The sequence below is a fragment of the Hypanus sabinus genome, chromosome 2 (genome assembly GCF_030144855.1).
Source record: "Hypanus sabinus isolate sHypSab1 chromosome 2, sHypSab1.hap1, whole genome shotgun sequence".
NCBI lineage: Eukaryota > Metazoa > Chordata > Chondrichthyes > Myliobatiformes > Dasyatidae > Hypanus > Hypanus sabinus.
In genome coordinates this window covers 50,152,778-50,224,866 of record NC_082707.1, presented here as the reverse complement: position 1 = coordinate 50,224,866, position 72,089 = coordinate 50,152,778, and the positions used below count along the sequence as shown (strand labels likewise).

Sequence of the window (72,089 nt, the reverse complement as noted above, 5' to 3'; positions counted from 1 at the left end):
TTTAAATTGAAGCAGCACTTGGAGGCACTAGAATTTACACAAGGGTGCCTAGAAAATTCAAGCAATGGTGGATGCCCAAAGGCCAAAGGATTTGTCACAGTTGTGATCCTTCTTAAAATTTGTCAAATACTATAACCAGTCCTTTGCCAAATCTGGTTACTGTGCTCTACCCCTTGAACTCATTACCACTTATCAGGAATAAATAGCAATGGACAAAGCAGTGTGAAGTGGCTTTCCAAAAGACAAAGGAAATGGTGATGGACTTAAAATGCTGCACTTGCTCATTATGATCCATATTGTCCACTGAAGCTCGCCTGTGACACCTCGCTTTATGGGATAGGTGCAGTCATGTCACATGTTACGAATGATAGAAGTATATCCCCATATCCTTTGTATCACATTCCCTTACTGTTGCAGAGAAACATTATGCACAGATTGACTACAGTTTGGAGTGTAAAATGTTTCAACCTGTACTTGGATGGGAGAGAGTTTACTTTTGTTACCAACCATCAACCACTTGTAACCATTTTCAATCCACTAACAGCAGCAGCACAAATGCAGAGACTGGGTATGTTTCTTGGAGGGCACAATTACAAGATTGAATTCAAGAGGACAAATAATCATAGAAATGCTGATGGAGCATCTTGGAGAGAGGAGAAGAAATCTGTCCTGAGTTGTCAGGACCACTTCCTGCAGTCCCAGAGTCAACTCCTACAGTTCCCCTGAGGAGGCCCCAAGCATAAAGATACCCCTCATCAGGAAAGACATTTTTGCAGGTTATATGTAAAAGTACGTGAATGGCATATGTCATCTTGTCATTTGCCCACTTCTTGCTAAAGTAAAATGAAATGAAATTAGACACTGCATTCTCAGCTCCCTGTTTTTGCTTTCAATTAGTTTTATGTTTTGGAGTTATAAAACATAACTTTGTGCTCACACCATCTTCTTGCTGCCTTAACAGCGATAGTGTTCATCTTGTCCTCATCTACCACCCCATGAGCCTTCACAACCAACGCATCATTCTTTGCAACTTCGGCCATCTTCAATGGGGTCTTACCACCAAGCATATCTTTACCTACCCCCTTTTCTGCTTCCTGCAGAGATCATTCCCTCCATGGATTCCCTAGTTCATTTGCCCTTTCCCATTTCTCACTCCTGGCATTCAAGGACGCAAACCGTCCTTCCGGATGAAGTAACACATCACCTGCGAATCTGTTGGGGTCATTTACTGTATCTGGTGCTCCCAATGTGGCCTCCTTGAAGTTGTTGAGACTTGATGTAGATTGGGGAACCACTTTATCAAGCACCATCAGAAAATGGAGGGCCTTGATGAAGGGTCCCAGCCTGACATGTTAATTGTTTATTTCCTTCCACAGATGCTGCCTGATCTGATTAAGTGTGTATTCCTCTGGATTTCCAGCATCTGCAGGATCTCTTGTGTTTATCTTTTACTGTGTCTGCTTCTGTCTCCCCTAAGGGGCTAGGGCCTTTGTTCCAGCAGACTGACGCAAATGATCAATCTGAAATGCCGGCCCTCTCACTGCCTCCACTGATGTTGTCTGACCTGCTGAGATCCTCCAGCAGTTCACGTTTTGCTGTAATTCCCAGCATTTGCATTTTTGTGTCTCCAGCACCATCTACGGCCTTGGCTTCCGTATATGCAAATGATAGCATAATCTATGTATCGCAGCTGCATGACATCATCAGTAACAGAAGTATTGCTTCAGATAGATCAACGTCCATGTTCTCTAGGATTCCATCAAATCCAGCTTTGCTGAGGAGGAGTCCCACAATAAACCTATCAAATCTCTCCCTAGATGATCCGCAGAGTGCTCACAGCTTGTTTGTCTTGAAGTCTGCCATGATTGGCACCTGTCTATAAACTCTCGGCTTCTCTAATAGGAAGAACCAGGACTGATTTGATGATGATACCCAGCAGACTGATCTGTTCAATAAGCACAAATATGCAGCAATTGTTGTTGGGAAGCTTGAGCTTTATTTGAGGGAAAATAACCAGGAGCTGAACGCAGATGTTCAGAAGATCATGACCTAAAGAAAGATAGTGGATGAAGAGAGCTCTGGAGGGTCAGCAACTTGCTGACAGCCATGGCATGCAGAGTTCCACAGTGTTCAAACACCCAGAGCAACTAATCCACTGGGAACCAAGAAATGGAATGAGCCCATCAGGGACCAAAAGCCAGTCAACCCCCTGCTGAAAGGAACACTCTAAAGACCATCTCTCAAAATGAGAACACAGAACAACTCCATTCTACAGTGCTCTAATTGGATCAATATTTCAGCCATCTGGCCAATAAGAAGTTGAGAAAGATTGCAATGGTTCTGGAGCAGAAAACATACCCCGTAAAATCCGAAAAGTTGACACAAGAAGTTCATTCACCAATCAGGAATCTCATTATTGAGATTTGGAAAGAGGTGAATATCCAGGAGACCTCGGAGATCCTGTAACGATGACCACCTTCAACAAAAGAAGAAATCCAACTATGGTACGTTGGATGGTTCTCCCTGTAATCTACAGGGAAAGACAGAGTTACAAAATTATACAGTAAGGAAAAAGCCCTGTGGCCCAACTTGTCCTTGCTAAACAAGAATCCTACTTGAACTTGACTAATTACCTGCATTTTGCCCATATCCATCTAAACTTTTCCTATCCATGAACCTGTCTAAATGTCCATTAAACATTGAGATTTTACCCACATCTACCACTTCCTCTGGCAGCTTATTCCATAGCCCCATCACCTTTTGTATGAACAACTTGCACCTCATGTTTTCTTTAATTTTTCCTCTCTCGCCTTAAACCTATGTCCACTAGTTCTATATTTCCCTACCCTGGAAAAACAGTCTGATGAATCCATCTTATCCATACAAGTCATGATTTTACAAACCCTATGAAATCACACCTTCGTTACCTTCAGTTCAAAGAAAACAATCTCAGATAGCTCAATCTTCCCTTATAGCTCCAGCTCTCTAGTCCTGGCAACGTCTTTGCAAATCTCTTCTGCACCCTTTTCAGCTTAATCACATCATTCCTCTAGCATGGCAACCACAACTTCACACACATATTCTAGTGCGGTCTCACTAATGTCTTGTACAGCTGTAAGATGATGTCATGACTCTTGTACTCGATGACTGTTCAATGAAACCAAGTATAAACCTCTTTTATCACTCTGCTTGCCTGTCCCTTCACTTTAAGGCAACTATTTACTTTCACTCCAAGATCTTACTGTTACATCTCTTTCCCCAAGGCACTGTCATTCAATACGAATCTTCCACACTTGTTTAACTTCCCAGATTGTATCACATTACACTTGAATGAATTAAATTCTGCCATTTCTTGGCTCACATTCCCAATTGATCCCGATTCTGTTGTAACCTGATGGAACTTTCTTCATTGAACACCACACCACCAATTTTAGTGTCAACTGCAAACATACAAATTATGCCACCGACAATCTCATCCAAATTTTTAACAATTGTGAACACACCATTGCTCTCAATGATGCACCAATGACTACAGACCTCCAGTCTGAAGAACAACCCTCCACCCTCTGCTTTCTCCCACCAAACTAATTTCCTATTCAATTGGCTATCTGACCCTAGGTCTCATGTGATTCCAGTCTAGCCTATCATGGTCATCCTCAACGCCAAAGGACGCCAATCCTCTCATTGGCCAAAGGACTGCTTCCCAAAAGCACTCCATAAGTTCAGGAGTATAGTGAACATGATCTTCAAAGCATAACTCCATGAGAAAAGCTGAGGAGTAGCAGCCAACAAAGATTACTTCTTTGATTTCACTCCACCCTTTGACTCCATGATTCACGATGAATTGTGAATTAACTTCTGTTGCCCACAGAAATTTCCTCTGTCATGCTTACTCCATTATAACATGCAAGCCATGCTGCTAACTGATGGGTCTACAACAGAAGTATTTCTTAGTGAGGATCATGACAAAACAAAGTTATGTCTTTGTTCCCATATTTCTCTCAGTATTTCCCACTGTAATATTACATCTTACTTCCAAAAACTTTCCCCTGTACTAATGGGAAACTGTTCAAACCATAGCAACTACAATAATATTGTGTGAGACCACACCTGGAATATTAAATATTGTATCAGTCTATTTCAGGTAAGGTATTAATGCACTTGAAGCAGTTTAATTAAAATTTACTACATTGATACATGGATTAGGTGGGTTGTCTTCAGAGGAAAGGTTAGACGCGTTAGGTTTGTTCCACATGGAGTGAGAGAAGACTTGTTTGAAATGGATACAGACGGCTGGACAGGATGGATGTAGAATTGATATTTTCTCTTGCAGGACACATTAGAACTAAGGTTTACTATTTTTTAAAAAGGTATCACTTATTTAGGACAACAATTATTTTTTTCTCTTTCACTGAGTCATGAGTCATTGGAAATCTTATATTTCTTTATGACATAGAGCCATTGAATCTACGTCTACTCACAGAGCAATCACATTCTCCCACTAATTTTCCTCATAATATGACCTCCTCACATTCCTATCATGCCAACAAATACACTCAAAAACTTCTATAATTGTACGGTGGAGAGCATTCCGACAGGCTTCATCACTGTCTGGTATGGAGGGGCTACTGCACAGGACCAAAGAAGCTGCAGAAGGTTGTAAATCTAGTCAGCTCCATCTTGGGCACTATTCTACAAGGTACCCAGGACATTTTCAGGGAGTGGTGTTTCAGAAAGGCAGCATCCATTATTAAGGACCATCAGCACCCAGTGCATGCCCTTTTCTCACTTTTACCATCAGGCAGGAAGCACAGAAGTCTGAAGGCACACACTCAGCGATTCAGGAACAGCTTCTTCCCTTCTGCCATTCAATTTCTAAGTGGACTTCGAAACTTTGGACACTACCTCACTTTTTAAATTTAGAGTATTTCTGTTTTTGCACATTAAAAAAAATCTGTTCAATATACGTAATTGATTTACTTGTTTATTATTAATTTTGTTTTATTTATTTATTATTATTATTTTTCTGTCTCTTTGCTAGATTATGTATTGCATTGAACTGCTGCTGCTAAGTTAACAAGTTTCACATCACATGCTGGTGATAATAAACCTGATTCTGATTCTGATTCTGATTTTACATGTTAGGAGCAATTTACATACACTTCTGAGGGATACGTGGTCACATGGAGAATGTGCAAATCCCACACAGACAGCAATGGTAGTTAGGATTACACTCAGGTCATTTAAACTGACTGATGGTGGAAACTGAGACTTGGAATGTTCTTGGAGCAAAGGAGATAGTTTCCTTCAAAGCAGTGGAGTGAAACATTATCTTGATACGCAGGAAGACAATGCGAAGTTACATTCAGATCAGAGAATATATTGTTAAAGGGTAGAACAGGTTTGAGGGGCTGAGTGGCCTATTCCTGCTTCTAATTTTTATGTATGTTTGTGTGAAATTATTTCACTGAATAAATGCTGCAATTCCTAATTGGGAATTTGGTGAACAGCACACTGTAAATTAGTTGATCTAAGGTAGTTCAACAAGACATAATTAGCCTTTACTAATTCCTGGACAGATGGTTGCTTGATGAACGGTTAAGATTTAATAATTGATCTAACTCCCTTGGTGATATTCTTATTGGGATACGGTTCCCAGTATCCTTCCCTCTTCCTGCTTCCAAAGACCTGGGATCCAAAGCATCATGCAGAGCTTTACTCATCTCATTAGGAATTTTAATTTTGCCTTCCTGCAGTGTATTGGCAATGTTGAGTGTTTGTTTTGCAGGTGTTAGTAAGTTTGGGCACAGATGGAGGTTTTGTTTCTCAGAAATATTTCTCCCTTGCTTTCCTCACACTCTCTCTCTCTTTCCTCACACTCTCTCACTCTCTCCCCTCTCTCTCTCTCACTCATTCTCTCTTTCCCCCCTTCTCCTCTTCCTCCTCTCCCCCTCTCCTTGTCAACCCACGTGACAGAAAATCACAAGGTCATGCTCCCAATAAAGAAGCAAAGAATACAGTTTGCAGCAGCTCCATCTCAGGATATTTGGTGCTTCAGTCAAAAGCAGCTCTTACTGTCAAATAGAACAAATTTCCTCACACACTTATGGCGCTGAGAGAAGCACAGGCATTAATTATGCACTAGAACAAAGGGGGAATCACTTGGTCTGAGCGGCAGACAGGCAGACAATGTGGTTTAATAAAATTGTGATGAGAGTATGTATAGATGCTGTTCCTGTTTAGAACAATTGTATGTTGTTTCTACCAGCTAGTTTGACTACATTTTAGAATACCTTATGTTATTCTTGATTGACAGTTTTTCTTCATTGATTCTCAATGACATTCCCTTGTTTCTCTTTAGAAAATTAGCACCAGATTTCTACTCGCATCATTGTAAAACAAGTATTAACCTCGTTCTTCTGTTTTGCATTTATCCATTTCTTCTGTAAAGGTGATAACTGGATAAAGAAGATGGCATTGGTGAACCATGGTGTAGAGTTGCGGGCTGCTCACAAAACTTCTAAATATATTTCTTCTGAATTGCTCTCATTACTATCTGCAGCCTATAATTCCCATTTAAGTGATATTTATTGCCAGTTACTTATTATTGTCATTATTATTTCTTCTTTTATTTCTCTTTCTTTTTCTGTATGCAGTTTATTGTTTTTTTTTCTGCACATTGGTTGTTGATGGTTCTGTTGGGTGTGGTCTTTCACTGATTCTGATGTTTTTCTTGTATTTACTGTGATTGCCCACAAGAAAATGTATCTCAGGGTTGTATATGGTAACATATATGTACTCTGACAATAAATTTGCTTTGAACTTTGAACTTTGGATATTTTGTTCTCAGAATCATTAGTTTTATTGTGGATTAAATTCACCAACAGCAAGGATGAAATGAACACTGAGATTCTTTATTGGAACACTCTTCTGCCGATAAATAAAACTTAGCACAGCAATGTGGACAACAGTTTGTCCATTCCATTAAACAGTGGCCCAAATTTTCTTCTTCCCTACTAAGAATTTTGAGTGTGGCATCAAGAATATAACTGTGGCTCAAAGCATTGTTAATGCCTTGAATCATTGTCTTTACTATGGAGTCCAGCTGGAGCGGGGGAGGATTAGGGAATTAGTTTAGTTGGAACACATTAAGGGTTCTCTTGGTGGAAATTATCTCATTTTGAGTTCACTTTAGACAGTCCATTCTGTTGCCCTCTGTGTAAAATGCTGTTTTTATTTTCAATTTTGGTGCCATTACTGTATGGGATCTTGTGGTTTGTAATTACATTTGGGGCTTACTGAATTTAAAATGTTATCTGCTTCCATCTGCTGCCATAGCAACATTAGACACTGGGGCATTTGGGTCTAACTGATAGGAAGTACTTAAGCGGCTGTGTTTCTCAATTTACATAATGCTTAAAGTTACAAGTGGGAATACTGCAGGGCAAAAAATAAAGGTAAGAAAGTCAGTCCCTATTCAAGTTTCAACACTTATCTTAGAGTTAAAGATTAGATTTATTTGCCACGTGTACCTAAGTGAAATGTGTTGATTGCATCACCAACCAACACGTGTTGCAGACAGCCTGCAAATGTCACCATGCTTATGGCATCAATGTAGTATTCCTACAACTAACTGACTCTAAATTGTACGTCTTTGGAATGTAGGAGGAAGTCAGAGCACTCAGAGGAAACCCATGCTGTCACAGGGAGAAAACTCTTTACAGACGGTGCTGGTGCGTAAAGCGTTACGCTACAGTGCTGCCCCTAAGCTACCATGCTGCTATATCTGTCAGGGTATTGGCTGGAAGTTTGAAGTGGCATGGGAGTTCAGATTTTTTTTTGGCATTATGCAGAAGTTGTACTCTAAGTCAGAGGACAAGAGCAATGCATTGTGCAATATAAGTGGATTGTGCTGTTGAAGAGCAGTTTGTAGTGAATTGTCTTTCTAACCCAACTATCCTCTTATTGTAAGTAGACCACCTTGATGCCAAATTTCTGGTGGTGAAGTTTCACTGAAATAGGCTGGCTTTATTCTCAGGGAATCTCACACAAAAGGAAAAGCATTAAAAGCAGCAATGTTTTTCCCTCTAGAGGCGATCTATTGCATTCAGTAACATGTCAATGAAGGCACCAAACTTCCCAAGATAAATGTAAGGTTAGTTGGTGCATTTTAATTTACCTTGCTGATAGTATAATGAAAAGGACAACAGTCTGTCTCAATTTAATTTAAAAGGTTTAGGATGAAGAATGCATTTGCTATATGAATGGCCTCTTGTTCTATGCTTGAAAAAAGGTGAAGAAAATCAGAATGGTTTTTCGACACATTTATTCATGCCAGCTATGCAGATTATCTTCCAGACTTTTCAACAGGGCGTGGCAGGCAGCTCCTTTAAGTATGATTCTAAAGAGAATATTTCAGAACTGCAGTCATTAGTGAGTTGAATATTGCTATTGCATATATCATTTTTATTTTATTTTAATAAACTGCAGTATAACGTTTAGTTTTGGAATATAGATCTATACTTGTCTCTGATTTTCCATCTGCGTCATGTCACCATTAAGTCTAGACAGTACACAAAAGATTCCAAGAACATCTCTCTTAGCAAGATTATTTCCATGTTGGCTGAACTCCAAAGCTTTTGTTCCTTGCCCCTCTCCAGTACCATGGCTAAGATTGGTAATTGAATGGAGATTGGGTTTATGTATGCATTCTTCCACTCAGTAACACTGTACATTGTGCTCCAAACTACTGCCCAATGTAGTTTCTTTCCCATATTTAAGCTACACATAATAACAGTACAATGACAGTATTAAAGCTAGTACTTCTTTCTTCATCTCGCATTACTGAAAGGAGTTTCTCTGATTCCATGCTAGTCCAGGCTTCACATCTATAAAGTAAGAAATAAACTATTTTGGTTTTTCAGAACAGTTCAAATTAATTCTATCTGGAAATGTAAAATGGATGCATACTACTCAATTTGAAGAGGGTCTAATTTCTATTGTAAATGAAGTACTGGAATATTTTACTTAGACATGTGAGAACGAAAGCAGTGCAAGGAAATAGTCTGTTTACAAAATAAGTCTGAATTGAAGTTTTTGAGTTAATTCTTGAACTGAGCAAGCTGGCAAGTTATAAAATTATGACAGTTATTTTAGCAGTTGATTTCTTTGGCAGTGCAGCAGATTTCATTCTGACACCAGAAACTGCACATGCCTGTTAGCATCACAATGTATTCCTGGTTTAGCATGAGTGTATGAGAAGGACTGTAAAAGCTTGAGTCTTGATGTGTGATGTGAGACACTTGACAGGCCAGGCTATAGTTGAACAATTCAAACTTGATTTTGTCAAGGCTGAATTAACTTGAAAGACTGAATGTGTTCAGGGATACATGGCTGTTAATCAGTTTTTCCTCCTCCAATATATACTCTAGATATATAAAGAAAATCAAATCTGAATTAAACCAGCATCACCTGCTTACTTTAGAGCTGTTTATTCTCAACCATTATGATTTCATCAATTTCAAATTTAGTTTGCTTCTTTACAGAATGACTTGTTTGAGTAAAAGGCTGTTATCTTTGGTTGAAAGCATTTTTTTAAAACTATATTTCTACAATCAAGTTATCAATGAAGAAATAGTGTCATAAATTAAAATATTATATAAAATGCAACATATTTTATTGTTTTTTCTAATCACACTGAATGGAACAGACAATCTTTTTGTTCCATTTTTATTTATAATAGGTAATAAGTAATGACAAATGTAAGTTAATATGAATTATGGGAATACCATATGAAATAAAATGAAGCCATTCAGTCCATATGTCTGTGCTAATCTCTGTGCAATCCCATGAATTCTATTCCTCAAATAACCCATCTTCCCTCCCATGCCTATCAACTGCACTCTTAATCCTCTGCATTATACGTCTAGATTGGTGGTACTTCATTGTTATCAATTAACATACCATCAGTTTGTCCTTGGGACGAGGGTGTAAATCAGAGTATCTAGTTGAAATTCTCAAGGTCACAAGATGACATACAGCTTCCACAGAGGCCAAACCAAAGATCATCAATGGAGCTATGAAGCTCTAGAATTACCAGTTGTGCAGATTTACACAGAACATTGTACAGCTCAGGAATAGAACCTTCACTTTACATTGTCTATCCTAAGCATGCTGTCATGTTAAATTAATACCTTCTGCCTACACTTTGTCCATAATCCAACCATTTCCTGCTTATTCATGAACCTCCACTATCGTATCTGCTTCCATTTCCACCCCTGGCAGTACATTACAGGCACATATTACAATCTATATTTTTAAAAAACTTGCTCGTGTTCTCTCTTCCAGATTTGCATACAGTATTTCTAAAAGGGAGGTGAGCTTTGGTTTAAAGCATCAATGCAATATTGTAGAATATTGAAATAATGAGCAGAATATAATGTGAGATTTTGCATTGTATTCCTAAAGGAATCCTAATCATTAACAATGATTCCTGAATTTAGGTGTAGTAGTGGTATCATGAAGCATCTTTTTAGCTTTCTTTCAGTTACTATAGACGTGCACATAAGCCACCTGTTCATTGATCAAAGAGCGGACTCCAGTCAGGAAGATTCATCATTTGGCCTCTATTCCTCAGAGCTTTGAAAGGCAATTACTGTAAATAATTGGATGGGCATCAGGACACTGAAACTGAGGGTCAAATGTTCCTCTTGGACATTCGACAGACAATCACATACAAGCACCAATGGATAAACTTCTCAGCCGCCAGCTATGAGCTACTTCTTTTCAAAGTCCTTTTGGTCCTTCTGGCCAGTTCGATAGGCTCACAGATGACCTGTGCAATATGTTGACTTGTTCAAGGTTTTTTTTTGAAATGAGAGTGAATTCTGTCTGCTATCTTTTTTATGAAGAAGTATTTTCTTTTCTTTCTGCTCATCCAAATACGGCTATGAGTTGCTGGTTTTCTGATGATAACCTGCCTGAGAGTTGATTCTACTTATTTTACATTGGACATCCCAAAACAAAGTTTAAAAATATTACACCTGAGGAAATGAGTACTGTAAGTTGGATATAGAAATACAGAAACCTACAGCATTGATGAGGTCATTATGTCTGTCCTAGATCTTTACAAGAACAGTCTAAAGCTAATCCCATTACTCTGATCTTTCCCATAGCCCTGTAGTTCCCTTGCTTCAAATATTTATCCAATTTTCTCTTAAAAGGTGAACCTCTGCCTGAACCATTCCCTCTGGAAATGTACTTCACGCATCAACAGCTCTCCATATAATGAGATTTCCCCTAATTGCTCTCCTTATTCTCTTAGTAATAGCTTTAACCTTTTAACCTCTTATCACTGACTTCTCAACGAGAGGAAGTAATGATTTTCTATTCTCTCTGTCAAAATCTTTGCTAATTTTTAAATCCTTTTGTTGCTTAAGAATTCACTGCCCTTGGTCTGAATCATCATTCCGTCTTTGTAACTCATCAATGGCACAATCATGCAGTGAAGAAGATTAGATCCACAATTCAATAGACTCACTGAGCAGGGTGGTTATGGTGCTAATATCTTTGTACAATTGGTTGCCAAACTATACACATCAATGGAAATGGCCAAAATAATTCTTGTACAAATTTATTATTATTTAATTAATGTATTTTGTTTCTGCTATAGTGAGCTGAGGCTGAGCTCTGGAATTATCACCTTCCAGTGTTCAGCTTGCCTTGGACCCCCAGAACCGTTCACTGCAACATGCCCTAAAGTTTGGAAGTAGTTGCTATTTTTTACATTATCTAGTTTAAGCAGAATTCGTTTAATCTAACTCATTAGCTGGAAATATTAAAAGCTGGAAATACTAAGGCATTTAGAAAGCATCTGTGGAAAGAATGTTTGGTACAAATAACAAATCATCACAATACAAGATTTTGGTTTTATCTTAAAGAAACCTTTTTGACTTGACCATTGCCTTTTCATTAGTTTCACACATGCAATATTTCACAAAGTGGTTTAAGAAATAACTTATTGCTTTTTGAAATCCATATATACATCCACTGAATTACCTATCTGCTATAACGTTTCTGTAAAAACTATTCAATTTGTCAAATATAAATCGCTTTTCAATATCATTTTATTCGATTAGATATTAGCATTTGAGCATTTCCAATATCTCCTAATATTGTTATGTAAAATATAGGTCATAGAACAGTACAGCACAGTACAGACCCTTCGACCCATGATGTTGTGCCAACCTTTTAACCTACTCCGTGCAATCTAACCCTCCATTTTTCTTCCATCTACCTAAGTCTCTTAAATGTCCTTAATTTATCTTCCCCATCACCACACCTGGAAGTGTGTTCCATGCACTTAACACTCTCTATGTAAAAAGCCTACCTTTGATATCTCCCCTGTATTTTCCTCCACCTATCTTAAAACTATATCCTTTCATATTAGCCATTGATGCCCTAGGAAAAAGATGCTGGCTGTCCACTATATCTATCCCTCTTATGATCTTATACACCTCTATCAAGTTACCTCTCATCCTCCTTTGCTCCTTCGTCCTAGTTTGCTCAAACTTTCCTCATAAGAAATATCCCAAATCCAGGCAGCATTCTGGTACATATCCTCTGCACCACCTCTAAAACTTTATCATCCTTCCTATAGTGAGGTGACCAGAACTGAACACAATGCTCTAAGTGTGGGCTAACCAGGGATTTATAGAGCTGCAACATTACCTTGAGCTATTAAGCCCCTAACTATTGAAGGCCAACATGCCATATGTCTTCTTACACATCCTATCAACTAGTGTGGCAACTTTAAGGAATCTATGGACGTGGACCAGAAGATCACTTTGTCCCCCTACACTGCTAAGAACCTTGCCATTAACTTTTCCATCTGCCTTCAAGCTCGGCCTTCCAAAGTATATCACTTCACACTTCTCTGGATGGAGCATCCTCTGCCACTTCACAGCCCAGCATTGCATCATGACAATATTGCATTGTAGCCTACAGCAACCTCCTATACCATCCATAACTTCAACTTCCTTCAAACTTACTAACCCACCTTTCCATTTTCTCATCAAAGTAATTAATAAAAATATCAAAGATCAGGTGTCCCAGAACTCATCACTGTGGAACACCACTAGTAATAGACCTCAAGGCAGAATACAGTCCTTCTCCTATCACCCTTTACCTTCAGTGGGCAAGCCAATTCTGAATCCACACAGCCAGGTTTCCCTAGATTACAAATCTCCTCAATTTTTAAATGAGCCTACCATGGTGAACCTTATTGAATTCTATTTACAGCAGATCCACCACTCTACCTTCATCAGTTTGTTTTGTCACTTCCTCAAATAAGTCAATCAGGCATGACCTGCCCCTTATAAAATCCTGCTGACTATCCCTAATCCCTGTCCCTATGCTTTTCCAAATGCTTTTAAATATTGTCTCTGAGAATCCTCCCCTATAGTTTGCCCACCACTGATGTAAGACTCTCTCTATAATTCCAAGGATTGTCTCTATTACCTTTCATGAAGAAACAATCTTCTGGTGCTACTTCTGGTGCCCAGAGAGGATACAATGATCATTTCCAAAGGCAAAGCAATTTCTTCCATTGCTTCTCATAGCAAACTGATGTAGAGTATATCCTAACCAGCCCTTGGGACTTATTTATCCAAGTTCTTTTCTAGCACATCATCTTTCTTAACTTGTTAAATGCTGATCTCAACTTCTCACTGTTGAATACCGAAGCAAAGTATTTATTAAGGACTACCCCTACCTCTTCCGACTCACTCCTGGCACATGTTTCTTCTTTTATCCCTGATTGGTCCTGCTCTCAATCCAAGCCATCCTCCTATTCTTTCTGTATATGTGTAATGCTCTGGTGTTTCCCTTAATCCTATTTGCCAAGGACTTCTCATGGCCCCTTCTAGCTCTCCTACTTAAGCTCATTCCTGGCTGTCTTATAACTCTACAGAGCCCTATCTCATTCTTGCTTCGTAAATCTTAAATATAGTTCCTTTTTTCTACCTTGTGACTAAATGTTCCACATCTTCTGTCAACCTTGGTTCCTTCAGCCTGCCATCCTCTCCCTACCTCAATGTACCAAACCTATCCAGAACCCCCTGCAAAAACCCCCTCCATGTTCAGATCCAGACTTTCATTGTCATGCTATGATGTAGGTTGTTTCATTTCTGTCAATGTAGGACATTCAAAATAGCTGTTACATCTCACTTAAGATAAAAATTACAATATATTTCACATACAATGGTTAATACCTCATTTGTAGAGCATCTTTAAGCTTTTGTAACATTAACATTTTAATCTAGTGTATTTTATAAGACACAACTTATATTTAAAATATGTTTATAAGAATTTACAAGACATGTGATGGGATGTCACCAACATGGAATGTTAAATCTTGCTGGAAGCTGTCAGACTTACAGAGTATTTCCAGTGTTTACTGTTTTATGTCAGATTTTTAGAAAATTCTGTTTCTTGCTGTTTGTTCAATACATTTATAATGCTTTAGCAGTTATCTGCAAGATTATTCAGAATTCTTTGGCAGATTTCTGCTGTCTTGGTACTGTGCTCATGAGGGTGAGATACTGAAGTTTCCTCTTACTGGTTTGGAAATAAATATATACACCCTGCAGTTTTAATAAAGACATGTCTTTCTTTATAGTGTATGCAAGTTCTGAGCTGCATTCGAGTAACTGGCTATAATAGAAGCATATTACTACCCACTACTAAGTATTTGTACAACTACATTTGAGACAACTTGTCACAACATCAAGTATCAACATTAACTTATCACAAAAGTTGGTTGTCAAATATCTGGGAAAGAACATGTTTTATCTGAACTTTCATCAGGACAAAGGTCTCAGGCTACGCACTTACCATGAATACATTGTTTGTTCAAGAAACTTAGTTACGAAGTGAAAAAGCAAACAGTTTGGGTAAAATTACACTAATGTTACATGTATTTTTAAAAATTCTGCACTGAAGTCTGAGTGTGCCAGTGCTCAAAAGAGAGATTGTTAATGTCCAAATGGAATATTTACAATAAAAGGTTCAAGATTTTTTTTCTCTGAAATCTGATGTTATATAATATTTTAGTATCATGCTGTAGAAGCTGTTATGTTAGCACTGCGTTTAGTTAACTAAAACATATAAAATTTAATAGTGAGGCAGATTGCAAATATAACCCTGATTGCAAGATTTGTAGAGCTAATTTTATAAAATAAGATTTAAGTCCCTCAAAGATGTCGTCTCCTAAAGAATCACATCTTAAAATTTGAAGCTAATCAGGTAATTGCTGAGCCATTCTATACCTCATTCAGACCTTTCCCTTCTGGATGTACCCAAGGGTCACTGACAGTCCAACTGCATGACAAGCTAACCAGACCTGACTTTCCTCATTCCTGCAAATTATGCAGTGGGCCTGATAATTGATTTAGGATACTAGCTCAAAGTGTATTCCATTCTTTTCTAAAATAAGTGCACCTTTTCTTCTTTTATATACACAACAACATTTGTCTTATTTGTGATCAGTTATATAGACTGACTGCTGAGAATGATGATGCAATGAGTTATGTTTTTAATTACAGTACCTAAGGAACTGACCATGCTCTGAACTATATCCACTGTTAGAGGAAGTCAGCATAATATCCTTAAACTGGAAATGCACTAAAGCAGGATAAAAATTATATGACTTCACTGCACTAACGTATTGTGTTACCCCTCAGATCAATGAATAGATCAAAGCTTAATATCTCCCACATGAAGTTCTGTTAAGGAGTTCAACTGAAATGACTTAAAATGTCCTTAAGTGATATTGTAAAAAGTACTCATATTCATGTGCGCCTGAATGCTGAGAAATGAGAGATATGGTTTAAAATTTATTTCTGCTCTGGACTCAGTGACTTGGAAGGAACTGCTGAGCAGTGTTAAAATTAATTCCTAAGGATGCTAGAATTCCAAATAAAACTAGAAAATAATGGAAACAAGTTAGAGTGAATCAGTGGAGAGGGTTAATATTTCAGGCTGATAACTCATTCATCAGGGCTCAGGAAATTAAAGAAACCAAAATTAGTATAATTCACTTTTCAAAAATAATAGAGTAGAAACCCCTTGTCTATGAATTTGATTTCAGGCATCCGTGGTGCTCTGACTGGGTGCTGCACATGGTGTTAATGCCAAATTCAAAATTACAAAAATACACTGAACTTGAGATATTCTTGCTTTATGAAATCAGTTCCACAGTTTGCTCCCCATAAAATAATGAATGTTTTATAGATGATGCTGCAGTGGCAACAGCTTTCTGATTTAGACCATTGAAAATTGAATCATTGCTTTTAAAGAGATTGCCAAAAGAGTCAGAAGAATGGGTCAGAAATCATGGGAAGCAGAGATGAGAGGGTATTATGCCACATAGATTTATGGAGACAGTCTGATGGCCCTTGTGACCTTCAACTAAAAATCAAGGGGCCTGTAAACTGCCCTTACCAGTTCATATATCATGACCATCTGATCCTGTTTCTGTCATTAGATAATTAAAGTAAACCATGTTTGTTGAAACAGACACCACAATAATAAGCACAACTGGGTCCTGTTCCTAGTCAATTCAATATATATGTTCATTTATCCAGTAAAGTAAATCCATTGAGAGACAATTTCTGCTTCTGTGGTTATTCCTGATAGTGAATTCATAGAACACTGCAGTTCAGAAGGAGACTGCTTGAACTCTTGTGACTTTACTGGCAATTGATTTGTGACTTGTTAAAGGATTCAGTTTTCTCTATATACTGCACATCTGGCCCAATGAGTCTGCAGACTTGCAACTCTCGATATTATCTAGGTGACTCACTTTCATAGATACAACGTAGACCTCTTCATTAGACCATATCATTGCTACCCCTTCCTGCAAGGTCTCAGTGTATTAACTTGATTCAAGGGCTGGCTGGTGATGGTGTAAAATTGTGCCCTTGCTGCTTCTCTGGTGCCAGATGGATACTGGCTTCCTTCTGGTGCATGAGGAGAGTAAGTGAAATAGTAAACTATGAACTAAATGCACAATGATGGCGAAACCTACTTGTCTTTTTTTTTACACAGAACAAGTGTTTCACACCAAGTTTGAGAGTCTGATTTAATGCAACACCCAGGACCTTATTAGCTCAGCAGCTTGTATTTCACGGGCATTGCTTTGTCCATACATCAGAGCTATTCAGTGGTACTGTTCACAATAAACTTTTGTATGTTCTCCAAATCTTTGTTACATCTAGTGGCTGGGACCACAAAATGTCCTTTTTAGTCTGTTTACTTACATTCTTCAGTGAAGCATTACAGTTATGATCCGTAAGCACTCACATCAACGTTGGCACGGAATTAGGGTCATTCATCAGCTCTACAATGATATTGGCATGCTGCTCAAGTGACACTTTTATTCATATTTTGACAGTTGCTATCGTGATAAACTGACATCTATTTCTCTGCCTGTTACTGTTCACACTACTGGAAGCTAAATAGGTTCAGAAGCCTATTTACTAATCCCTGTTGATTGCCAACTGTCAGAGAATTGTCAAAAAGAATCTTGATGTTTATTTCATGCTGCCATTTAATGAGCCCACTTATCTGCATTTATATCATTCAGTGCATCAGGACAGTAACCAAAACCTATTCTCATGCTCTTTTTCAAATCAAGTAACTTTGTACAGGCACCATTGCAAGCCCAGCAAGTAAACTAAAATAACGGTGTAGTGTCAGTCATTTACTTGTGTGTTCATTACCCCATCAACATCACTGTGACAGCACCAAGAATTGAACTTGATCATTACAGAATCCTCCAGATTCTGCCTTGTATGGATAACTCAGATAGGTTGCTGATTTGCACACTTCACAGCTGCACCTGTGAGCCTCTTTCTAATCATTCTAATGGGGTATTTAGTGATGAGAGAAATGTAAAATATTCAGTTGTGCAGCTGTTTTCTGATTCATTGCTCCCTGGTTATAAATAACAGTGAGTTTATGATGTTAACTTCCCATGTTGTAAAGAGGCACACATTGACCATCTTCATAGCTGATCACCAATGCACCACAGGGTGTAACAGGTCTTCCCAGTGCTCTCTGTTTTGCTGAAAACAGGAATTCAAAGCCAATGATTGGGGGAAATAAACCATTATCATCTAGGATTAAAAGGATAGAATTTCTAACGGTGAGATACAACGCCATTTTTGTGGAAACAAAAGGCAGCATTTTAAATCGGTTGCATCAACAACCTTTGTACCACTTCTTGATATGATTAGAAATTGAAAACCTAAGTGGTAGGTAAAGTTCTTATTTGCTTCAATGACTTCAGTGTATAAAAACTTGAATGTTCAAACCAGGATTTCCCAACCTAGGGTCCACGGACCACTTGCTTAATGGTATTGTTCATGGCAGAAAAAAAGTTGGGAACCCCGGTCCTATGTTAATGGTGATGGTTTAGTAGAAATTATGACCAAAGTGAAGCTATTGTTTTGATGGGCAATTTCTGAGAAGAAGCACGTTTAATATTTTGTCATTGTTTACTTTGAAGCTGCGAATATTAACTATGTGATGGTATTGGGTTTGCAGTCTGTGAAGTTTGAAATTTAAATGAAGATATTAAGCTCTATCTGATATAAATAGCTAAGGGTACTTCCATGTGAGACGAGCATACTTCCAGCTGGCAAAGTAGTTTAAACACAGTTCATTTACTTTTAGTGATACACATTTAAATTTAGATAAAGTTCGTAAAACACATTTAAAAATCACAGAGGATTTTTATCTTATGGAAGGATCTCAAATTACAAATGATTTCTAAAACTCAAAGGATTTCCAAACTGCAGGTACAATTCCTTAAAACTGAAAAAGACATATTAACGAATTGCAGATCATCAAGTCATCCGATGCAGAAATTGAAGGCGGAGGAATAGATTCTAGTTACCCCATCTTTCTGTCATTCTTCTTGTAATTTCTTGACCATTCCTAACAAGTTTGACTTTTTAATAAAAGTTTCTTTGCTACTTGGTGACTTTGCACAGGTGGTCTAAAAGCTTCTGGCGACAAAAATCCCCGACACCCAAAATTAATGTTGTGAAAGCTGACTGTCTGAGCACACAAATCTCCCAACTATTGATAGATCAGCCATTTCATGTGCTAAATGATATTATCAGTCGGGTCAGCAAGTTTCCTTGAAGTAAATAACTTAGCCAGTGTTGTCTAGTTTAATGCAGACCCAATTAACATAACCCCATTGTTTTACACTGCATCTATTGAGCTGCCAGCCCCATAATGTGGGCCAATAGTGTGCTCTATGTACAGTATTGTTTTTTTGCAAATATGTCCTTTTAAATTGAGACTGATGATCTCTTGCAATTTACAAGCTGATAATTGCCACCAGTATATGACAAGAAGCTGAGCAATGAATATTGGTTGGAAGTTTAATTTACTCAAAAACAACCCTGGAATAGCCCTGGAAGTGTCAGCTGCTATGTTAGTACGTTGAGCTTGGCAATAAAGAAAGCCCTTTCCTCTCGGCCCAGAACAGTGAATATCCATCATGACCAGAGCAATAGATGAGTTCTTTGCAGCTATGATTGGAGAGAATATTATGAAAGTATCACAAATTGTGCTTTACAATATTTTTCTTTAAGTTGTCATAAGCACTCCAGACCATATAGAAACAGTTGAGACAGATATATGCAGACAATAATGTGCGGTGCGAGAAGCCACATTACAGGAAGCATGTGATTGCACTGGAAAGGATGTAGAGGAAACTGCAGAACTTTTATTTCAAGGAGAGTTTGAACAGGCTGGATTTGTTTTCCTATTACTGGCATAAGGATGCAAGAAACATGGAGGACGATGTGAGAGGGAAAGGTTAGATCGATTTTGGAGGGGGTTAAAACGTCGGAATAACATTGTGGGCTGAAGGGCTTGTACTGTGTTGTGCGTTCAATGTTCTTTTGAAATCCTTATGTAATATGATAAACTTTCTTCAGTTTGGATTCAAATCAATATGCTCATTAGAACATGATCTATTAAAGATATAAAACTTGTTTATTAAATTGTCACTGCTGACAATTGACAATCTATACATACAGCACCGACCACATGATACCAATATATACTGGAAAATGCAAAGTAGGCAGAACATAAAATCAATTATGATGCTATGTTATGTTTGCTGCAGTGACTGAGCTAACATTTTAACATGGTTCTGTGGAACATGCACTTAGTAAACACGAAACCATTTTAACGATTTTTCAGTTACTTGCAAGTTTGTTGCTAATTGAATTCCATTAACTGCCTTTGGATCTGTAAGGAATTTGTGCCTTCTAGGGCAGGGGTGGGCAAACTTTTTGACTTGTGGGCCACAAAGGGTTCTAAAATTTGACAGGGGGGCCGGACCAGGAGGAGATGGACGGACTGTTTTGGTAATACACCTCATAAGAGAAAATAAAATATCAAGGGATATGTAGAAAACATGTGCTTTAATTTCAATTGAAAATGAACAAATGCATTACAACAAAATATCTGTCTTTTATTGAAATGACTTTTAAAACACTGAAAATTAAATGAATAAAATACAGCTTTTCTTAATGGTAACAGTTATTATTTTAAAGCACTGAAAATTCTGTTATCCTTCAAGGTATTATCATCATCACTCTCTTCCTGACTGTCTTTATTTCAAAAACGGTAGGAGATGCAGGTCTACTTGTCCTGCTCCTTCTTATTCAATTGTCCCCTGTGCCAAAACTCAACAACGACCAGCACAAAGACAGAACACTGACAGCGCGGAGCACGTTATTTGATCTGGAGCGCATTTTTTATTTTGAGAACGTACGTGCACCTGCGCACTACTCATGTCCATCACTTAACAGAAATGACATGTAACATGTAAGGCTTATTGAAAAAAATATTTTCAAATGCATTTTTTACATAACACAACGAAGAAACTTATTTTTAATTTCAGTGGGAACAGTGTTGTTGGTCTCCCTTTTTAGCCAGCACATCAAAGACAGGATTTAGTTTTGTTGTGGCGATTCTCAAGATGGATCTGAGGTGTTGGTCAGTTAACTTGGATCTGTGGCTGGCTTTGTTGATGTTCATGACGCTGAACGCCTGTTCACACAAATAGGTCGAGCCGAACAAAGAGTAAAGCACAAATGTGGAGTAATACGCTGCACCTCAACAAAGGTCAATGTGTAGCGGTGTGCTGCATGCAGCGCTAAAATTACGACACGGAGTCGGTAACTGCAGTCGAAGAAAGAAACTTTATTCGAAATCCCCAGCCTCCCTCAACCTGCCCCCCGTGGCGCAGAGGCTGCAAAGCTCTGTGCTCGCAAATCCCCGCAGGCTATCTCCCTTAGCCGGGACGCTGGCTAATTGTGAGCCGGTTCGGATGTGCCAGGAAATGGGTCGCCACAAATGTATATAGAGTGCGTCATCTATTGGGAAAATGCCAGAATTGCGGGGAAAAAACGTTAACAAGGTTTATTAATATTATTTCATCAAGTTCTGCGAACCGGATTAAAAAGCTTAACGGGCCACATATGGCCCGCGGGCCGTCGTTTGCCCATGCCTGTTCTAGGGGCTATTAAAGATGTGAAAGTTAGCAAGGTGTGGTATGCTGAAATTGAGGATCTTTGCCTCATCTTCAAGGAAACTGCAACTTCCAGCTGCTTCCAGACATGGATGACATAAGATGCATTCCTGTTAGAGTACAACATGACTGGGCACATGAGCTGAGAGAATGGATAGCAGGACGCAATCCTAAAAATGTAGAGAACAAAGAAAAATAGTGATCCACCTGGTGTATTCAACAAAAGATTGTTGTAGGTGAACCACAACAAGGCACAGTATGAAATATTTACTTTTCAGTAAGGAAATCCTCAATGAATTTTGCCACCTTCTCCAGCCATAGCTCTAAGTACAGAGCAGATTGAGGACCAAGAGGCTGTCAAGGTCTCTATGGCCACCACTTTCTTTTTAATGTCTTGTTTTATTCTAGACTGAGAAGCATTTACTGAATTCATGTTATCGTCCATCAGTGCAGAATGGTATCACAGATACCTTTGCAAAGGGTGAAACACCTTCCATTCTCTGTTGTCAGTGACTTGCCAGCCTTAAGGTCATAAGGCATAGGAGCAGAATTAAGCCATTCAGCCTATCAAGTCTAGTCTACCATTCAAGTTATGCCTTATTGATTCTCCTTCTCAACCCCATTCTCCTCCCTCTGCCTGTGACTCCTGACATCCTTATCATTTAATTACCTGTCAACCCTTGCTTAAATATACTCAATGGCCTTGCTTCCACAGCTTTCTGTGGCAAAGAATTCCACAGATTAACCACCTTCTGGCAAAATAAATTCCTCCTCATCTCTGTTCAAAAGGGATGACCTTCTATTCTGAGGCTGTGTTCTCTGGTCCTAGACTTTCCCACAAAAAGGAATGATCTTGGAGTCTCCCGCTAAGAGGAATGCTCCTCTTACGGGATGTGGAATGGCAAGGGAGAACTCCTTTGTTCCTGATAACTACACCTGCAAAAAGGGCATCCAGTTGCAGCTTCTTTCAGTTCATATTCAAGAACTGGAACTGGAACTGCATGAACTGATAGATAGAGGTGTATAAGATGATGAGAGGCATTGCTTGTGTGAATAGTCATCAGCTTTTTCCCAGGGCTGAAATGACTAGCACAAGAGGGCACAGTTTTAAGGTGCTTGGGAGCAGGTACAGAGGAGATGTCAGGGGTAAGTTTTTACGGAGAGAGTGGTGAGTGCGTGGAATGGGCTGCCGGTGACGGTGTTAGAGGCGCATACGATAGGGTCTTTTAAGAGACTCCTGGATAGATACATAGAGCCTAAAAAAATAGAGGGCTATGGGTAACCCTAGGTAATTTCCAAGGTAAGGACATGTTCGGCATAGCTTTGTGGGCCGAAGGGCCTGTATTGTGCTGTAGGTTTTCTATGTTTCTATGTTTTGAACTGACTGAGGGTTTGATCAGCAGGACATACAGGGAGATGGCTACACTCAAGGTGCAGGACACAAGCAACTGGGTGACCATCAGGAGGGGGAAAGGGATAGGCAGCCAAAACAGATTACCCCTGTGGCCATTCCCCTCAATAATAAGTATACAGTTTTGGATACTGTTGATAGAGGGAAGCAGGTGTATGGATAGCGACCTGCCAGTGGTGGGTGGGGGGGAAGAGGCTGCGGCAACTGGGTGTCATGTGGCATTGTGGCTCAGAAGGGGAAGGGAGAGAAGAGGAGTGCAGAAGTGAAAGCGATCCCATTGTTCAAATACCATGGCTTTTTAAAACAGCTTGTAGCTGATCTCACTAGTGGAAAGGCAATTCTGGATTGGATATTGTATAATGAACCAGATGTGATTAGGGAGCTTAAGGTAAAGGAACCTTTAGGAGAGAGTGATCAAAATATAATAGATTTCACCTTGCAGTTTGAGAGGGAGAAGCTAAAGTCAGATGTATAAGTATTACAGAGAAGTAAAGGAAATTACAGAGGCGTGAGAGAAAACTGGCCAACGTTGATTGTAAGGGGACACTAGCAGGGGTAATGGCAGAAGAGTAATGGCTGGAGATCCTGGGAGAAATTCAGAAAGTGCAGGATAGGTACATCCCAGAGATGAATACATTCTCTAAAGGGAAAATGACACAATAGTGGCTGACAAGAGGAGTCAAAGCAAAAGAGAGGGCATATAATAAAGCAACAATTAGTGGCTTGTTTAAGGATAGGGAAGCTTTTAAAAACCACCAGAAGGCAACTAAAAAGCAATAAGGAAAAGAGAAAATATGAAGGTAGGCTAGCCAATAATATAAAAAAGGATACCACAAATGTTTTCTGATACATAAAGAATAAAAGAGAGGTGAGAATGGATATTGGACTGATGGAAAATGATGCTGGAGAGGTAGTTGGGGGGAACAAAGAAATGGTGGATGAACATAATAAGTATTTAGCACTGGTCCCAACTGTGGAAGACACTAACAGTATGTCAGAAATTCAAGAGTCTAAGGGAACAGAAGTGAGTGAAATTGCTATTACAAAGGAGAAGATGCCTGGGAAGCTGAAAGATCTGAAGACAGATAATTCAATTGGACCAGATGGACTACAGCCCAGGCTTCTAAAAGAGGCATCTGAAGAGATTATGGAGGCAATAGTAATAACCTTTCAAGAGTTACTAGATTCTGGAATGGTTCTTGTGGACCGAAATATTTCAAAAATATTACTTCGCACTTTAAGAAGGGAAGGAGCCAGAAGAAAGGAAATTATAGACCAGTTAGCCTGACTTCAGTGGTTGGGAATATGTTGTCCATTATTAAGGATGAAGATTTGGGATTCTTGGAGGAACATGATAAAATAGGACAAAGTCAGCATGGATTCTTTAAGGAGAAATATTGCCTGACGAACTTGTTGGGACTATTTGAAGAACAGAGTTCTGATTGGCTGCTGGTGACTAGAGGTGTTCTGCAGGAGCCACTATTGGGACTGCTTCTTTTCACATCTCATGTCAATGATATGGATAAAAGAATTGATGGTTTTGTGACCGAAGTGTGAACTATACAGAGGTAGGTGGAGTGGCAGATAGTGTCGAGGAAGCAGTGATTTTGCAGAAGGACTTAGAAAGATTGCAACAATGGGCAAAGAAATGGCAAATGGAATTTAGTGTTGGGAGGTGTAGAAGGAATGAAGGTGCAGTCTATTTTCCAAACAGAAAGAAAATTCTGAAACTAGGAGTGCAAATGGACTTGGGTGTCCTTGTGCAAAGTCCCCTAAAGGTTTACTTCTAGGATGTGCAGCTACATATCAATTAAATAAAAGCACATACGCAGGAAGTGGATTTAACAAGAGTATTCCCATTGCAGTGGTGGGGGTGGGGGGGGGGGGTGGAGAGAGAGAGAGAGAGAGAGAGAGAGAACAGATCAATGTGCATAGGTAAGTTATCAGTCCAAAGGTAATGTTAAGGGGAATCATTACTCAAAAAGAAATAGATCCATACATTACAGCAAATACAATGTTAGCTTTCATTTTGAAGGACTTGAATATAAGTGCAAGGATATAATTTTTTGGCTTCGCAAGGCATTAGTCAGACTGCACTTGGAGTTTTGTGAGCAGCTTTAGGCCTCTTATATGACAAAAGATGTGTTGGCATTAGAGAGGATGCAGAGGAGGATCACAAGAATGATTTTAGGAATGAAAGGGTTAACTTATGAGGAACATTTGATGGCTCTGGGTCTATACACATTAGAGTTTAGAAGAATCAGAGGCAATCTCTTTGAAAACTTTTGAATTTTGAAAGACTGAGATAGAGTGGATGCAGAGAGGATGTTTCCTATTGTGGGGGATGGCATGCGCCTAGGACTAGAGGGCACACTATCAGAATGAAGGGAAGTCCATTTAGAACAGGGATAAGGAGGAATTTCTTTAGCCAGAGGTTAGTTAATCAGGGTAATTTATTGCCATAGATGGCTGTGGAGGCCAAGTCATAAGGTATATTTAAAGCAGAGGTTGATAGATTCTTGATTAGTCAGGGCATTGAAGGTTATGGAGAGAAGACAGGAGAGTGGGTTTGAGATGGATACTAAACTGGCCTTGATGGAATGCTGGAGCAGACTTGATGAGCTGAATAGCTGAATTCGGCACCTATGTCTTATGGTCTATGGTCTTATCGTCCATCAGAAACATCCCCTCCATGTCCACTCTACGCTGGCCTTTCATTATTCAGAACTAAGCATAGCATTATGAGTACTAGCGTAGTGAACACATAGCTTTGTGAAGATTACACATTCTCCATGATGCAGGCTGCCTTTGTTACTTGGCAGGCGCCACACTTTAAATACGATGTATGACCAGTACCTGTGATTTCACTCTTTGTATACAACAGTTTTGTGTTTTGGCAGGTTGTTATCAGATAACTTTCATTAATCATGATGCAGATCATTGTAATACCTGCATTTCAACCAGCATGATACACTAACAGCTGGTTGTTGCCCAGACAGAGATGTCAGTGGTAAAGAATTGCAGCAGTGGAGTTCAATGTGAATGTATTATGAAGAAACATGGAGAGTTGAAACCTGTGTTATCCTTTCTCCCTGCCACAGCTCCAATCCAATGACTCACCATTAACAAATCACCTCTGAGCACATCCATAAATGTTGCCATGTCATCAGCTGCACTTAAACTGAGTGATCACATGTCCTCATCACTAAGTGGTCACATTTCCTGGTTGTCTGAAAGTAACAAAACACACAGGTGAGACTTGTAAATTTGAAGAGATTGCGGTATAGCTGGCAGTGCACGAAAGCTGTGAGGTGCCTAATGTGTGACGATTCATAGAGATCATGACAGCTGAATAATGAATCCATGTCTGATGATATCGGTGAAGACATATCAAGATGCTTTGCTGACCTTACCACAGGAAAGTAGTCATTGAACATTTTGTGACTGCCTTTGGATCCCTGGTCTTGACTCTGGTAATTCTGGTGGGATGGTGGCATGCTAGGACACAGTGCCCTGTGGGTCCAAACAATGGCGTCATTCTTCATCCATGATCACAAGACACTAATGTCGAGTACTGCAGCACCCCACTAGTAAGTTACTCAATAGTGGTGGGTCTGGAATTGTTGTGCATCAGGTTGCAGCCTGCATCAGCTACCCAAGGACAAAGGCAATAGAGGCACCGTATAGAAGCGGCATACAGTCCAACAAATGATTGTCTTGGACTCTTTTTGTGATCGCAAGACCCTGTTGGACATTGGTAATATAGAATATTGCAAATCCGATTTACTGATTCATTGCTGAGGCCAATGGTGGGGGAGCTGCATGTATTCAGGTGTGGCTCTGACCCTCATGACTTGGGGTCACCTGTTGCAAGCATCAGGGAAGTAGCTGGTTGTGTGCCATTGGATTCCGCGCTGGGTTGGAGGGCAGGCCCCTCTCATTGGTGTTCCCTTCCCATGTCCGCTCAGTGGAAGACAAGCTAAATTCCACTCGTCTGTGGCTGCACTAGAACAAGATGAAGAAAGCGCCGGGCTTGTTCTTGTAGAAACGTGACTCTAGGACAACTTACATACACCATCAATCTACAGGCCATGACACTTAGGGACCTCGGCAATAATATTATTTTTTATATTATTATTGTTTTTTTTTGTAATTGCATGTTTTTCTGCTATTGTAATTATATGTGCTATATGCACTGTGTGCTATATATCACTGTTGCTACTGTGGCTTCGCATCTTGGTCACAGAGGAATACTGTTTCATATGGCTATATTCTTGTGTTTAGCTGAATGATAATTAAATGTGAACTTGAACTTGGTTCTTGCCATGAACTTCACAATAGTCTCATGAGTGAACAAGTTTTTCTGCAAACATTAGACAACTTTTCTCCTCTCAACCTTCACTAATTCAGTGTTATAAAACCATCAAAGTAGCTGTTTGTCATGCTTTTTAGACAGGCTGCTTTGAGAATGTCTTCAACCACTTTCTACAGCCACAATGAACTTCCCTTTGAAGAATTGTATTTACTTTAGGCACCAAAGGCTGTCTTTGTTTGGTATGCAAATACTGAAAAAGCTCTGCACATCTCTGACGAAATTCAGTGATTTGAAGTGCAAATCCTGTTTTAGTCTTCACCAATATTCCTAGTCTGGTTGAGTATTTCCAGAATTTTCTGTTTCATTTCAGATTTCCAGCATCTGCAGTATTTTGCAGTATTTGACCACTCACTGAATTGTCATCATCCAGCATGTTTCACAATTATGGTAGTTAGTCACCAATGGCACTAGCTGTGTTGGTGGAATTTGAAATCATGATAACACTCAGAACTGGCGGTTCCTGATACAGAGAAAGTGACTGACCTGAAAGTATTTATTTGACGTTGAATCCAGAAGGCTATGTTCCCAGATGAAAGATGAGGTACTGTTCCTTAAGCTTATGTTGGACATTGACAGCTCCTCACTAGAGATCGTTAAGAGCACCAAATTTCTTGGTGTTCACCTGGTGGAGAATCTCACCTGGTCCCTCAATACTAGCGCCATAGCAAAGAAAGCCCAGCAGCGTCTCTATGTTCTGCGAAGGCTGAGGAAAGTCCATCTCCCACCCCCCATCCTCATCACATTCTACAGGAGTTGTACTGAGAGCATCCTGAGCAGCCGCATCACTGCCTGGTTCGGAAATTGCACCATTCGGATCGCAAGACCCTGCAGTGGATAGTGAGGTCAGCTGAGAAGATCATCGGGGTCTCTCTTCCTGCCATCATGGACATTTACACTATACGCTGCATCCGCAAAGCAAACAGTATTATGAACAGTATCATGCACCCCTCATACAAACTCTTCTCCCTCCTGCTGTCTGGGAAAAGGCACTGAAGCATCTGGGCTCTCCCGACCAGACTATGTTACAATTTCTTCCCCCAAGCTATCAGACTCATCAATACCCAGAGCCTGGACTGACATCTTACTGCCCTATTGTCTTGTTTATTATTTATTGTAACGCCTGGAGTGTTTTGCGTACTTTATGCAGTCCTGTGTAGGTCTGTAGTGTAGTGTAGTGTAGTTGTTTTTTTTCTCTGAGTGCCTTTTTTATGTAGTTCAGCCTAGTTTTTGTACTGTGTCATGTAACACCATGGTCCTGAAAAACGTTGTCTTGTTTTACTGTGCACTGTACCAGCAGTTATGGTCGAAATGACAATAAAGTGACTTGACTTAACATCACTGAAACAAAGAAACACTGTGCTTCCCATCATTCACTTGAATTCTATATCCCAGTCTCATTCTGACCCTATATTTCTAATGGTGCATAATGCAAGAGGAGTGATCTACTGGGTGTTTCAACACTTCTTGTTTTTTTTTCAGGTTTCCAGCATCTGCATCTTCCATTTACACTCTATAATTATTCAGCTGGATTTAGACTCCACAACCAAAAATGACTGTGAAACATGCTTTAGGTATTTATACTATGCAGCCTTGAAAGCATATTGTGCTGACATTTAGATTGCAGTAAGTTACATGATTATATTTTAATCAGAGTAGATTTTATATATTGTTCCAACTGATATTTCAATGTTATTTTCTACTTCCAGTGATATTATGTGTCCAGGTACATGTGATTCTGCTAAGTAGGCAGCCTCTGCATCATTACATTTTGTCCTTGTATTAAACACAGATTTCTTTCTGAAATCCATTGTTATTAAAGACAAGAATGCAAGTTTTATTTTTATTCATTGTTTGTGCTATCTGTCTAACAAAACTTACACAATGACACTGATTTAAGAAATTCAAAATATTGATATTACATATTGGAGAACACTCATATCGAGTAATGTAACTCCAATCATGCTTTCAGTCATGATTTGAGCTGAGATATAAATCAGTATAATGAAATCTCCACTTTATAGTACTCTTGCAACATTATGAGCTCCATAATTTGGCAAATACCTCTGAAGTTCATTGATGTTTGCTTTAGAAGAAAATTTGACTTGAATTTTGATTCCAATACATGGAGAAAATGATGTGTTTAGGTACACAGATTAGGAAACTGCATTGTCGAGCCCCAATACTCCATCTGCCAGAGAAAGTGGGATCTCCCAGTGGCTGCACATTTTAGAATATAGAACATAGAAAATCTACAGCATAATAAAGGCTCACAAAGTGCCGAACATGTCCTTCCCTTATACCTATCCAGGAGCCTCTTAAAAGACTTTATTGTTTCCGCTGCCGACAGCCCATTCCACGAACTCTCTGTGCGATTTAGCCCTGATATCTCCTCTGTACTTACTTCCAAGCACCTTAAAACTATGCCCTCTCATGTTAGCCATTTCAACCCTGCGAAAAGGCCTCTGACTATCCACTTGATCAATGCCCCTCATTATCTAGTACACAATTTTAATTCCACTTCCCATTCCTATTCCGACATGTCCATCCATGGCCTTCTCCACTGTCATGATGAGGCCACACTCACGTTGGAGGCTCAGCACCTTACGTTCTGTATGGGTAGCCTCCAACTTGATGGCATGAAAATTGATTTCTCGAGCTTCTTGTAATGGCCATCCCCCAACCCTTTAATATTCCCTATTCCTTTATCCCTCTCTCACCTTTTCTCCTTGCCTGCCCATCATCTCTCTCTGGTGCTCCTCCCTCTTTTCTTTCTTCCACAATCTACTGTCCTCTCCTATTAGATTCCCCCCTTCTCCAGCCCTGTATCACTTCCACCAATCAACTTCCCAACTCTTTATTTCACTCCTCCCCCCTCTTGGTTTCACCTATCACCTGGTGTTTCTCCCTCCCCTCCCCCCAACTTCTAACTGGCTCCTCATCTTTTTTTCTGCAGTCCTGCTGAAGGCTCGGCCCGAAACATCGACTGAACTCCTTTCCACAGACGCTGCCTGGCCTGCTGAGTTCCTCCAGCATTGTGTGTGTGTGTGTCGCTTGGATTTCCATCATCTGCAGGTTTTCTCTTGTATCTGTCTAGGTGGTTTCCTTTCACAGTAGAGATTAGGAAATGTAATCAGAATCAGAATCCGATATAGAAACTAAGTCTATTCTACTAAAAGTACAGGCAAAATTGGCCCAGAATCAGAATCAATCATAGCTAAAAAGTAGCAGTTCTACCAGTATTCTGTGATACAGAGAACAAGGAATGAAATTCTGGGAGAATAGTGTTTGGTTTGGTCCATAAGACTATAAGGCATACAAGCTGAATTAGGCCATTCAGCCCATCAAATCTGCTCTGCCATTCTATCATGGCTGATCCCGGATCCCAATCAACCCTATATGCCTGCCTTTTCTCTATCTTTTTGATACCCTGACCAATCAGGAAACAATGAACTTCCTGCTTAAATATACACATGGACTTGGCCTCCACCGCAGTCTGTGTCAGAGAATTCCACAGCTTTACTACTTTCTGGCTAAAAAAATTCGTCACCTCTGTCCTAAAGGGCCATCCTCAATTTTGAGGCTGTGCCCTCTAGTTCTGGATATCCTAGTCAGAGGAAACATCTTCTCCAAATCCACACCATCTAGTTCTTTCAACATTTGGTAGGCTTCAATGCGATCATATTCTTCCAAATTCCAGTGAGTACAGGCCCAAAACTGACAAACACCCCTGATATGTTAACCCTTTCATTCCTGGAATTATCCGTCCTCTGGGCTCTCTCCAAAGACAAAACACATACTTTTTGAGATATGGGGTCCAAACCTGTTGACAGTACTCTGGTGCGGCCTGACTAGTGTCCTGTAAATGTTCAGCGTTATCTCCTTGCTCTGTTCTTCATTGCCTTCACCTTTAAATTCACCAGATTAAATGGAACATTTGGGGAATGATTCATGATTCAGGATTATGTAATGTTATTTCCAGTACACGTTTAAATTGAACAAAATAATAGTTACAAAAATGTGAGAAAACTTGAATAACATGCTAGAGGAGCTCAGCAGGCTAGCGAGCATCTATGTAAAAGAGTAATCAGTCAATATTTCGGGCCGAGACCCTTCATCCAGATCTGATGCAGTACAAAAACACAATAAGGTAAAGAACACAGCAATAAACAAAACATACAATTACATAAGATAGCTTATATACAGAGGTTGATTTGATGTGACACTAGGCACAGGAATATCTGTACATAAGGTGACTCTGACAGGGAATGATAAAGTGGTGGTGTTGGGGGACACTTCGAAATATGAAAATTATTTAGAATGATCTTTGCTGCTTTGCTGCATGTCTTCTTCTGCTGGCAGATGAGTGTGAAGCTGGTCTGATTTTGCAATTAGTTAGGTTCCACTGGAATATTTTCCGGTTGCTGAGGATCTCTCAATCCATGTCCTGGATTAATACAAAATGTGCACTTGCTAGCTGAATGAGATTCCATCACAAATTACCTTTAAAATTGGAGCAATCATATAAAGTTTTCAATGCTGCTTCCATTTTCCAAGGTACCCTCATTCATCATTTATTGGCATACTTTGTGTGTGTCCAAACGGTGATTAGGTGAATTGTAACAAACTAATACAACGTTGCCTCAACAGAATCTTGGACACACTGCGCTGAGTTGAATGTCACTCAAAGTTATTTAAAATTGATCTAGTAACTAAATTTCAGTAAGCAGGGATGACAACTTATGTGTATAACACATACAAAATGCTGGAGGAACTCAGCAGGTCAGGAAGCTACTATGAAAAGGAATGAAGCATTTTGAGCTGGGCCCCTTCATAAGTTTGAGTTGTGATGAAAGGTCTAACCTTCAAACATCGACTCAGTATTCCTTTCAATAGATGCTGCCTGATCTGCTGAGCTCCTTCAGCATTTTGTGGATGTTACTCTGGATTCCCAGCACCTACAGAATCTCTTCTGTTTACAAATCTCATGATGTAAGTTTGAAACCCAGTTAAGCAATTGCCTGTAGCAAACTTAATAATTTGAGTCAGAATGGTGCATTTGTCAGTTGTTGATGATTCAATTGCTGAATGACTGACTTACTTAATTAGTCAAAGTATTCTCATTAGAATTGCTTTGCCACTTGGCAATGATGGTTTCAGATACCTAATTCCTAACCTATGGAATTCTCTTCCCTCCTGTGATGTGCTCCTCAATATCTAACCCTGACCTAGCCTATAGTCATCTCTGGGAGTGCTGAAGTAAGCTGAAAACTTTCTGCCTTTCACGGATTTAGAAGAATTCTGCTTGCTGATAGTTGGCACAAATACAGCTGATGCCGGTAGAAGGGCTTCAAAGCCTCACCATTATGAAGCACATTTAAAAATAACCTTTTGGCTACACCAGGAGAGAAACATCAGGAAGTCTATGTATTTGTTCTAGTCTTCTGGACATGTCCTTTTTAGTGAATTGTTACAAACATGCAACATTGCTGGATTGCTAGAGTTGTGTTTTGTTTTGTTCTGAAGTGCCATCCAATATTTATCTATATTAAAAGAATTTCTACAAATATAATAATGGGTCACAACAAAGATAAAAACCGAGGAATTAGCCTTCTACTGTGTTTGAATAGCAGGTGCTGGGTGTACTGCTGTCTCTATATTGGGTGACATACAAAGGAGTTGGCATTTGCAATCAATCAAACTGAAGCTTTAGATGCAGGGATGTCTCAAATATAAATTCTGGGTTTCTGCAGAAATCAAGAATCCAATTGAGCAAAATGATCACAGACACAAAATGCTGGTGGAGCACAGCAGGTCAGGCAGGGAGAAACGCTGTCGACGTTTCGGGCCGAGACCGACACAGACTGGGAGACTGTTTCACTGAACACCTACGCTCGGTCTGCCAGAAAAAGCAGGATCTCCCAGTGGCCACACATTTTAATTCCACGTCCCATTCCCATTCTGATATGTCTATCCATGGCCTCCTCTATTGTCAAAATGAATCCAAACTCAGGTTGGAGGAACAATACCTTATATACCAGCTGGGTAGCCTCCAACCTGATGGCATGAACATTGACTTCTCTAACTTCCGTTAATGCCCCTCCTCCCCTCTTACCCCATCCCTGACATATTTAGTTGTTTGCCTGTTCTCCATCTCCCTCTGGTGTTCCCCTCCCCCCTTTCTTTCTCCCGAGGCCTCCCGTCCCATGATCCTTTCCCTTCTCCAGCTCTGTATCACTTTTGCCAATCACCTTTCCAGCTCTTAGCTTCATCCCACCCCCTCCGGTCTTCTCCTATCATTTCGCATTTCCCCCTCCCCCCACTACTTTCAAATCTCTTACTATCTTTCCTTTCAGTTAGTCCTGACGAAGGGTCTCGGCCCGAAACGTTGACAGCTCTTCTCCCTATAGATGCTGCCTGGCCTGCTGTGTTTCACCAGCATTTTGTGTGTGGTGTTGTTTGAATTTCCAGCATTTGCAGATGTCCTCGTGTTTGAGCAAAATGATCTATCATCTTTTTAGACAAATACCCCCCTTAAACTAGGCAATTTTAATAGGCATCTATTATATTTTGCTTTACAAGATGTATAGTTGTAGAAGATATCCAGTTCTTAACAAAGCTAGAACATTTTGAACAGGTTCTATTGTATTGTAGATACAGGAGTCCAATTCTGACCGTCCATGCCAATGAACGAACTATGTGGTATAGTTCCACTCTTGGCTTAATCTTGTATCCTCTGCTATTAGACTTTAAAAGAAAACCATTAATATAAAACTACTGTAACAGAAGCATTTCTTTATGCAACTCTAGGAGGAAGTGGGAATATCAATGTTGCTGCACCAGTGTAATACATGAAGCTCCATATATCATCCGTTTAATCTGAGTTTAACAGTACCTTCCCCCAAGCCATCAGACTTCTCAATACTCAGAGTCTAGACTGACATCTACATCATTTATTATTATATTGTAATTTGTCCTCTACTGTGCCTATTGACTTGTTTGTTAATGATTGTACTGCCCTGCACTGTTTTGTGCACTTTATGTAGTCCTGTGCAGGTCTGTAGTCCAGAGCAGTTTTTGTGTTGTTTCATGTAGCACCAGGGTCCTGGAGGAACGTTGTTTTGTTTTTACTGTGTACTGTACCAGCAGTTTCTGGTTGAAATGATAATAAACTTTACTTGACTTGAGAGCAGGTTGCTTCTTCTATATACTATCAGATATTGATGTGCGAACTGATTCAGTCAATCAAATCAGTCAATGTACATTTGATTGAATTAAATTTCCTGAAGAATAAGATGCTAAGGATACAGTATCGTGTTGTGGCTCCTTATAATAAAATCAGTTTTGATGTAAAGAGTTAATGCTTTTTTCCCCCCTGAAATGTTTTTTTTTTGCTTCCAAAGTTGCTTGGTCATAGTAGTTAGAACTATAGAACCATAGAACATTGCAGCACAGTAACAGGCCCTTCGGCCCTTCTTGGCTGTGCTGAAACATTTTTCTGCCTAGTCCCACTGATCTGCACCTGGACCATATCCCTCCATACCTCTCTCATCCATGTACCTGTCCAAGTTTTTCTTAAATTTTGAAAGTGAGCCTGCATTTACCACTTCATCTGGCAGCTCATTCCACACTCCCACCACTTTGTGTGAAGAAACCCCCCTAATGTTCCCTTTAAACTTTTCCCCCTTCACCCTTAACCCATGTCCTCTGTTTTTTTTCTCCCCTGGCCTCAGTGGAAAGAGCCTGCTTGCATTCACTCAATCTATACCCATCATAATTATATATACCTCTATCCATTCTCCCCTCATTCTTCTACACTCCAGGGAATAAAGTCCTAACCTATTCAACATTTCTCTGTAACTCAGCTTCTCAAGTCCCGACAACATCCTTGTAAACCTTCTCTGCAATCTTTCAACTTATTAATATCCGTCCTGTAATTAGATGACCAATACTCCAAGTTCAGCCTCGCCATTGCCTTATACAAGCTCACCATAACATTTCAACTCTTATACTCAATACCTTGAATATAAAGTTCAATGTACCAAAAGCTCTCTTTATGATCCTATCTACCTGTGACGCCACTTTTAGGGAATTATGTATCTGTATTTCCAGATCCTTCTGTTCTACTGCACTCCTCAGTGTCCTACCATTTACAGTGTATGTTCTACCTTGGTTTGTCCTTCCAAAGTGCAATACCTCACACTTGTCTGCATTAAACTCCACCTGCCATTTTTCAGCCCATTTTACCAGCTGGTTCAAATCCCTCTGCAAACTTTGAAACCTTCCTCACTGTCCATGACACTCCCAATCTTTGTATCATCAGCAAATTTTCTGATCCAATTTACCACATTATCATCCAGATCATTGATATAGATGAAAAATAACAATGGACCCAGCACTGATCCCTGTGGCACACCACTAGTCACAGGCCTCCACTCAGAGTAGCAATCCTCCACTACCACTCTCTGACTTCTCCCATTGAGCCAATGTCTAATCCAATTTACTACCACACCATGTATACCTAGTGACTGAATCTTACTAACTAACCTCCCCGGCAGGACCTTGTCAAAGGCCTTACTGAAGTCCATGTAGACAACATCCACTGATCTCCCTTCATCCACTTTCCTGGTAACCTCCTTGAAAAATTCTAATAGATTGGTTAAGCATGACCTACCATGGACAAAGCCATGTTGACTCTCCCTAATAAGTTCCTGTCTATCCAAATACTTGGAGATCCTATCTCTTAGTACTCCTTCCAATGATTTACCTACTACCAACGTCAAACTCACCGGCCTAAAATTTCCTGGATTACTTTAAGAGCCTTTTTTTAAACAATGGAACAGCATGAGGTATCCTCCAATTCTCCGGCACCTCAGCCGTAGATACTGACATTTTAAATATATCTGTCAGGGCCTCTACAATTTCAAGGTTAGTCTCCTTCAAGGTCCGAGGGAATAACCTGTCAGGTCCTGGGGATTTATATACTCTGATTTGCCTCAAGACACCAGGCACCTCCTCCTCTTCAATCTGTATAGGGTTCCATGACATCACTACTTGTTTGCCTTATTTCCAAAGACTCGATGCCAGTTTCCTTAGTAAATACAGATGCAAAAAACCCACTTAAGAACTCCCCCATTTCTTTTGGTTCCATACATAGACGACCACTCTGATCTTCAAGAGGACCAATTTTATCCCTTACTATCCTTTTGCTCTTAACATACCTGTAGAAGCTCTTAGGATTATCCTTCACCTTGACTGCCAAAGGAATCTCATGTCTTCTTTTAGCCCTCCTGATTTCTTTCTTAAGTATTTTTTGTATTTTTTATATTCCTCAAGCACCTTATTTGCTCCCTGTTGCCTATACACATTATATATCTCTCATTTCTTCTTTATCAGAGTTCCAATATTCCATGAGAACTAAGGTTCCTTATTCTTATTCACTTTGCCTTTAATCCTGACAGGAACATACAAACACTGCACTCTCAAAATTTCTCCTTTGAAGGTCTCCCACTTACCAATGACATCCTTGCTTTTTAGACCCTTTCTCATTTCTTCAGATTTAGCCCTTTTCCAGTTTAGAACCTCACCCCAAGGACCGGATCTATCTTTATCCATGATCAAGTTGAAAGTGATGGTGTTATGATCATTGGAACCAAAGTGTTCCCCTACACACACTTCCGTCACCTGTCCTAACTTGTTTCCTAATAGGAGATCTAATATTGCATCCTCTCTAGTTGGTACATCTATATTTTGATTTAGAAAACTTTCCTGAACACATTTTACAAACTCTAACCCATCTAGGCCTTTAACAGTATGGGAGTCCTATACTGTTATAGTCCCATACATGGGTGTCCCAGTTGTTTCAACACACAACAGTATAGCACAGTGCAGGACCTTTGGCCGATGTTGTTGTGCAAACCAATATAAACCTACTCCACAATCAGTCTAACCTTTCTCTCCTACACAATCCATGATCCTCCATTTTCTTACATCTATGTGCCTATCAAGGAGTGTTTGAAATGCCCTATTCTAACAGTGTCTACCACAAACTGCGGCTGCGCAGTACATGCACATATCTCACTCTTTGTAATAAAACCTACCTCTGACATCTCCCATATACTTTCCTCCATTGATCTTAGGTAGATACCCTCTAGTATTAGTTGGGAAAAAGGTACTGGCTGCCTTCCCTATCTATGGCTTTCATAATCTTATACACTGCTATTGAAAAGCTTTTCATCCTTTGTTGCTGCATAAAGAAAAGCCCTAGCTCATCCAATGTGTTCTCTAATCCAGGCAGCATCCTGGTACATTTTCTTTCCACCCTCTCTAAAGCTTCTTCTACAGTAATATGGTGACCAGAATTGAACACAATTCTCTAAGTGTGTTCTAACAGGAGTTTTATAGAGCTACAATATTACCTTGTGGTTCTTGAACTAAATCCCCGACTAATGAAGACCAACACACCATATGCCTTTTTAATCACCCCATCAACTTGTGCGGCAGCTTTGAGGACCTTAAGATCCCTGTGTTCTTCCACACTGTTATATATCCACATTTTCTTCATCAGCTTCCATGGATAGTTTATTGGCTTCTTCTAACAATCCTATGAAACAATAATTAAAATAATAATTGAACTTGTTCAGTACCAGTTTAATAATGTCTGCCAAACATACAACATAAATTCAAGGAGTCTGAACTTTAGATTCTTAGAATGATCTTTGATTATTAAGTTAAGGAATTACAACACATAAAAACAACATTTAATATACAGGATAAGAGCATAAAAACAATTAAACAGCTGGCTTTTTTGGAAACATTTGAAAATCTGTGTTAACTCTTTGTAGAATTGAATCACTGCGAGTTACAAATGATTAAAATGCAATGCCAGTTAGTAGCGCTCAACACACCAAGTCCTGTAGTTGCATCCACACTTTACGCCCTGCCTCTGAAATAAATTTCAGTGTTGATAAAGAATGCAATGTACCTACACAGAACAGTTAGAGAAGATAATTTTATTTTGTACCACATAGTCCTTGAAGGCATAAACCTATAAAGTGTTATTGAAACATTTATGGCTTCTTGTTTAATGACATCATGATTTGCACCTGCCAAGTTGTTTATTGAAGAGTGTGTTCACTTCTCCCAAAATATTACTTGATCAATCATTACATTGCTGTAAAAGGGCATAAAGAAAATTAGCCACCAATGAAAATCTAATAGAACTAAATTGATTGATTTCCCTTTCATTATTTTTCTAATGAATTAGTTGCTATTTGGAACTCTGCATATCAAGAACTCCTGAATATAATTTGTCTGTTAACAGCTCTATTGAGGAGAGAAGGATGTTCAATTTTCCATGGATGCTTGTTTGATTAAATATTTGCTAAGCTCAATAATTTGTGCAGAGTGATTATTAGAGCTGAATCATTTAACATTTGATTTTATACGCATTTTAAGTCAGCACTTGCTGCTTACAAACTTTAATGTAAGCATAGTTTCTCTGTCAATGGTAATCGCTATGCTGCTATAAAAATAGTTCCTCCACAATGTTAATAAACAGATCCACCTAAGAGAATTTTGTATCTGAGTCCCTTTTTCTTCATGGCTGCAGAGGAACATACTTATACTTTTCCTTAATGGTCTCCTGTTACTTCTCCTGATTCTTTCTTCCAGTATCATATAAGCTTTTCTGACCACTCAAACTCTTTGATTTACATTGCAGCTGCCATTTTTGAAGAAATTTATGTTTTGTGCTGATCCCATTAGATATGGCTATACGTGCAAACAATTCTTTGCAATATGAAAATGTAAGGTGGAGCTATAAACATGTGTTTGTGGTCATGTTTCACAAGTTCTATTTGCAATGAATATCAGTGGGGATTTGATTCTGAGAACACTTCGTTAACATTCCTGGGTGGTCTTTATTCATTGCAACTGTCATTATGAGTTTATCAGGTTACAAGACTATACCAATACATTTATATAAGCGTAACACTCAAGCCTCAAAGTAGAGAAAGTCTATAGACACCAGACAGCATAGATTTAGAAGCAGACCAGCAGGGTTTTTTTTTAGCATAAAGTGGAATGTCTTTGTGCTTTTAAAGCACATTTGCTCTATGGTTTAGAGTTTGACCAAAACAATTTACCAGACTAATCAATAAAAATTAAATGAAAACATGGCATGAATTTTGGTGAAGCAATGATGATGCATGTTACTGTCATACTATATCTACCTCTTTTTCAATTAAGACATCTGTGAGAAGATAAATGACAACTAATCACACTAATAGAAATGTTTATGGCACACCTAATGGGTGATGTTCCTGCATTGTGAGAAATGGTTTGTAATATGAATCCTTTCTCTACATACCTGGATGACACCTTCCACATATCTGTCAGCAAATGTTGGAACATACCTGACACTCCCTTTAATCATGAATAACACATCACAATACAGCTGCAGGGCAGTATAATTCATGAGAATACCCCCTTGTACATCAATTGCCAGTTTAACATTTTCTTTTACATGTTGACTGGCTTCCCCTTTTATTGATTGTGCTTAACAGATCGACGTGCATTTAGAGTCAAGTGAGAAGCCAGTGAAACATCTAGTGATAATTGACTATGTTAGCTTATTCCATGAAGTAGGCCATGTGTGAAAAATTATCAATAAGAATTAGAAATAGGAACAGGAGTGGGTCAACCAGCATTGCAGGCTTACGCCGCCATGCATAAAGATCAATACGATTTCCTTCACATTCTCTATTTCCCTTGATTCTCTTATATCCACAAATCTATCAGTCTCTGAGCAATTGAGCTCCCAGAGTCCTCTGGTTTGGACACATTAGATTCACCACCCTCTCTATGGAGAAATGTCTCCTCATCTTGGTCCTAAATGAAGCCCGTTCTTTACTCTGAGACTGTGTCAACTTGTTCTAGACTCCTCAGCATTTTCCCTACAGTATATCCAGTTTATCTGCTCAGTAACATTTCCTGTCATTCCTCTCATTCTTCTAAACTCTGGGGAATGTTATCTCAATTTACTCAAAATCTCTTTTTACAGAGCTAACCTAGAATCCATCTATTGAACCTTCTTTACACTCTTTTTCTGGAATTTATACCCTTTCTTTGGTTAAAAAAAAGACCAAAACTATACAATATACCTTCAGAGCATTGCATGTATTGTGCTTTCCTGTCCTTTCATACCTTTCTAAATTTTTGGGACCAAAGCAGCCCTTGCACTTCTGTTCATAATGTGTATTATGGCCAGTTTTAACAAACCAATTGCCACTGCTGGTGACCCCCACACATATGTTTTACTTTATGATGTGCCTTCCAATCACTCCAATAATGATTGTTCCAAAAGTTGAAGAACTGTGTTCAATCCTTCATCAGCAATTAGCAAACATACAATTTTGAAGTGGTGAAACTTAAGCATACTTGAGCAGTCAACAAAAGATATGACATCCATCGGTTCCCAGCTTCAAAGTGCCCTGAACAAAGCACGAATGCTTATCTTATTCTCTTCGTTTTCACCACGCCTCCTCTCATGTGACTCCTTACCATAATAAACATAATATACGTGCAACATAGAATACACTGGAGATGGAGAACAGGTGTATGGCTCCTATAGTGTGGGCTCCCCTACATTAGGGAAACCAAGTGCACATTAAGTGATCCAGAGTCCTGAATTACCTGCCACTTTAATTCTCTATCTGTCTTAGCCTATGCTCTGTGGCATTTTGCACTGCTGAAATGAGTCATAAAGTAAGTCTGAGAAGCAAGATCTCATATCACCCCTGGGTACATGACTGGTGACTAGAGTCAATGCTAAATTCTACAGCTTCAGGTAATTCACTTTCTCCATTCGCATCAACATGGGCAAAGCCATCTAAATGTAACACAGGCTGAACTACGTCTTCCCATTTCTACTCCCCATTAGCATACCCTGCCCTACATTTCACGACTCCTGTATTCCTTTGTCTGCCTTCTCATTGCTAACTGCCTTCATTTCAGCGGCTTGGCGAATAATGAGCATGTACCCCTCTGCCAAACTGTCTACATTAACACATTGGGCTACTACTTTCCCCCAGTACAACTCTATCTTCCCCGATCAAAGATAATCCATTTGTCCTACCTATCCCTTTTCCATTTCTGATTCTGATCTATAGCTTTTTCTATTTTCACGTTCAATGAATCTGATAGAACTGAAGTTCTGGGAATTGAATCACAAGCATCTAACATATGATCAAAATGACTTTTTCCCTTCTGAGAAGGCAGTGATTCCTGCACATAAAACCCAGAAAAAGATAAGATTCAGAATACTCATGAATAAAGAGCCTACCATTCTTCCATATAATATCAGAGCATTTAAAATGTGTTCTGGGAACAGGAGGCAGAATTTCAGTCAGCTAAGGGCTGGTGACTCAGCTTTACTTTTTGGTTTGGCTTTAGGGGAAGGTTTGCCTAATGCAGAATCATCATTACTTTTTAACAGGTAGCTCAATTCTCTTCCTTGGATTCATTGTTTCTGATGATCCTAATGAAACTGGTGCACCACATATTTAATATTTTTAAATTTATGTACTCTTATTGCAATTTTTCAGAATCAGGTTTATTATCACCAGCATGTGACGTGAAATTTGTTAACTTAGCAGCAGCAGTTCAATGCAATACATAATCTAGCAGAAAAAAAATAATATCATAATAATAAATAAGTAAATCAATTACAGTATATGTATGTTGAATAGATTAAAAATCGTGTGAAAAACAGAAATACTGTGTATTAAAAAAAGTGAGGTAGTCAAGTCAAATGATCAAGTTTATTATCAATTAACTATATGCATATGTACTGTCAAATAAGACTATGTTTTTCCGGACCTAGGTGTAAAGCACATCAGTACACATAACACACAATAACTTAGGAAAGTAAGAATTAAATCTATAAATGAAAAAGATAACCAAAATAAAGTGCATAAATTAAATAGTGCGGGGTACAGTACGAAATTATCTGGCGACACTTTGAAGACAATGTGGCAGGGAAATCAAAGGCCTAAATGCCTGAGGGAAAAAAGCTTCTTCCTATCCTGACCATTCTTGTCTTTATGCACCAGGTTTCCTGCCTGATTGTAGAATGTCAAAGAGGATGCTGGATGGATGGGTAGGATCCTTAAAAATACTATGGGTCCTGCGTATGCAGTTCTCTGGATAAACGTCCCCGATGGATGGTAGGAGACCCCTGTGATACTCTTGGCCATTCTCATAGTGCAGTGATTTAAAGCCTCATTCGGTTTCTCACTCTGGATTGTTGCATCAAATTACATTGAGCCCGCTGAGTGCATGGTATGGCCAAGCGTTCATTCTCAACAAGGATTCAGGAAAATGTGGGAAGAACAGCAGGGAAAGGAATACATTTTCAGCTGATTGTAGATGAACAAAAGAGGCAGCCCTGCTAAAACAAAATGATGAGGATAAAGGTGCTGAGCCATGAGAGAATGTTTGGAATATTGAGAATCAGCTCATTTGATTTTAGTTTATAAGTTCATTTGGGTTTGCAATTATCATTGAATAGAATAGAATTATATTCAGCTGACCAAATATCACCTGTTTTGTACTGTCAGCAGATGTTTAATAATATCTAAGAAAAGTAATAGAGTCACAGAATCACAGAGGGATTCGGAACGGAAGCAGAGCCATCAGCTCACAGAGTCTGCACTGATCATGAAACATCATATGTTTCGCAGTAATCCCTAATCCATTTTTATTCTCCTCACATTGTCATGAACTCCCCCTTGGTTCTGCAATTCGCCTTCACACTAGGGACAACATATAGTACGCAATTAATCCACCAACCAGTAACCATATACTGATTAATCCATAGTGCAAATAGAATTTAAAGAAATGCAAACACTAAATGTTCCCTCTCTATCACATTGAAAGGATTCTATCTTTATATTGATGCTGGCACTCATTCTCACTCTGAGAAATCCCACTAATATACATCCACTCTAAAGTTTGGTATATGACACACAGAAATATGCCCCAAATGCAAAATTTATTTTGAGAACTTAAGCTCTTTACACAATGAAGCTTCATCACTTGTTCCCAGGTTAAACGGATTTAGGAACTGGAATCACTTTATCTTCTTCCCAATAAATATGAGCACTGCTTTGACAGGAGGGTCCATGCCCTTCTTAAGTGGATTTGCCACCTTTTTCATTGTTCCGGCAATAGGTATCTTAATATATCACACTGCTGTCAACTGGCTACTGTTGGATTTTTAGCTCATTCCGGCTTTTATGCAGTATAAAAATCAGTGGTGGAGGCAGATACACTAGTGAAGTTTAAGAGACTACTAGACAGGTATGTGGAGGAATTTAAGATGGGGGGTTATATGGGAGGCAGGGTTTGAGGGTTGGCACAACATTGTGGGCCGAAGGGCCTGTAATGTGCTATACTATTCTATGTTCTAAGTTCTATAAAGGAGTGAACGGGAACCAGAAGACCATAGACAAAGGAGCAAAATTAGGCCATTTGGCCCATTGAGTCTGCTCAACCATTCAAACCTCTCAGATTTTTAAAAATTTTCTCCGTTTAGAAAATAGTCTGCACATTTATTTCTACTACCAAAGTGCATGACCATGCATTTTCCAACTTTGTATTTCATTTGTCATTCTCTTGCCGATTCTCCTAATCTGTCTAAGTCCTGTTTCCTCCACCAATCATCTGCAAACTTGGCAACAAAGCCATCTATTCCATCATCTATATCATTCATGTACAGCATAAAAAGAAGCGTTTTCAACGCAGCCCCCTGAGGAACAACACTAGTCACTGATTGCCAACCAGACAAGAATCCTTTTATTCCTTCTCGCTGCCTCCTACCAATGAGGCAAGGCTGTAATCATGTTAGTAACTTTCCTGTAATACCATGGGCTCTTAACTTGGAATGCAACCCCACGTGTGACACCTTGTCAAAGGCGTTCTTAAAGTCCAAATATACAACATCTATTACACCCCCTTTATCTATCCTACTTGTAATCTCCTCAAAGAATTCCAAGAGGTTTGTCAGCCAGGATTTTCCCTGAAGGAAAACCATGCTGACTTTGTCCTATTTTGTCCTGTGTCACCAAATACTCCATCACCTCATCCTTAACAATTGACTCCAATATCTTCCCAACAACTGAGGTCAGGCTAACTGCTCTATAATTTCCTTTCTGCTGCCTTCCTCCTTTCTTAAAGAGTGGAGTGACATTTGCAATTTTTCAGTCCTCTGGCACCATGCCTAGACTTAACTTTCTCCCTATCAAATTTCAAGTTGGACTTAATCACTGGCTCCTAAGGGCTTTTTTTTTTACCTTAAGTTCCCTAATAACCTCTAGTTCATTACATAACACCCAATCCAGTATAGTTGATTCCCTAATAGGCTCAATGACAAAGTGCTCTAAAATCAACAGATATAATTATTAACAAATGTCTATGATTGCATATCAATGTCAAATATATATCAAAGATAATAAATAATACAAAAATATTTAAATGGTAATTATGAATATTTAATATCAGTTAATATTTTGAAATTTTAGGCAAGGATTTTATTTTTAGACCCCTGGGCCTTCCAGAAATTAGGGCTGCTACAAACCATATGAAATTACAACCCCATATTATCATTTATCATTAGTTATTATTAGTTCATGTTCTTCTGTACTCAAGGTCATATTCACACCAAGTCATGTTCATCCAGCAGCCCTATATTGGTTCTAGTTAAGTAATGCTGTTTGTTTTTAATTCTCATCTTTGATTTCTCTATTTTATGGTGTCACCCCTCCTGATCTCTAACTCCAGTTCTGCAGCTCCTCTTCACCTCAAATAATCTTCACTCCTTTAACACTGGGGTCTAGCTTCTCCTTTCCCAGTTGTAGTCTTCATCTGCCAAGTACCAAGCTCTGTAATTCCCTCCTGAACCTCACCACATCTACTTCATCTTCTTCCGGCAAAATACTTGTAAATAATTGGCTCTCTGAGCAAGAAACTGGACTCTTCCTTATTGCCTCCTGATGTGCCTTGGCATCATCTTTTTGATCCAACAAGATGCAATATTGGGATATTTTACTAGGTTAAAGTTGTGGTACAAAGCAAAGTTGCTATTGTTACTATTTGGATTATTATATTGTTTCTTTCAGTACCACAAGGCCTCTTTGCAATGATTAGAATGTAAAGCAGAAGGGTTAAACTCATGAAGTAATTCAAGGAAACATTACATTTGGTCTCAGTCAAAAAGTCATACAGGTTTGCCAATGCTGAGCTGCAAGAAGATTGATGTTCGGTATATTCATAATTTCTTTTGAATCTCTCTTGTCTGATGTTCATATCTATTGAAAAGTGGTTCAACAGGAATATTTAACAAGGTGCTTTCCAGCTGTTTGGACATTTGTTTTAAAAATCCTTTCAAACAACACACACAAAATTCTGGAATCACTCAGCAGGTCAGGCAGCATCAATGGAAATGAATAAACTGTCAATGTTTTGGGCTGAGGCCCTTCATCAGGACTGGAAAGGAAAGGGAAGGTTCCAGAATAAAAAGGTGGAGAGAGGGGAAGAGGGACAAGATAGAAGGTGATTGGTGAACCAGGTGGATGGGAGAGAGAGGGGATGAAGTAAGAAGGTGGGAGGTGATGTGGAAAATGTAAAGCACTGGTAAAGAAGGAGTCTGATAGGAGAGGAGAGTAGAACATGGGATAATTGAAGGATGTGCTGATAGGCAGGTGACAAGAGAAAGAAAGAGGCCAGAGGAGGAAATAGAAGAAGAGGGAAAGGGGTAAAGGGAAAAAAAAACTACCAGTAGGAGAAGTTGATTGTTGCTCCTCCAACCTGAGAGTAGCCTCATTGTGGCAAAAGAGAAGGACATGAAGTGACATGTTTGAGCAGGAATGAGGACTGGAATTAAAATTGTTAGTCTTCGCAACATTCTACTTTCTGCGGAAGGAGCAGGGGTGCTCGACAAAGCAGACCCCAATTTGCTTCAGGTCTCAGCAATGCAGGGTAGGCTGCATTGGGACAACTGGATACAGTAGGTGACTCCAACAGGTTTGCAGGTGAAGTGTTGCCTCACTTGGAAGGACTGTTTGGGACCTTGAATGGAGGTGAAGGAGGAGGTGAATGGGCTGGTGTAGTATCTTTGTCCTTTGCAGGAATGTATGCCAGTAAGGGATTAATAGGGAGGGATGAAAGAAGTAGTTTGCCTTTCAAATAGTTGGCAACTGGATGCCTTGCACTAATGCTTTCCGTCTACTGCAGCCACAATTCAGCCCCAGTCTCACATCCGGTAAAAGGAGGCTGTGTGAAGGATCCTTAGAGATACAACAATTATTACAAAAAAATGAGATAAATTTGATAGTGGTGACTACAGTACCTCCCTGAGAATCATCTCCCAGAAGACAAGTTGATTCCAAAATGCTTTCTGACCATCTTGAAGCATTGTGGATGTGATCTGCACCTCACACCATCTCCATGAAAAACAAGAAGGAACAACGCTAATGAAGCTACATGCCTTTTCCAACTTTTCCACCACATTACTTCATTCCACTCCAGAAGAAAGATCACAACTGCAGTTAACCTCTATTGCATGTGTTCAAATGAGGCAACTTTGCTAACTTGTTCATTGTATGGAAAAAATAGGCCCTACACTCAACATCACACATTAAACGTCTTTGGCTAAAATGCCCCCAAACTTACAACATATTATCCAATAAATTATCCACCAGGAGTTGCTGGAAAATTGGACTACGACTCGTATCTCGATCTATCATCTAACGGTAGATACGATTTCATTATCCAATGAAGGTAAGCATCTAATAAAATTCACCATTATCTTCAGTGCACCAGCTATCTGAGTGAAAGGGGATTTGAAGTTCCAGATTTTAAGTTGAGCACACAACACATTATCTACTGGCCAGTAAAAATTCCTGCCTTCATGCGTGCTTCTGAGATTATGAACTATTTATAGCAGGCACTGCAAAGAACCAGAGAAATAACACCAATTCTGTACCTGCAATATCCTTCAGATATGCTGGCAGGATTAAAAAAGAAACAGAATTGCCCCCAAGCTAACATCCTGAGGAACCAATCACACTTAATCATCTCTTCTGAGAAGGGCACATTTTTTGAATGGCTAAAACTCCAGAAATAAACATTCTATTCTAAGCTTTCTGATTGCAACAAATTACCAAGTGGACACAAGAAGATAATATCCCCAAAGACTTTTTGAAAAAGTGTAATGTTCCCGCAAATTTTTTGCCTATGACTCTTCTAAGTGAAAAGGATTGCTTGGGATGTTATAAACAGAGATCAGATGTATGGTTTCAGCACACATATACATATATATGCTTCCACATATACTGCCAATTATTTCCAGCTTTTCCTATTGTATTTCAGACATTTCAACATCTGAGGTTTCTTGATTTTCTATTGGGATGGTGTTGAGAATGTAATATCCATGTGTTGGAGCACGCAAATGCAATGTACATCATTTCTGATGGAAGACACTCACGTGCCCCAGAAAGTCTGCCGTAGATTGCCTCATCAGTCATCTCAAACCCCAGATAACTGGAGTGGAAGCAAGTCTTATAATTCACAGCTTTTTCTCTTTGCTCTTGAAAACCTTTAAAATAAAATTGTTTACATTATTGGTTCAAAGGTCTTGAAAAATAATTTTGCAGAGACATAAAGAAGATCCTCTGTAAAATTTATGGCAAGTGTTCATTTTACTAGCTATAATCTATATGCAAGTAAATATTTACTAAACTGTTTAAATCTGATGAATGTCATTGAGATATATCCATTCATTCACTGAATTTGACTGCCACAATCTCTATTTGCTATCATTTGTTATCTGCTTTGGACATAATGATCTTAATTGTCCGAGAGAATGTTCCTCAGAGGTACTAATCAACCTATGCTAAGTATCAATCAGTAAGCCACAAATGGAATACTGTGTATTAACTAAATTGAAAAGGAAACTTTAAAACAGATTTAAACTATAATACTTGGAAATTAGTTGTAAATTTGCCAAACTATGTATTTTCTATCTATGTAACTTATTCTGTGTATTAAATGAAGTAAGGACTTATTCTTTCGAAAGTGAACAGACATATTTTCAGCCAAATGTATCTTTTGCCAAAGACATGCAAGGAGAGAGGATCTGTTAGAAATGGAAAGGGGTCTGCATCACAAAAACAGCTGTTCAAAGTTCAAAGTAAATTTATTATTGTAGTAGGTACATTACCCTGAGACTCATTTTCTTTCAGGCATTTACAGGAAAAATAAAGAAATACAATATAATATATGAAAAAGCAGACGTAGATAAAGATTAACAATCAATGTGCAAATAAGAGAAACAGTGCAAATAAAAAATAACACTGAAAACATGTGTTGTCAAAGAGTCCTTGAAAGCAAGTCTGTAAAATCAGCACAGTGTTGTGATCAGTGTAGTCATTTAAAGTCAGTTAAAGCTTTTAATGGTTCAGCACTTCTCATAGCAATTTTACTTCTAATACCTTTGGTAGGGCAGACCATGAAGCTAAATCTTTCTCACAACAAGTATACACACATTGCAGGTAAGTAACAGTTCAATTCCTGCTGATTTTACACTTTTCTCAGCAATTAATGGAAAACTTATTTTCTCTAATGTAAAGTTAGTTATTGTTCCGTATAATGAATGCGTTATTTCTCTCGATGTGGAGAAAGTGTTCGATCGTATAGAGTGGAATTACCTTTTTGCAGTTTTAGAAAAATTTAACCTTGGTCAAAATTTTTATCTCTTGGATTAAGTTGTTATATTTATGTCCTACCGCCTCTGTTCTGACTAACCCTCAGCAATCCCAGTCGTTTAGCCTTAAATGTGGCACCCATCAAGGATGCCCCTTAAGCCCCTTCCTTTTCAATTTGGCTGTAGAGCCACTGGCGATTGCATTCCGAAGCTGTCCTGAATTGACGGGGATCTGGGGTGGGGGAGGGGGGGGGTGTTGAGCATAAAGGTTCTCTTTACGCTGACGAGTTATTACTTTTTCTTTCAAATCTATCCACATCCTTACCCCAAATGTTTTCACTTCTTGATCAATTTAGCCAGGTTTCTGGCTATAAACTTATAATAAATAAGAGTGAACTTTTTCCAAGTAATAAAGAAGCACAAGCATTAGCATTTCGCGACCTCCCCTTTAAAGTAGTGGATAAGCAATTTACTTAACTTGGTATTACAGTTACAAGGAATTTCAAGGATCTTTTTCGTGAAAATTTTGCTAATCTTTTGAAGTCTACAAAACAGTTTGTCACAATGGTCACCTTTATCTATGTCCTTGGTAGGTCGTGTTAATGTTATTAAAATGTATCTCCTCCCTAAATTTTTATATTCATTTCAATCTATTCCAATTTTTATTCCTAAAACTTTCTTTGATTCCTTAGACTCTATTATTTTATCCTTTCTATGTAAGGGTAAGCATTCTAGACGTAATAAAGCGTATCTTCAAAAATCTAAAAAAGAAGGTGGCATGCCTTTACCTAATTTTCGTCTATATTGTGTGAAATTTTGGTCCCCTAATCTGAGGAAACACATTCTTACCATAGAGGGAGTACAGAGAAGGTTCACTAGATTGATTCCTTTGATGGCAGGACTTTCATATGAAGAAAGACTGGATCGACTGGGCTTATACACGCTGGAATTTAGAAGATTGGGGGGGATCTTATTGAAACGTATAAAATTCTAAAGGGATTGGACAGACTAGATGCAGGAAGATTGTTTCCGATGTTGGGGAAGTCCAGAACGAGGAGTTGCAGTTTAAGGATAAAGGGGAAGCTTTTTAGGACCGAGATGAGGAAAAACTTCACACAGAGAGTGGTGTATCTGTGGAATTCTCTGCCACAGGAAACAGTTGAAGCCGGTTGATTTGCTGTATTTAAGAGGAAGTTAGATATGGCCCTTGTGGCTAAAGGGATCGGGGGTATGGAGAGAAAGCAGGTACAGGGTTCTGAGTTGGATGATCAGCCATGATCATACTGAATGGCGGTGCAGGCTCGAAGGGCTGAATGGCCTACTCCTGCACCTATTTTCTAAATTTCTATATTATTGGGCAGCTAATATTTGATGTCTTATCTTCTGGTCCTTTTTTCATAGCCACCCTGACTGGCCTAAATGGGTAGCAATGGAGATGAACTCTTCTAAAGATCTCTCTGTTTCTGCACTTCTTGGATCTGCACTCCCTTGTAGTTTTCCTAGTCTAATTGTTAACCCTCTTGTCAGACATACTCTGCGAATATGGGTCCAGTTTAGGAAATTTAATGGTTTCCATGGTTTTTCCCTTTGTAGTCCTATTTTACATTATCATCTTTTTTTACCTTCTGTGCACGATTCAACATTTTATGATTGGTACAGAAAGGGCATTAGGCATTTCAAAGATCTTTTCATTGATAATCGTTTCGCATCTTTTCAACAACTCTCTGCTAAGTTTAATCTTCCTAATGCCCATTTCTTTAGGTATCTCCAAATCAGACACTTCATTAATCCTTTATTACCCAACTTTCCTGAAATGCTTGAGAAAGTCACTGTGGACTGGTTTCTTTCTATTAATCCACTGGGTAAGGGCTTAATATCTTTTATTCATGATAAATTAGTGCCTTTACGGCACGCCCCCTTTGATAAAATTAGAATGGCTTTGGAGCATGACTTAAATATTTCCTTATTTGATGTGGTCTGGTGCTCAATTCTCAAGTCAGTTAACTGAACTTCTCTTTGTGCTCGCCACTGTCTTTTACAGTTTAAGATTGTACATAGAGCTTACATGTCCAAATCTAAATTGTCCCGATTTTACTCTAAGTCCTGTTTGTGATAAGTGCAAAAGTGGCGAGGCTTCTCTTTTTCATATGTACTGGACCTGCCCTAGTCTAGAGAAATTTTGGAGAGATGTTTTCCTAACCTTATCCCATATTCTGAATTGCCACATATAACCTAACCCTCTGATTGCTCTTTTTGGTTCCTTGGCTGAGACAGATATACCTTTAAGTCCGACTAAACGTCGAACATTATCTTTTGTTTCTCTTCTGGCTAGACATTTAATTCTTCTTAGGTGGAGATATGTTGTCCCACCCACTCATGCTCAATAGCTTAATGATATAATGTCCTGTTTAGACCTTGAAAAAATTCACTACTCTCTTCTTAATTCAGACATAAAGTTTCATAAGGTGTGGGGACCTTTTCTTGAATATTTTCATAACTTTTTCTTAGACTAAGTTTTTTTTTCCAGTCCCTTACTTTCAGCTTTTTTTTCTTCGTAGTAGGCATTATTATCTTTTGCCCTTATTTTAATGTACAGTTTCAGGGGTTTGAATGTTCTGATTTATATTTCCTACATTTTGCTGTGGTTGGTCTGGAGTTTTTTTTAATCTTGTGGGGGGGTGGTTACTAACTTTACACGATTTTAGTTTGGGTGCTTTTTTATCATTATTTTGAATCACATTATCATTGTGTGGTTATCTTGCAGTGTATTGATCTCTTATTTTGGTTTTAGGGTTTTTTTGTTATAATGTTGTAGAAATGCATAAAAAATCAATAAAAAAAGTTAATCATTGTTCCTTTAGAACAGCAGGTATGTGAACTTGTAGTTATGAAATACTTGGTATTAAAGAAGATATTCCCCAATGTAAACAATGTGTTTTCAACTGTGACAACATTGTCAAATCAGAATTATTCTCCATAGCACTATACATTTGTGAATACATCAATGTATGATTTACATATTGAGAAGTAGCCCAAGAAATTGTATAATCTACAGTCTATGTGTTTTTTGTGTGGAAACCTTGTTAATCATTTTCTGGGACTTTGTAAAGATACAGTCAGAATTTACAATGTCAAGCTTAACAGTTGACTACACAAGTCATTTGTTAATCTTATAAAATTACAACCCAGTTAGAACATTTCACATGCCTTTGTTCTTTTTTTAAGCTTAGAGTCCCTGTGCAACAGACTGAAGCTGCTACAAAATTAAGACTTTGCTTTATAGATTAGAAGCAACACTGTTGAAATTGTTTATCTGATTTGAGGTATGAAATGTTTAGAAAAGATAATGAATATAAGGAGCCATCTAATTCTGAGCATATCAAAGACCACAAACCAAGACAAATAAAAACCTTAATAGATTAACCGAAAATTAAATGTTGAATAAAGAAGCAAAGCCAAAAATTAACCCCTGCAAGCCCTGCAGGGGAAATTGAGTAGCAACTCTGTGGGATGAATGTAGGATTATACATGTAGAAGCTTTCTATACTATTCAGCTCATTACTTTGAATATATTGAGGAGTGGCGTAAATCTTGAGAAATTAGTCCGCTTTGAACTGTATGCACTTGTTACAACAATTAAAGATTTCCAGTAATTTTTACAGCCTAATAGTGACCAACAATAAAAAAGTAACATTTTTACCTTCATTTCCATTTAGAAATTGCAGAACTCCTTCTCCTAACTCAAAGTAATTCATGTTTTCTTCCTCCTCCTCCTCACAGACCAATGACCAAAGCACTCACCAAGTTAATCTACTTACTGTGCCTACTGTTGGAAAAGAAAATAATGAGGAAATCGAACACTGATGTTCAAAATATAGAAAGGGAAACACTATTTTTCAAATGAATTAATAAATTAATGGTAAAAAGATGAACAGCAAAACATTTTTACTCACACTGCTTTTAAAATATAAAAGGTCATACCAAAAACTTGAATGCAATTGGAATACAACAGGACTTAAAAGAGAATATAATAAATATTTGAAGACAAAAACATGAAAGGATATGGAAAAAGGACATAAAAACAAGACTAAATGAAAATCTCCTTCAAACAACTGCCTGACAAGTGATGGACTGAGTCTAAATCAGCCAATAGGTGTTTGATGTATGACTTCAACTCTCAGCAAATATGCTGATGAAGCTGAAGGCATATTTTTGTGAGCTTTGTACTTCTATAGCTTGAAAATTGTGATGGTAAGCAACATCCCTGAATTTTGAATTTTCACCTTTGCTTTCAAATTCTGCCATATCTTCTCCTTCTTTATTTCCTTAACTTTCTCCAGTCCCATAACCCTCTGAAATAACCCTCTTGAACCATTCAAAATGAAATCATTCCACAGCTGGAGGTCATGGCAAATTTCTAAGCTCCTGAAACCCCCTCCTAACTCTGCATCTCTGCCATTCCTACCTCCGTTATGATATGCTTCCAAACATATACTTCCATAAAAATATGCTTCCAGGATTGAATGGCTTGATGGTTTTGGGCCTTTATTCACCAGAATGCAGAAGAAACCTATCAGATGGTGAAAGGCCTTGATAGAGTGGATGTGGATAGTATGTTTCCTATGGTGGGAGAGTCTGAGACCAGAGAGCACAGCCTCACAATAGAGAATTGTCCTGTTAGAATGGAGATGAGGAGGAATTTCTTTTGCTAGAGAGTGGTGAGTCTGTGGAATTTGTTGCCACAGGCAGTTGTGGAGGCCAAATCTTTATATATATTTAAGGCAGAGATTGATAGATTCTTGATTTGTCTGGGCATGAAGGGATATGGGGAGAAGGCAGGAGATTGGGGCTGAGAGGAAAATTGGATCAGCAAAGATGAAATGGCAGAGGAGTCTCGATGGACCAAATGACCTAATTCTGCTCCCATTATCTTATAGTCTTATATCTGTTTGTTCAAGTTTTTGTTCATTGCCCTTATATTTCTTTGTGGCATGAAATGAAATTTTGTAAGTTAATTCTTTTGAAATGGTTTGCAAAATAATAAATATTTTGTAAATGTAAGTTCTTGTGATATTGTATGTTACATGTGTGTCAGTACTTCATCTGCTGGGCCCACCTTTAAGAATCACAGTGAAGAAATCACAGCTGAAAATATGACATAAAACTGATATTTCATTACTTCCTACTGAATAACCACATATTGTAAACACATACTATTATTTCTTGGACTTTAAAATCCATCTCTGTTTATTTTAATTGATTGGAATATCAACTTTGTTCATTTATTTTTGAACCTGACATTCAATAGCTTTGACCTGGAACTCTGACTTCAAGAGTCTCAGGCTAGTAAATTAGAAATCAAAAGCTCATTGTTGGCTGAAAGCTTGTAAAGTACTGGAATTTAGTTAAAGTTACTCACACTATTAACATTGTTAATGGAGTAGTAAACAGCCAATAATGGAATGAAACGTAGTGTTGAATTAACATATATAAACCTTAAACTATTAAGGTTAAAGTTTGATTATATATTATCAAATTATTTAGTGAAAATAATGCAGAAAATATGTTAATATACTGAGGGGAAATTATAAGATTTAAGTGGAAGGTCTCAATAGAAGACATTAAGTTTCAATAATAGAACACAAATATTCCCACATCTAATCCTTCATTTGTTGGATAACTGCTCTTAAAATTAGATGGAAGACATTCCAAAAATACATTTTTCATCTCTTTCCATTTGTGAGAAAACAAATAATTATTTTAGCTTTTTTATCTGATCTTTTAATTTCCTTCTTAAATCCTCAGAAACACATATGAGTAGTTGAAAATGATTTGCAACCTCTGTTGCACCCCCACCCCTGTTTCTCTCCCTTTCTGAATGCCCTGCTTGTTCCTGAGTAAGGTTTAGCAGGTGCTGTTGGCCCTCAAGCACATTGTCTAAATGGCTCTTCCACTCGTGGTCGTCAATTGAAAGAAGGCAAGCTTCATCACACTCAAGCCTGATCCAGCACTTGTGCACTACAGAAGGTCTCATCCCATAAAAGTCAGAAATGGATAATTGATCCCAGTCCAGAGAAATTTGAATAATATAAAAATGTGGCATTAAAATCTATTTAAAAATTTCTAATTTAGTTTCTAATCTAATTTCAAGAGGCTCAATAATTGAATCTTAAAGCTGATAGAACCAGAAGGATGCATTTCTTTAGACATTCTGTTCTGCATCTGCTATAATGTTGGCAGGACAACAATGGAAAGTGGAATTTAAAAGGGCAAACAATGGTGCGCAAGTCTCTTCTCCTGGGTTTTTGTAGCTTATCTTTTGTTCTAATACTGGATGAGTTGGACTATTCCAATAGGAGCTTGCTGTTTATCATTTTAGGAGTTTGACTTGATTAATTAGTTTTAAGATGACTGAACTTTTCTTATATATATTTCATCCTCAGGCTTCTTTTGATCAGCAAACTAAAACATTCATCAGGGATGATCAGCATTGAAATCCACTGTGCATACTTTCATACTCCAGGAATAAATAAGTAGGGAGAGAGAGATCATGTTGTTGAGGATTGTAGATAGTTTCCTTTTACTCTTCATTGGGTCGAGTTAACGTCTGTTTTCCAGTCATTTCTTATTTTATCTCCCAAGCAGACCCCAAACACAATTTGGAGCATTTTGACCAATGTTAATAACTCAGAGAGGAGATAAAATGGTAATGTTGGAGGTCCAGTATCTGCTGTGAATAATGTGTGATTTGGCATACTGCCTGGCATACAATCTTGTAATAATGAACATCCATGCTATAAAGCAGAAAGATTTCCATGCCTTTGATCTCCACATCAGTGCTTGGTCCCTGGTAATTGATGAAGTTCTGTCTTGTTTGATACATAAATGTCTGGCACACTGTTTTATTTTGGAAAAAAGAAATTCACCCTCTTTTTGTTGGATGCTTGGTGCTTGAGTACTGTAAAGAGTGCTTCCACTTGTTCAATGTTAACATTCTAGGGGGCCAACTACTCAAAGTGATGCTTGCCCTGTTTACGTAGATTTTCTCTGAAGCAGTCATTGACTTGAACAAAAATCTATAAAAATAAAAATTCACAATAAATTATTCACTTGATTTCACAGCTCCTGGGCAGAAACCACCTCCACATTTTGTTCATCTGCTCTCATATTTTCAATACAAGAATGATGTGCTCCTATTTGGACTCAGTGCATGAGGCTTCTGGATGTGCACTAGCATACCACAATACAATTTTCATCACACTCGTTGGATTCTATTTCCTTTTTCAGATAACCAATTATTTGTAGCACGTTTATAGTGATTAATTGTGGTAGGAAATTCAAAGAATAATCTTTGAGAATAAAAAAACGCTTTGAAAATTCTCTCCAAATTTTCTACTTTAATTAGGCTAACATTTCCCATTGTTTTCCCACCAACTCACAGGTGTGAAGAGTGGGTGATGGGTGATCCTAGGCTATATGGCAAGTTAAGAGACAACAGACACTCGGATGTGGAACAAATAACAAATTGTGTGAGGAACTCAGCAGGTCAGAATCCATCTGTAAAGGTTGGGGTAGTCAATGTCATAGATCACGACTCCACATCAGGACTGAGACTGTGTAAGGAGTTAAGGGAGCGGGGTGATGTGCTGGAAAGCAGGTGGTGAATGCAAGAGAGGACAAAATCCTTTTCCTCCCTCGCTTCTCAAACCTCAGTTCCCCTGCTTTCCCCCTCCTCCACCTGGTTTGCCTGTTACCTATACACTCCACCCGCTCAGTCCCCAGTCCCCTCCTTTCTCCCACTCTCCCTCTTTTGCCTATCATCCCTCCCTTTTACTCATCACCGTCCTTTGCAATCAGATTTCACAATCTGAATTTTTGTCTCCACATCACCTCCCAGCCTCTGCAGTCTTGATGAAAGGCCTCGGCCCTAAAACATTAACTGTTTATTTTGCTCGATAGTTGCTGCCTGATCTGCTTTTCTTCCAGCATTTTGTGTGAGCTACCTCCCAAATTCCACTGCTACCTACATCATACCCTCCCCCACCTAGCTCCATATGCCTATCAATCTCTCCTCACCTATTACCTGCATCATCCCTTCCCATATAACCATATAACAATTACAGCACGGAATCAGGCCATCTCGGCCCTTCTAGTCTGTGCTGAACGCTTACTCTCACCTAGTCCCACCGACCTGCATTCAGCCCATATCCCTCCATTCCTTTCCTGTCCATATACCTATCCAATATTGCTTTAAGTGACAATACTTAACCTGCCTCTACCACTTCTACTGGAAGCTCATTCCACACAGCTACCACTCTCTGAGTAAAGAAATTCCCCCTCATGTTACCCTTAAACTGTTGCCCCCTAAGTCTCAACTCATGTCCGCTTGTTTGAATCTCCCCTACTCTCAATGGAAAAAGCCTATCCACATCAACTCTATCTATCCCCCTCATAATTTTAAATACCTCTATCAAGTCCCCCCTCAACCTTCTACGCTCCAAAGAATAAAGACCTAACTTGTTCAATCTCTTCCTGTACCTTAAGTGCTGAAACCCAGGTAACATTTAGATTTTATTATCCCCTCTTTTATTTATACAGGCTATCTCCCCTTTGTACTCTCAGTCCTGGACCTGAGAAGTCCACAATCCCTTTGCCTCCACAGACACTGCCTGACACACTGAGTTTGCCCAGCAGTTTGTTTATGATCCTAGAATACATCATACCTTCTCTAAGCTTCCAGAAGCCATCAGTCTGTCATCAATAACAAATTTCAACCACCTTCAAGCTGACTGAGATAATGCACCACAAATCTTCAAGTGTGAGGCCTTTTTAAGCAACAGAAAATAATGACTGTGTAAATATAAACCATTGTTTTTGCTGCTGAGTTATGAGTTAATGAAGCAACTGGTTACCTTTGTACCTTGCATGGTATGCTGGCTGCAGTTAAATGCAATCTTAGTGCACAAATGTATTTTTTATAAATTCCTTTTTGAAATGCCACCTTTTGAAAAACTGCTGTCAAGTGTTTCCACTGATTGGTAATGACTGTTTCTCTTGCTTCATAAATGCCATTCAGTGAAGTTTTCAGTTTGAAGTATTGTTCTGGACCAGACTCTTCTCCTAGTCATTTTAATGAGCTGAATTGAAATAAAAATTATTGTTTGCTACAGAACATCAATTTTCAGGTTTACAGGAAAAGAATGTGTAGAGCAGAAACTCATTTTAGAGCTTAACTTGCAATGTCATTGTGAAAGGCAGTGGCTTGGAAAGCCTGTTCAGTAAGAACCAACTACAGTTCTTTAAATAATTGGAAGTGGAGTAACCTCTTTAATCCTGAATGTCACCATTGTCTTGTGGAAATCATCTATAACAACACAGATTCTATTAGAGTGGAAAAATCTAAATGTGCAGAAGATGAAGGTCCTAATTATACTCTAACTACTGCACCAGAAAGTTACAATGTTCATTAGCATGCAAATTTCCTGGATGAGTTAATTTGCACATGAAATGGTATAAATCTCATGCAGTTATGAGAGTTAACAGTAAACCTCGCTCTTTAACATTTTGCAGCTAATTTAATAGGATATCTGCTCCATTCATCTGGAACTTTCTTCTCAATTTTCCCTCTTTCCTGTTGTACCAATTCTTCATTCTTCTCTCAGTATCCTACATACTGTATCCTAGACAACAAGCCTTGCTGCTCTCTTGGAAGACTACGGCAATCCATTTTCACATTGTGTCCATCTTGTCTACTGACGCATCCTCGTCAAGGTCTTGCAAGGCCTGAAATCTGTTCCTAAGGCAAATATTGAAAGCAGATTTGTATGCTGGTGACCTTGAGCTTGTCAACATCAAACGGTCTTTGTACATGTGCTCTGGTCCCTGTGCTTCTCAGCCTGAGTTTCAACACTGCTACAACAAGGTAGTGATCACTTCTTGTATCTGCTCCTCTCTTCACCTTTATCTTCTACTAGGATCAACTGCACATGCCATTGATCATCAAATGGCCAGTCTGGTTCTTGCTGTGTCCATTGGATGAGCACCATTTCAGTTTGTGGACTTCACAGTTTAGAAAGAGAGTCCCTCCTATGACCAGGTTGTTCATGGCACAGAAATCCACCAGCCTTTCAGCTTTATTCATCATTCTACATCCATGTGTGCCTATGAGCCGTGTGAAATGTGAGCTATTATTTCCCACTTTGGTATTTAGATCTCCCATGATGATGATTATATCACGGTGTGGTGTTAACTGTACCTTTGATTGCAGCTGTTCTTAGAAGACACCTTTTTCTTCAATGTCAGTATCATTAGCTGGAGCATAGCACTGGATCATTGTCATTTTCACTTGCTCCCCCTTCAGCCTGACTCTCATCCAGTTGATTTGTTTTCATTGCAGCAAGCACTTCTCAGTGCTTTTCTTCAAAACGACAGCCACACCATTATGATGCAGACCATCTTCCCTTCCCGTGTAGAAAATTGTTTCACCACTTCCTGCCTTCAGTCTGGCGACCCTGTCCATCTGCTTTCACCAATGCCTAGTATATGGAAGCTGTAATGAGATATTTCTGTAGTTATTTGTCCCAGAAACCAGTTTTGATCTTGATGATGTTCAGGGCTTTTTTCATCATGCCAATAGCTTTCTCTTCATTTTCACAACTGTCAGCCATGCAAGTCCCAGGTGGAGACTCAGGAATACCATCGCACAAGGACGTAGAGGGATTCTTAATTGCTGTTTCTCTAACAATTTTGATTGACTAGTCAGGGTTGTTAGCCTGAGCTGAACCCTGGAACCTGGAGGATCAGTGGACCACTCTTCATCTGCTCTGTTTTGGCATGAGTGATCCTAACAAAAGCCAAAGTTTAAGGCCTTGACTCCAGCTAGCATAGGATCATTGAAGCACGCACACAAGCCTCCAAGCAATGACAAGTTTGTAAGAAAAGTCTACATTGAATTCAGACTTTGACTATGTATTATGTTTGAATATTTCCATTTTGACTGTAGTCATATTGTTAACGCCACAGTTTTGTTTCCCAGCAATTCTTTTGTGCTGCAAAGGGAATTTAAGGGATCAATCGAATATTATTTTTGCATAAGTAGCATTTTTTGCCCCTGCATCTGGCAATTTCAAAGATTTGAGTACATAATCTAGGCTGACAACCAATATAATTCTGAAGGAGTGTTAAACAAATATGTAACGGTCAAGAACTTAACTGTTTTTACATCAACACACACAAAATGCTGGTGGAACACAGCAGGCCAGGCAGCACCTATAGGAAGAAGCGCTGTTGACATTTTGGGCCGAGACCCTTTGTCAGGAGTAACCGAAAGGAAAGATAGTAAGAGATTTGAAAGTAGTTGGGGGAGGGGGAAATGCAAAATGATAGGAGAAGACTGGAGGGGGTGGGATGAAGCTAAGAGCTGGAAAGGTGATTGGTGAAAGTGATACAGAGCTGGAGCAGGGAAAGGAACATGGGACAGGAGCACTCGGGAGAAAGAACGGAGGGGGGGGGGGGAACACCAGAGGGAGATGGAGAACAGGCAAACAACTAAATATGTCAGGGATGGGGTAAGAAGGAGAGGAGGAGCATTAACAGAAGTTAGAGAAGTCAATGTTCATGCCATCAGGTTGGGCTCTACCCAGATGGTATATAAGGAGTTGTTCCTCCAACTGAGCTTACTTCTTTGACAAGGACTCTCCTACCCCCACCGATGACCCCTTCTCCTGTCTTCAACCCTCCTCCTCTTCATGGACACCCCGCTCTGGTCTTCTGCCTGCTCTGGATCTCTTTATTGCTAATTGCCGATGGGACATCAACCGTCTTGACTTCACCACACCCTGTTTCAATTCCAACCTCAGTCCTTCCGAACGCTGTGCTCTCCGCTCCCTCCGCACCAATCCCAACCTCATTATAAAGCCCGTTGATAAGGGGGGAGCTGTTGTTGTCTGGCGTACTGACCTATACCTGGCCGAGGCACAGCGACAACTCTCTGATACCTCCTCTTATTTGCCCCTTGATCATGACCCCACTAAGGAGCACCAGGCCATTGTCTCCTATACCATCACCAACATTATCAGCTCTGGGGATCTCCCATCCACTGCCACCAACCTCATAGTTCCCACAACCTGCACTTCCTGTTTCTACCTCCTACCCAAGATCCACAAATCTGCCTATCCAGGTAAACCCATTGTCTCAGCTTGCTCTTGGCCCACTGAACTCATTTCTGCATACCTTGACACTGTCTTATCCCCCCTTGTTCAATCCCTTCCCAGGGTGAAGCTTTTCATTCCAGGACGAGGGAGATGTCTTCCTTTTTTAAACAAAGGGGCTTCCCTTCGTCCACTGTCAATTCTGCTCTCAAATGCATCTCTCCCATTTCCCACACATCTGCCCTCCCCCCATCCACCCACCACCCCACTCGGGATAGGGTTCCCCTTGTCCTTACCTACCACCCCACCTGCCTCCAGGTCCAACATATAATTCTCCGTAACTTCCACCACTTCCAACGGGATCCCACTGCCAAACACATTTTTCCCTCCCCCCCTTCTGCTTTTCGCAGGGATCGCTCCCTACGTGACTCCCTTGTCCACTCGTCCCCCCCATCCCTTCCCACCGATCTCTCTCCTGGCACTTATCCTTGCAAGTGGAACAAGTGCTACACCTGCCCTTACACTTCCTCCCTCACCACCATTCAGAGCCCCAGACAGTCCTTCCAGGTGAGGCGACACTTCACCTGTGAGTCGGCTGGTGTGGTATACTGTGTCCGGTGCTCGCGGTGTGGACTTTTATATATTGGTGAGACCTGACACAGACTGGGAGTCTGTTTCGCTGAACACCTATGCTTGGTCCGCCAGAAAAAGCAGGATCTCCCAGTGGCCACACATTTTAATTCCACGTCCCATTCCCATTCTGATATGTCTATCCATGGCCTCCTCTATTGTCAAAATGAATCCAAACTCAGGTTGGAGGAACAACACTTTATATACCTGCTGGGTAGCCTCTAACCTGATGACATGAACATTGACTTCTCTAACTTCCGTTAATGCCCCTCCTCCCCTCTTACCCCATCCCTGACATATTTAGTTGTTTGCCTGTTCTCCATCTCCCTCTGGTGCTCCCCACCTCCTTTCTTTCTCCCGAGGCCTCCCATCCCATGATCCTTTCCCTTCTCCAGCTCTGTATCATTTTCGCCAATCACCTTTCCAGCTCTTAGCTTCATCCCACCCCCTCTGGTCTTCTCCTATCATTTTGCATTTCCCCCTCCCCCCACTACTTTCAAATCTCTTACTATCTTTCCGTTCGGTTAGTCCTGACGAAGGGTCTCGGCCCAAAACGTCGACAGCGCTTCTCCCTATAGATGCTGCCTGGCCTGCTGTGTTCCACCAGCATTTTGTGTGTGTTGTTGTTTGAATTTCCAGCATCTGCAGATTTCCACGTGTTTGCTTTTACATCGTTTGTTTTTGCACATTTCATTTTATGTTGAAAGTGAAAAACAAAAAAGAATTTCAAATACTGGAAATCTGAAATATAACCAAAAAATGCTGCAATGCTGGGTTGATCAGGCAGCATCTATGGAGAGGTGAAAGGAGCTGACATTTCAAGTTGATGTCTTTTCTCAAGGGGCAGTAAATATTAGAAAATAAGCATGTGCTAAGTTGCTAAAATGGAGAGAGGTGGAGAGGAGAGGACAAAGAGGGTGGATGCCATGAGTAGATAAAGGACACAAATAAGAGCAGTGATGATTGAAAGATGGTAATGAAGGCTTGATGATTGTGTCTGATCAGTCTGCAAGTGTAAATGGAGATGAAAAGAACAGAAGAAAGAGTAAAAATAATGCTAGAACTGTGACATGCAAAAATAAAACACATGCTGGAAATTTAATATTAAAAAATACTGGAAATAATCAGCAGATCAAGACAGTATTCATGAGAAGATAAATACTTAGTCAACTTTACAATTTGATGACCTGCCATCAGAGCTAATTGAAATGTAAACTGGAAAGGCATTTAATCTGAAATTGTTGAATTCAGTGTTGCCCTCCCTCCCCTAAGGACTATTGAAAGCTGTTCTTTCAGCTCATGGGACTGTGCTGGACAATGTAAAAAGTTCAGCATGTCAGGCACCTCTTGCACCACTTTTGGAAAAATCTTCAGTTCCCACATTCCAATGGAAATTCACCATTCTCAATCCCAAGGACACACTTAGTGAAAGAAATAATAAACGGTCCATTTGGGAATGAATTGGAGAACTAAAATTATGACAGCTACAGTATAAAGTTCAGCCTTGCAGACTGAGTGAAGCTGTTTTACAAAGAATTTACCCAATTTGTATCACACACAAAATGCTGGTGAAGAAGAAGAAGAGATTGTAAAAGAACCTCCCCTTCCTGTCTTCTCCTATCATTTTGGATCTCTCCCTCCCCCTACCTCTCTTACTCTCTTACTACCTTTTCTTTCAGTTAGTCTTGACGAAGGGTCTCGGCCCGAAACATCGACTGTACTTCTTCCTATAGATGCTGCCTGGCCTGCTGCGTTCCACCAGCATTTTGTGTGTGTTGCTTGAATTTCCAGCATCTGTAAATTTCCTTGTGTTCCCAACTTGTATTTGGTTTTCCCACTTTAGTGGTTACCTCACTGCGAACACCAAATGTAGTTTGCTAATTTGGAAGAAGTGAATTGCTGCATCAGTTAGAAGGACTCTATACCTCCGTTGATGTGGAAGGACGGGGTTTCCACCATGTCACAGTCACTCTCCATGTTCTCTCCATCTCTGACTTTTCTCTCTTTGTCTGTCTTGTAATGTTTCCCAGTGCTGAAGAAAAGTCTGTGACTTGAGATGTTAACTCTGTTTTTCTCTCCACTGATGCTGTTTGAGTTACTGAGTATTTCCAGTACTCCCCGTTTTTGGTTTTGTCTCTGCCCACCACACGTTACTGCAACTTGATATTAACCTCTCTCTTTATTCAAATACAACATGAAAAACAAATTTCTTCAGATTTCCTTTAGTTGCAAACTGGTGGTCTCAATGGTCAGTATGAATACTCTCTGTTTAGTATTCATACTGTTGTCATAAAAAAGGGAAAATATTTTTAAAAGATCCATGTAAAAAGGAAGAACTTCTTTCTTGGGGGCCAACTTAATAATTAGTAGTGGCCTATTCTCTGGTCCAGCAATCTTAAATACAAAAATAATGTGCAACAAAGTTTTATCATGAATATAGTTTTCACTTTAATAACGTTCATTGACCAAGAACCAATTAGAGGGCCATGGTTTTATGCAGTTGATCATTGCAATGATTAGTTAGGTTCATACCTGTGGGTAAAACATAAAAAACAGTTTCATTTTATTAAAGTTATCAGAATATTATATTTAATACATTCTATATAATTTTTACTGGTACACCACTTTTTCCAAATAGTTATGAACACCGCTAAGATTTCACTTACTTTACTGTGGCAATGAATTTAGAGAAACAGTGCACAGCAGGCCCTTCTGCCCCTTCAAGCCATACTGTCCAGCAGACCACGGATTTACCTCATGCCTAATCACGGGACAATCTACAATGGTGAATTAACCTACCAACTGGTACATCTTTGGTCTATGGGAGGAAACCGGAGTCCCTACAAGGAAACCCACGCACAAACGGGAAGGAACGTACAGACCTGCTTACAGAGGATGCTGGAACTGAACTCTGAAGGCCTGAGCTGTTGTAGTGTTGCACTAATGACTCCATTACCATGGTGCCCCAATAAGCTACTAAAATCAGGGGAAAATCCAAATTTTGCTGCAACCTATGTAATGTTTGTGACAGAAATTAATTAATAATGTGTATTTTATGTGATTACAAATGCCTGTGGTATCAAATTTAGTGGTATTTTGTCTGCATTATATGACAAACCCGGTGACATCTTGTTCACCAACTTACTCATATAGGTGAAATACATTGGCCTTTGTGGGAATGCTTGCTTTAGGTATGAGATCATTTGTCTGATAATTAGCATGACAGCATGAGTGTTTTCAGCTGGATTGAGTAATGTCAAAAGCTGTTGAAACATCTGCATATTGTCTGCTGTTAAGTGCACAAAATCACAGAAAAGAGCATCATTCCCAAAGCAAGATTGTATAGACCTCCACATTGCACTTTATCGCTCCTTGGATAATATGTAACAGATGGGAAGGTATTGGGGGTCAGTGATAGGGTATGAATTGATATGAGAAGTTGAAGCCATCCTTGATCCTGAGGGACTACCTCAAAAGTGTTCATACATTTTTTCATGCAAAATGTAATGACTACTCCAGTGAAATGCAGTGTCAAATAACCCATTTTCATTACATTATGTGTAATAGTCAAATAATTTAAAGATGCTCTACACATGATAAAACTGTTTCCAAATAATCATTAGTTGAAGTATAATTATGAAATAGTCTATCTAAACAATTAGCTGTAGGTAATTCCATTTTGATTTCAAATAACCAAACATATTTACAAAGCACGAATTCCCCTGTTGAACAAGTTTTGGACTTAACAAATCCCATTGGGAATTTAGAATTGCTGAGTGTGGTACACCAAGGTTACAACTTGTTAAATTTTTTTTCTAGACAATGAATCTCAGTAGAATTAATGGGAAGAGATAATGTGGAGTTAGTGATGTGGTTCCATGGAGTGTGCAGGAACATAAAGATCTGTGGATTCATGTGCAAAGATTTTTGAACATTGCAGATCTTATTGAGAGAAGCTTACAAAATGGAGGTCTGGTGTTGGGAATGGAGTCCTTCATCCTGTGATGAGCCATAGGGATATGTACTGGGTCTCCTGTTGTTTGTCATGTACATTAAAGATGTGGATGTAACGTGATTAGTAAATTTGTAGAAGACATCAGAACTAGTGGCACGGTGAACGATGAAGAAGGTTACCTGAGGGGTATGACATTACATAGGTCAACTGGAAAGAAGCCAAATGAAAGCAAATGGAATCTTATTCAGACCAGTGTGAAGTATTACACTTTGGAAAATTAAACCAGGGCAGGATATACACAGTGAATCACAGGACTCTAGGCATGTTGTAGAAAAGAGAGAGCAAGGGGTGCAAGTACATAAGTTCCTGAAAGTTTTGAAACAATTAGATAGGATAGTGAGGAAGACATATGCCACTCTTGACTTCACTGGTCGAGGCACTGCACTTAAGAGTTGGGAATGATGTTACAGCTGTACAAAGCATTGGTGAGACCACATTATGGGGTATTGTGTGTACTACTGGTTGCCGTACTTTAGAAAGAATGTGCTTAAGTTGAAAAAGCCACAGAGAACGTTCACAAGAATGGTTCTAGGAGTGGAGGTCTTAAGTTATAAAAGAGAGAATGAATAATCTGGGACTATTTTTCTTGGAGTGAAGGAGCTGGGGAGGAGTGACTTGACAGAGAATTATAAAATTATGAGGGGCATAGATAAAATAGATTTTCACAGTATTTTTCTCAGGGTAGAAGAAGTTAAAACTAGAGAGCATAGACTTGACTGCTTTTTACATAGACATTGGAAAAAGGTTTAAAGGGGATCTGTGGGTCAAACGTTTCACGTTGAAGATGTTGGATATATGAAATAAGAGGAAATTTTAGAGGCAGATCAAGTCCTGGGTAGGTCTGTAGTCTAGTGTAGTTTTCTTTTCTGTGTTGTTTTCACATAGTTCAGTGTAATTTTTGTACTGGTTCAGGTAGCACCATGGTCCTGAAAAACATTGTCTCATTTTTACTGTGTACTGTACTAGCAGTTATGGTCAAAATAACAATAAAATGTGACTTCACTTAACTTGACTTGAAATTAGAATGATTAATAGTCAGGCAGATGGGTAGGGACAGTTTGGAGGCAAATGGAGCAAACGGGAAAATTTGATTAGCTGAGACAGGCACCTTGGGCAACATGAATGAACTGGGCTGAAGGGCTGTATAACTCTATGACTATTATTATGTAAGCAAAGGATCATTAATGCTAGTGAATATTAAAACAGTGGCAATATGATAAGCCTCAGGTTGGCCCACATTCAGAGAATAGATGAAGTATTTAATTGCAACATTAAATTGAAGAGACTGGGGTTGTTCTTGTTGGAGTATAGAAGATTGAGGAAAGACTTAATTATCTACAAGTCTTTTTCAGGTTGAGACAAAACAGATTAAGGAAAGTTGTTCCCATCAGGTAGTGGTACAGACAAGTGAACACAGACTTTTTGGGTATGAGACACAAGGAGGATGTGGAAACAGCTTTTATAATCTCCATGTGATAATGACCTGGAGTTTGCTGCCTATGAGGGTGATGAAAGCAGGGGCAATCAGCGATTCAAAGGAAACTGGATTGGTGTTTGAAGGAAATACACTTTCAGGGCTACATTGAAGAAGGAGGGACTGTCTGATTGTCTCCTGCACCTGAAAAGCTCTACGACTCTGAATAGAATAAACCACGTCCTTGCCAGAGAGTTAAACTGAAGTGAGATCATCTCTGGTAAATGTATTTTGCTGACACTGCTAAGGAATGAATGTTACCTGCATTTAAGCACCTATCTCTGTTCACTAAAAGACCTTTATCTTTTGTTAAAATCAGCAAATGGAATGGTAATCATGCAGTAGATTGAGGGCTGATTAGTTTTTCTGCTGGGTACAAATTGTGTTTCACACTGGATTATCAGACACAGACATGCAATAAGCCCTCCACTCCCCTCCATTTGAATTGAGGAGATGGATTCTGGCAACACTTAAGGACATTCCTTTTGTTCTATTTACCATCTGCAGACTGTCTGTGTGACAAGTGATTTGCAGGCTCAAGGGTCAGATGAGTTTACTGTGCTAACAGGAAAGCTTTGTAATGCCAGATTCACATTGCTGTTGTGGAAACTACATGAAATGTTGAGCATTTCAGACATTTAAGTCCTGCTAGCTCCAAGAAATTTTTATATTTTCGGCAGTCGGTAGTCAGCACCACAGAAATAGTACAGGCTCCTCAACTACTTAGAATCCATGTCCATGATTTAAATGAAGGGACTGAGTACAATACAATATTGTATTGTAGCAATATTTGCTGGAAATACAAAGATAGACGGGTTGTCAGAAGGGCACGATGAGCCTGTAAGAAGGTATGTGTAAGCTATGAGAAGGCAAGACACAGGTGGCAGGTGGGGAATAATAAAAGAAAATGTGAAATGATCCACTTTGATATATTATTTCTAAATGTAGAGAGATTATAAATGAATCGCACAAAGCGATCTGCGGGACCTCATGCAAGGTTGGAGGTGTTGTGGATAGTGTGGAGGGCTGTCAGAGGTTACAACGGGACATCGATAGGATGCAAAACTGGGCTGAGAAGTGGCAGATGGAGTTCAATCCAGAAAAGTGTCGGGTGGTTCATTTTGGTAGGTCAGAATATAGCATTAATGGCAAGACTCTTGGCAGTGTGGAGGATCAGAGGGATCTTGGGCTCCGAGTCCATAGGACACTCAAAGCTGTTGCACAGGTTGACTCTGTGATTAAGAAGGCATACAGTGCATTGGCCTTCATCAATTGTGGGATTGAGTTTAAAAGTCGAGAGGTAATGTTGCAGCAATATAGGACCCTGGTCAGACCCCACTTGGAGTACTATGCTCACTTCTGGTCGTCTCACTACAGGAAGGACATGGAAACTATAGAAATGGTGCAGAGGAGATTTTCAAGAATGTTGCCTGGATTGGGGAGCATGCCTTATGAGAATAGGTTGACTGAACTTGGCCTTTTCTCCTTGGAGCGACAGAGGATGAGAGGTGACCTGGTAGAGGAGTACAAGATAATGAGAAGCATTGATCGTGTGGATAGTCAGAGGCTTTTTCCCAGTGCTGAAATGGCTAGCAGGAGAGGGCATAGTTTTAAGGTGCTTGAGGGTAGGTACAGAGAAGATGTCAGGGGTAAGTTTTTTTATGCAGAGAGTGGTGAGTGCGTGGAAAGGGCTGCTGGCAATGGGGGTGGAGGCGGATATGATAGGGTCTTTTAAGAGACTCCTGGATGGATACATGGAGCTTAGAAGAATAGAGGCCTATGGATAAGCCTAGGTAGTTCTCAGGTAAGGACGTGTTTGGCACAGCTTTATGGGCCAAAGGGCCTGTATTGTGCTGTAGGTTTTCTATGTTTCTATGTAACACTTAAAATGAGCATGCAGCTGTTGTGAGCAATTAGTAGGGCTTCTCGCTGGAACTTATTGCAAAACATATGCAATATAAGGCTGGGAAGTCGGGGGGGGGGTGGATTTGATGTAATTTTACAGAGCATTGAGTAGATTAAGTCTCAAGGTCTTCAAATTGGAGAATTGAACTTTACCAAGTCTTCAAATTGAAGTTTAACAAGAGTGCATTCTGGGATGAAAAGGGTTGAAGTATGAAGGAAGATTGAGAAAAATGGCTCTTTCATCACTGGAATTTTAAAGATGAGACTTCTTTTGTAAAGCGAATCGATAGGGTGGATACTTAAAAGTTGTCCCTCTAAGTGAGGTTATGGAATACAGAATAAGAGTTTGGCTGCTTTAGATGGAGATGAAGAAGAATTTCTTCCCTCAGAGTGTGGTGAACCTTTGTAATTCTCTACTCCAGAGAACTGTGGATGTTCAGACATTGAATATAATCAAGGTGATATTGACAGACAGGGGTATGGGCAGAGTAATTCTAAAGCCAAGAATGGATCAGTCATCATCTTACTGAATGGCAGAAGAGCCTCCCGGGCTGATGAACTCTTGCTTCATATGTTATTACTAGGATGTTACCTGGGTTTCAGCAATTAAGTTACAGAGAAAGGTTGAACAAGTTAGGTCTCTATTCATTGGAGCGTAGAAGGTTGAGGGGGGATTTGATCGAGGTATTTAAAATTTTGAGAGGGATAGATAGAGTTGACGTGAACAGGCTGTTTCCATTGAGAGTAGGGGAGATTCAAACTAGAGGACATGATTTGAGAGTTAGGGGGCAGAAGTTTAAGGGAAACACGAGGGGGTATTTCTTTACTCAAAGAGTGATAGCTGTGTGGAATGAGCTTCCTGTAGAAGTAGTAGAGGCCAGTTCAGTTGTGTCATTTAAGGTAAAATTGGATAGGTATATGGACAGGAAAGGAGTGGAGGGTTATGGGCTGAGTGCGGGTAGGTGGGACTAGGTGAGATTAAGGGTTCGGCACGGACTAGGAGGGCCAAGATGGCCTGTTTCCGTGCTGTGATTGTTATATGGTTATATGGTTATATTATGTAATCAAACATATCCACACTTTATGAATAATGTGTACAGCTGTATGTTGCCAGTCAGCCTCTGGCACAAATTATGAACTATTGTAAGTGCAACACATAATACTTTTTTGTTGTTAATTGCTTTCTTATGTTTTAAAATTGATATATTTAAATTTAAAGAATTGTTTTCTTGGTGTTCTTTCCTGTTTCTAAGTCCAAGCAATTTCTCTTTCACTACTATTCAGCGCCCCAAACAGTCCTTCCAGGTGAGACGACGCTTCACCTATGAGTCTGCTGGGGTCATTATTGTATCTGGTGCTCCCGGTGTGGCCTCCTGAATATTGGTGAGACTTGACACAGACTGGGAGACCACTTCACCGAGCACCTACATTCCATCTGCCAGAACGGGATATTGCAGTGACCACCCACTTTCATTCCACTTCCCATTCCCACTCCAACATGTTAGTCCCTGATCTTCTTTACTGTCACATTGCGGCCACACTCAGATCGGAGGAGCAACATCTTATTTTCTGTCTGGCTAGCCTCCAACCCGATGGCATGGACATCAGTTTCTCAAGCTTCCAGTGATGCTCCCTCCCCCTTTCACCATTCCCCATTCCCATTTCCCTCTCTCACCTTATCTCCTTATCTGCTCATCAACCTTCCTCTGGTTCTCCTCCCACCTTTTCTTCCTTCCATGGCCTTTTGTCCTCGCCAGTCAGGTTTCCCCTTCTCCACCCCTATATCTCTTTGACCAATCAATTTCCCAGCTTTAGCTTCAGCTCTTCCCCCCCACCCCCACCGCCCCATTTCACATATCACTTTGCCGTTCTTCTTCCTCTCCCCCCGCTTTCTTACTCTAACTTCTCAACATTTTTTCCAGTCCTGATGAAGGGTGTTGTCCTGAAACATCGACTGTACTCTTTTCCATAGATGCTGCCTGGCCTGCTGAGTTCCTCCAGCATTTTCTGTGTGTCGCCCAGATTTCCAGCATCTGCAGAACCTCCTGTTTGTGATCGGTTCTCTTTCATCCTCTATGTGCATTTGATTTTACTTTCAATTTTTCTAACTCTTTAAAAAACAAGAAATGGAAGGACTCAACCAAATGACTCTTGAGTTTGTTTTGTTATTCAATAGGATCATGGGTGATCACTTAACTCCCTATGTCCTCTAATACTGCTAATGTTGACAAATTTATCAATTTCATCCTTGAGTGTATTCAATGACTGAGCTTCTACAGCCTGCTGAGGTAAACAACTCTGAAGGTTTACACATCGCTGTTTACACATCTCCTCATCACTGTCTTAAATGGCTGACTGCTTATCCAGAGATTTTACCTTCTATTTATAAAGTCTTCAGTTGGAGGAAATAATCCATCAACATCTATGCTGCCAATCCTTCTCAAGCTCTTATACATTTGAGTGAGATTGTCTTGCTCTCTTCCAAACTTCAGCAAGCATAAGTCAATCTTAATGAATCTCTTCCCACATGACAGACTTCTTGTAGTGTCCTTGGGTTCTTCTTGATATTGGTGTTTATTGGGGTAAGTATGAACAGTAGAATCTCTAGCCAGTTATTGAGGACATGCACCTCTCAACAAACTGCAGTAACTGTTACAAAAGTGTATTTTAAGTCATATCGCAGAGTGCACATGCTCTACCTTTTAATAATTTACTTACATCCAATAATCCACATCCTAAATCCCAAGAACC

At 39.4% G+C, this 72,089-nt stretch overlaps 1 long non-coding RNA gene across 2 annotated transcripts; it reads right to left on the bottom strand.

Moving 5' to 3' along the window:
- Positions 1–31,739: 31,739 nt before the first annotated feature.
- Positions 31,740–57,995, bottom strand: LOC132404690 (uncharacterized). 2 transcript variants are annotated; one of them, XR_009515647.1, is made up of 5 exons: positions 57,889–57,995; positions 52,866–52,991; positions 47,948–48,058; positions 37,821–38,005; positions 31,740–31,849 (listed from the first exon to the last, which is right to left on the bottom strand). It is a non-coding gene; the product is annotated as an uncharacterized LOC132404690 (long non-coding RNA). The 2 variants fall into 2 exon arrangements; XR_009515646.1 differs by lacking the exons at positions 31,740–31,849; positions 37,821–38,005 and having other exon boundaries at positions 45,016–48,058.
- Positions 57,996–72,089: the final 14,094 nt, after the last annotated feature.